The sequence below is a fragment of the Sorex araneus genome, chromosome 5 (assembly GCF_027595985.1).
Source record: "Sorex araneus isolate mSorAra2 chromosome 5, mSorAra2.pri, whole genome shotgun sequence".
NCBI lineage: Eukaryota > Metazoa > Chordata > Mammalia > Eulipotyphla > Soricidae > Sorex > Sorex araneus.
Window position 1 is genome coordinate 120,831,078 of NC_073306.1, and position 70,368 is coordinate 120,901,445.

Here is a 70,368-nt window from a genome sequence, read left to right on the forward strand (position 1 = left end):
AGGCGAGGCAAGGGAAAGCAGTGGGAGGGGAGGCAAATCCCAGTTCGGCCACTCATTTTGGGCAAAGCCAGGTTCATCTTTGGAACCTCTCACTAGCGGGCACAGCCACACAGGCCTCGGGCAGTTCCGTGAGATTTCAGTGAGCTTCTTCCCACGGAAGACTTCAGAGACAAGTCCCTGTCTGATTCTACTGGCTCAGAACATCTCTCAGCCTGCCCCTCCAGCTAGGAGGAGGAGATGGAGTGAGGACCATCGGTCACGGCAGGCTATGGGGCAATGGCCGCCATTCCTCGGAGGACCAGATGAAATACAGCATCATAAAAATGATTCTAGGTCGGGGACAAAGAACTAGTCCATGCTGGACTAAGTAAGCTAAAAGCGAAACCCAGAATCAGCAACCAAAAATCAGTCCCACCCCGCTGTCACCCAACCCATTGGCCAGGAGTACTGAGGTCGGGGGTCCAGGGACCACCAGGGTCTATGTCTTTCCTCCAAGAGACCCCGAAGTAACGGGGCCAGAGGAGGGACATGAATCTCACACACACTTGGCGGATACGTCTGCAGGTGTGTTTCAAGGAGGGGTGAGGCTGTGAGGAGGGAGTCCTGAGCATCACTCCACAGAGGATGAGAAGAGGGAAGTGGGGCGGTGAGCCATGGAGAGGGTAGACTAGTCAGAGCTCAGTGCTCAAGAGCCAAGACCAGCCCGGGGGTAGCTGTGAGCCCAGGGCAAATCAGAATCTCTCAGATACTGGGGCCTTCTCAGAGAATGGACAAGATCTGGGAAGCGTCCCCCGTGAGGACGGATATGGAGTTCGTGGAAAGAAGAGGGAAGAAGGGAACCTGGCCTCCGCGCTTCTCGGCCTACCTTCAGCCACGTGTTGGGGGGCGACTGGCACAGCTGGGGTGCTCAGGAACCTCGGGCAAACCACTGCCTCGGGACAGCCGGCAGGCTACTGAGTATCCCCTAAGCTCTGCCCAACACACCTCTGTTCAGATTATTAGTCCAGAGGCTGGGAGGATATCTCACTGCTAAGTATTTCACTTCAGAGTTACCAAATGAGACTTAGGAAAAAACCCGAATTCTATTTCCTTCTAGGAAAGACTGGGCCATCCAATTCCTTAGAGAGTCTAGAAATTGAGTCATGCACCCACCTGTGCTCTGGCCAGCCAACTAGCAAGTTCTGTGCCAGGCCCGGTCAAGGGACAAATACCAAGCAAGCCTTTACCCAAAGGGTTGTCGGGGGCCTGGATGGTCAAGCTAAGGATTTGGGCCCAAAGGCCATGAGGAAACAGAAAGGGCTGTGTCTATCTTCCTCTCTCAAAAGGGCTTCCAAAGTCTGCTTTGATTTTAGGCTAAGATTCTTGACGGTTCTAATAGTCTATTCTATTCTTGTACCGACAATATTCAAATTTTATTCTTTAAGCAAAATTTAAAATAAATTCTGTTTTTTTTTGGGGGGGGGGCTTTTTTGGTCACACCTGGCAATACACGGGGGTTACTCCTGGCTCATGCACTCAGGAATGAGCACTGGCGGTGCTCGGGGGACCATATGGGATGCTGGGAATTGAACCCGGGTCGGCCGCATGCAAGGCAAACGCCCTACCCGCTGTGCTATGGCTCCAGCCCCTAAAATAAATTCTTAAAAAAAATGATTCGATTAAAGAGGTTTTTTTTGACATAAAGTATTTCAACCAACACCTATGAGATGGGAAGAACAAGGGTCAAGATTCACAGAAGAGGGTTCTGGAAAGAGTCAGCGAACAGCCTGGAGTGGAGCTGGGGGAACGGAAGCCCAGGGAAAAGCGAGCAGAAGAGAGAAGTGACATTCAGGGCTGGGGCCTCTGTTCCTCTTCCTCCTGCCCTTCCTTGGAAGGCAGCCAGCAGCAGCAGGCAGGCGGCAGGGGTTTGGCAGGGGGCTTCGCTCCGGGAGACTGTGCCGTCTCTAGGCTACCAGGGAAAGAGGTGAGAGGCCGGAACCCTGGCGAGGCCGAGTCTCTGGAGAAGGTCAGGCTCACCCTTTCCCTGGAAAATCACTTCTCCAACACACCCCCACTCTGGGAGCTCGTAGAGGAGAGGCTGGAAGGTGGGGCTCCCAAGAGGAGGAGCCCAGGGAAGACTCGGCCTGGCAGTGGCTCAGCAGGGCATTCAAACTAGGATGTTGGTCAAGGGGCATAACCCCTCTTACGAGTGTCATTTCGGAATCTGGAAAAGGATAATCGTGGGAATTCACGCTGAGGAGCTGACATAGGGCCCCGATCTCTCTCCCTAACGCCACTACTGCACTGATGAGAGTTATAATTATCAGCCCGGGCCTGCCCGGGAACCCTCGAGAAGAGGATGCCTCACCCGGGAGTTCTGAGAGCCCGGCAAATGCTCCTCAGACTGGTCTCCCCAAGAGGCCTGCAGCAAGGCAGGGTACGGAGGGAGTCTCCAAAAAGCGGGCTTTGCTTTGAGGACAGCTCTGGCCAATTTACTGTCTCGGTCTCTATTTTACAGGGACGGAACAGTCACAAAAGTGACGCCCTAGGAGGCTTTCCAAGATCCGTTTGACCTTGAACTCTTCTCTGGTCTACCCAGCCCAATATCTGAAGTCCTGTCCCGATGCCCGGGCAGGCCAGGGCGTGTCTGTGGCCTTTCCACGGCCGCCCAGCCAGCATGTGCTCACCTTGAACCCCCCTGCCCTGGAAGTCTTTCTCCAGGACAGAGACTAGCTGTCTTCACCTTGATACCTACAGGCCAAACTGCACCCCCGCCGGCTTTCAGAGCAGAATGGAGACTGGACAGGCTCATCTGTCACTCGGGGGAGCACTCCTAAATTCTTTCCTCTTTTCTGAGCAGTTACCCTTCAGAGCCCCCCCGGGGGGGGGGACCCTTCTCTGGCCCTGCCCACCGCTATTCCTTGCAGTCTGCATTCCTTCCGTCGTCCTTCTCAGCATCCCCTCCTTACCCAGCCTCCTCTTTCTCTCCCCTACCCCGGCTCGCCACCCTCACTCCTGGGATCCACTTTCCCTGCTTCTTGATGGCCCGGGATGACCCAGACCTGGTCACAGAGTGCTGCTCTCATCACTCAAACACTACGTGGTTCCCTCCAGTAAGAATCCCTCCTGAAGGGGTCTGCACGGGCCCACCCTCTGTCCACCACATCCTGGTTGCGGATGGCTCCAGTCACTGGAAACGGTAGAGTTCTCAGGATCCAGTCTGGGGCCTGACACCAGCAGGTCAGTTGTAGACGCCCCTCAGAACTCCCTGCAAGCTTTCACTAGACTGCAGTCAGATATGGAGGACACCGTGCTTTCAGGCCAGTCTCTAGAAGCTCAGAAATGCTTCGCTAGGTGGTGAGACATGCCAAGAGCTCACTGCCATTTCACTACTTAAATATTACACCTGTCCTCAGGTCTGTCTGGACGTCAGCCCTCCCCAGCCTAGATCAGAGACTCCCCAGAAAGCACTCGAAACAACCCACAACGGCATTATTAAATGTTTTCTATTTATGGGGTTATTTGCCACATATCATCTCCTTTCTCTGTGCCCTGGACAATACCCTGGTGACACGGGCTGTCCACCTTGTCCACTGCAGGATTCCAAAGTCCAGCTCTATGTGGGATCCTGACAGGCCCCAGGGACTGAGTAGGAAGGCCGAGGAAGGCTGCCGAGTGCCAGCACCGGCTCTTGACAGAGGCTGAGGAAAGCGCTCCAGCACGCTAGCCATCGGCCTCGAGTCGGGGGACTGGAGCTGCCCACAGGCACAAGAAAGGCTGAAGAACGTGGCTGCAGACAGGCAGGCCTGCAGGGCTGGGGACATCTAAGTAGTCTTCATGATGGGAGCATACTGGGGCTATTATGGGCACAGGGATAAATCATAAAGCACACGCAGGCTCGTCTGCCCAGGCACTATTGCCTTCCCCAACCTCAGCCACTGTCCTCAAGGCAGGGGGACTGTGAGTGCTCCTAATGTGGCCTTCATGCTCCACGGCACAGCAATTCCAGTGACCCTAATAAGGCTGCGCAGCCCCCAGTCTCAGGAGTCCACACTAGATGCCAGTGATCGGTGGAACGGCAGGGTGTGGCTGTCTGCGGCGGCCCACTCTTCTCCAGAAGGGCTTGCCTTGGCTAGGGACACCCTGCTGGGCAGCAGCAAGCTGAACTAATGGTCACTTTGGGAGAGAGCAGATAGCCGGTCCCCGCTGGAAAGGGCCACCAAGCTTTGGGAACAAGGCCTGGCCTGAGATAGAAAGCGGCTTTCTGGAGGAGAGCAAAATAAGCAATAATCTGGGCTTCATGTATCGTCCAGGAGCCTCCCTGGGAGAGAAGGCCCACAAAAGCCTTCTGTTTTTGGAACATGCACTCGTCTATTTTCCTAAGTCTTCCTGTTAGGCTAGAATCAGGCCTGGGTCTTGCCCCTGAAGGCCCCAGCAAGCCTACACAGGGGCTGAGTTATCTGTTGAACAAAAAAACATCCTTCTCACCAGTCATTCCTCCATTTGACTCTGCTGACCCATGAAAAAGTATCGAGACACTCAGAAAAGGCGAATTCCGAGATAAAAAACACGAGTCAGACTGGAAAAATACTCAGTGGATAGAATCAAAAAAGCAGATTCTTGGAAAAGAAATTTAAAATGGACCTATCTTAAACAAATTTTGGTTAGGAAATGAGAAAACGCTAATAAGCACCATCAGGAGTGGAAAAAAAGGGGACAGACTATTGGCAATGGGGAGATTTTCAAGGGCAATAGGAAACTGCACCAAACTCTGTAGCAAGAAGTTAAAAGTCTAGGTAAAACAGGTGAATTTGTGTAAAATATTCCAAGTCTTCTTCCACGTGTTGTCTCAGTAGCCTGGACCTGGGGCAGGCAGTGCTTCAGCTATGCTTTCTAGAAGTAGGAGACTTAGGAACATCCAGCATAGGGCCCTCAAAGGACATGCTCTGTATCAAGAGGTCATGGCCACGTACACATTGATGACACAGAACTGCCCTGTCCTGGCATTTCTAGCCAGGGTTTTAAGTTCCCTGGTCGGACAACCAGCCTTAATTATTTTTCCACTTGCAATGCCATAAGGGGTTTCACTTTATTTTTACTTCAAAAGCAGTCCCATAAAAATCCTTGATGATTAGAGCTCCAGCTGTCTTAAGTTGTTTGTCAAGGGATCAGTTACTCAAATGTCCTATGGAGGGAAACAGTTTCAGGCGAGGAGCCACGGAAGCTGAGAAAAGCAAATGCTTCATCTCTGAAAACTTTCAGGCTCCCTCCTGTTCCCTGCCCGGCCTCCCTCCCCCAACCCAACCAGCTGCTCTCCCAAGAGCAGATCAAATTTTCGGGCCGAGGTCCTCTGGCGCCAAGGACTCGGCCCCAACATGCTACCCCCTGCCCCCCACCAACTTAGAAACCCAACACCACAACCCAAACAGACTACAGCCATATAAAACCACAAAGCAAAGTTTATAAAGCTTTATTAAACATTTCAAACAGCTGTGCAACGAACACACCAGAAATAGAAGCTCGAGAATAGCAGTCCAAATGTTCCACAAGTGTGGCCTCAAGGCCCCATTCCCTACATGGGCTGCCTCCAGTTCTGTCCTGGGCCTGGCCCACCTCCCGTCCTGGTCAGGCCACAGAAGGATGGATGGTTCCGACTGGAGGGACAATCATGCTGCTCCCAGGGGCAGGGGCCAGGAGAGAGTCTCGTTTCCCAACACTTGCTACTGAAGCGCAGAACCAGAAAAATGCAAGTGACAGTCACAAAGTCTTCCTGTGTGTTCTTCATGGGGTACAGTCTCTACGCGCAGGAATGGAGAAGCTCCTGGCATGAGGATGACGGCCACTGCTGCCCTCTGTCTTGTCTAAACCACCTCGGAGTCCAGTGTGCTGGTCACGCTGCAATTCCCATGCTAAATAAAACTGGAGCAGCACCTACTAGAGCTACTCATCACTACACCTCAAAAATCAGAACACACTCCATAAAGCTTCTTCAAAAGGAAAACACGTGTATTTATACACACACGCGCGCACACACACACACGTCCACACACACAGCACACCAAAATATATCCAAAACCTTTCAAGGGGAGTATGGCCATTATGAAACGCACAAATCCACTCCCATTCACTCAGCTGGGGACTGCCAGGTCTACAGAACACAGCACACCTCAACCCTGCAGAGCATGCATGGGAGACAAGGAGGCCCCTCCTGCGGCCAGTCGAGAGCAGCAGAAGGAAGGGCAAAGGAAGCGAGGCGGGGCTGGTGAGCAAGACCCCAGGCCTCAGGTAAAAAGAGCAACATGTACCTGTTGCTTCTTAAAACAAAGTGGAGAAAACACTGGAGGTTTCAGGGCAGCAAACAGTCAAGACAGGTTTCTGTCTGGCCTGTGGAATAGGGAAGGGATGAAAAAGCAAGGCTCTCGGCATCGGCAATCTCTTTAAACTAGAGATAAGTGCAAAAATGAGCCCTGTCTTGGACAGGTGCTCCCCCAAAAAGGAAAAGGGTAGGAGAGGGGCAAAAAGGAGCTGGTAATATTCTGGGAAGGGTGGGACCTGACCAGGACGGGTCCCAGAGGGACAATGAGACTGGCATTTCCTTTGTCCAGGTCACGCCGGAGTGGCTGACAAGGACAAGCGAAGATTCCTCACATGACTGGTGCAAGGAGGGTGGCCATCCTGCCAGCTGGGGATGGAGATAGGGACAGAACACACACAACCACAAGACCACCCACGGCTATAGGACTCTACTATAAAAGCACCAGTCAGTGCCTTTATTCACATTATAAGGATAAAACATCACAGGCCAAAATGGCACCGTCAGGAATGTGGCACCCGCAGATCTGCGGGATTTGAAACTCCAATGCGTTATGACCTATGTCAATGCCTCCCCTCCCGTCTTCTGCTTCCTTAGAAGTTAACTGGGCTGTTAGGTGCCCACAACACCAGGGTCATGTGCTGATTCCGGAAGCGGGGAATCAGAACAGTGGTACAGGAAACAGTTTCCCCAGCAACTATAGCAGATGAGAAACAGGGCGGCCAGGAAAACCAAGGCACAGATTGTGCAAGGCTTCCGCTCCAGGAGGAAGCTGAGCAGGTAGAAGCCCATGAACATGGAGTGGCTGAACCACAGGGCGGGGTTGAGGGGCTTGGGGATGAGGAGGACGGGCAGCAGCCACTGGAGGCAATACATGATCTCTGCTGGGCAGGGCCTTCTCCAAGGCCGCCGGGCGCCGCTGCAGGAACCGACCTAATGGGAGGCAGCGGCTGCAGGCGGCTGCCCTCCGCTTTCTTCACCCCTCACTCTCCAGGAGCTGAGCCGCTGTGCTCTCTGGCTGTCAGCCTGGGATCACCAAGGCAGCAAGGATCCTGGAGAGAAAAGTCAACACAACAGACAAACAGACAAGAAACAGACAGACAGAAACAAAAAACAAACAAACAAACAAAAAACAGGAACAGAATGTATACTTATTTGGGAAAATGGTTAACAACAGCAAATGTGAATGCCCATTCCTCCCTGCCCGCCCGGGGAAGTCTCCTCTCCAAGTCTCCAGGGCATCTCCGGGGAGAGGGAGAGGGAGAGGGCTTCTCCGCAGGGTCGGCACGGGGCCCTGGCATAGCCTGGGCTCTGCCCGGCAGAGATCATGTATCGCCTCCTGGGGCTGCGGCCCGTCCTCAAGGGCCCAGACCTCACAACACCGCCCTGTGGTTGCCACCTGAGGGCTGCGGGCTCTGTGCTGTGCCCCCCCCCCCAAAGTAAAGCCTGGGCTCTGTATCCAGTGTTCCACAGCAGTGCTGGGTGGAGAGTTCAGGCAGCGGGCAACACCCTGCCAGCACCAGGCCACATGCTCTGGGAAGCCACAGCAGCCACCACCACCAACTATTTAGTGTTGCCTGGCCTGAATCTGCCCTTTTCAAGTAATATAAAGATTCTGGTGTATTTTGCTAAAACTGGCTAACTTCCTCGAAAGTCAGTGGGGGGAACATGTCACCGTGATATTTTGTCCCAAACTGGTCTCCCTTGGATCACTAACTCTCTCCATCTGCTGCTGGCACTCTACAAAACCTGACCTCTATGAGCTTTTAGTCTACATTAATTTTCTATTCACATAGGAGCAAATGCAAGTTGGTTCAGGTGCCCGAGTTTGCCAGAGAGAGGAGCTTAGTAGCAGAGGGGCCTTGCCGATTGGTCTTCCCACCTCTCTGGAAGCCGGTGCCTCGGCGGCCAGAACCCTCTGGTGGCGGGAGCAAAATCCCGCTCCAGGCTCCCGCCATCCCGCAAGGAAAGAACCGCGCCAGATGAAAAACTACCAGAGTTCGGGGGAAAGGGAGCAGAAGACGGAGGCTGAAACTCACCTGCCCAACATCAACCTATCCTAGGGCGCACCCCGACCCCTTTCGGGGAGAGCGCATCCCGTCCCGCATCCCGTCCCCGCCGAGCACAAAGGCGGCAAACCCCTGCAGATCCCGCCCCGGCAGTGTTCCGCGGGCGGAAGACCGTCGGGCCCGAGATCGGTGCCCGAAGCCCGGCTCCAGCTCTGCTGTCCGGGCGCCGCGGCCGAAGTTGGAGCCGCTGTGAGAAGCGGGACAGGGAGACCCCGGGAAAGGCTGCGCGCACGGCTCCGGGAGACCCGGGGAAGGCTGCGCGCACTGGCACGGGGAAGCCCAGGGCGCGGAGACTTAAAAGAAAGCGCCGAGCAGGGCTGGGAAAGCCAAGGCTCCTACAAGGGGCAGTTTTCCCCGCTGCGGGGCAAATCTCCCTCCCTAAACTTCCATCCGGCTCCGAGACGGGACACGGGGTTCGGCGAGCGGTTCTGCGCCGAAGCGCACACCCCGACCCGCGAATCTTTGTGCGACTCAGTCGTTGCAGCTTTTCTCCGTTGAATAGAGTCCGCACGGCGGAATCTTCTGGAAGAGGGGGGCCACAGGGGGACTTCGGAGGCGGGGGTCAGTGTGGAAAGAGCGGGGGGATGGTTTTCCCCCACGTCCCTCCTGGCGAATGAGGAGTCGCCCCCGTGCCCCCTCCTCTCGGACCCTCCCGCGCGCGCATGCGCACTCGGACCGCGGCAGCTACTTAAGGCGCAGCCCGGGCGGCTGCGGCAGTGCGCCCAGCCGCGGACTCGGAACCCATCGCCTCGGGTAGCCCTCGCTCTCCGCGCCCACCCGGCACCACTCTCGGAACCATGGCGGCAGTGGCGGCGGCCTCGGCGGAGCTGCTCATCATCGGCTGGTACATCTTTCGCGTGCTGCTGCAGGTAAGCGGGGCCGGGGGCAGAGGGGCCCGAGGTGCGCGCCCGCTACCCGCCTCCCGCCCGCGCCCCCTGCGCACACAGACCCTACCCACCGCGCTCGCGCCAACCCGGCTGCCCGGCCGGGAACAAAGAGTTGGGGCGCGGCGGGCGCCAGCCGCGGACTCTCGGCAAGGCTCTGGGCGACCAACGTGGTAAGGAAAACCCGCTACACCCAGACTCAAGCCCTGGAGGGAGGTGGGGCACTTGTTTTATGAAAGGATGCGGTAGCAGAGAGAGATGGAGAGGAAGAGAGAGAAAGAGAATTTAATTGTGCATTGTGGGGAAATTTGCGTTTTAAATATAGCACTATGGGGATGGGCCAAAAAATAAGTTTTAATAAGGTAGGCAAGAAAAATAACGCCACAAAGGAGAGAAAAAGTGATTCACTGGGGGAAAACGAATTAGAGAAAATGCGCATTGCAGGAAAAAATAAATCAAAAACACTCGACAGAAAAAAATTGAATTAGATAAAAAGCGCAATGCAGAAAAATTTAGACAAAGGAGCTAACAACGAAAAATCGGATAAAAGCACTTTGAAGAAAACGAGAGGTTAAAAGATTGATTTTCAGGGGGGGGAAATGATAGAACAAGGCTCGCCCAAGTAAAGGAAATTGCGTTAAAAAAAATCAAATAGAGGTAAAGCGCTTTGTAATATTAAAAAAAAAAAAGAAATCGAAGAAAAACGCTTTGCCCGTTGAAATCATTTTCCCTAAAAGCTCCCCTCTGCAGGAAGAATTCCCTGCTAAAGGGATTCCCGTGCCAAAAGAATCGCGTATTTCCTTCAAGGTGTTCCTGGAATGCTGCATTTACTGGGTAGGATTCGCTTTTCGAAATACTCCAGGGACACAGCCCATTGCGAGAAGTGAGGTATAACCTAAGTTGTGGGTCCAATCAGCTTGCCGCCATGCAGCCCTCAGCACAGTTGGAAAAGCTCCAGCTGCCCTGACTCGTGGACGAGCAGCACCCGCTGGCCGCCTTTCCGCCCACTGGCCTGGCGGGCGGGGGCGGCTCGGGGGCGGGCCGGGGCGGGCAGGGCCGCACACGCACACACGCGCCCCGGGGAACCCCGTGTAAGGGCGCTCCTGCGTCTCTCGCCGCAGGTGCTCAGGTACTCCCTGCAGAAGCTGGCCTACACCGTGTCGCGGACCGGGCGGCAGGTGCTGGGAGAGCACCGGCAGCGAGCCCCCCACTGAGACCCCAGCCCCCAGCCCTGGGCGGCCGTGTCACCAGGTGCTCCTGTGCCTCTCGGCCAGCATGGGAGCCCGTGCCGCACAGGAATGGGGTGGCCCCAGTGCTCGCTCGCCAGAGGAGCACTTGCCAAGGTCAGTGAGGGCCCGAGTGGCCCCCGGAGAAGCAGCACCGATAACGACACCACCAGACCCCTTCCGAACCCCTTCACACCGGTCCCACTGCCGGGCGGGGTAGAGGGGGCGGGGGGATGGGAGGAGCAGCCCCCAAGATCTGGGGCATAGGCACAGGCACCGCATTCTGATCTGGACCAAGTCGGGACGGCGCCACCCTGCCTGCAGCCGGGCCATGCCAGCGGGCCCCATCAGAGACCCAGACGACCAGCCATCAGGCGGGACATTCCAGCAGCAGCAGCAGCAGCAGCAGCAGCTCTGAAGCCTTCACCCGGCGGCCCAGTGCCTGTGTGGCGGGACTGGGGGCTCACGGAGGGCGGAGATGGGGCCCTCTCAGTGTCCCCTGCCTACAGCACATTCATTCCAGCCTTTGCTGCCTTTGCTCCCTCTATTCCCCTTGGCCCCTCGATTCCCCTCCCCCTCACTGCCCCCAACCGCCCCTACTGAAGAAATGTCACTCAATTGGAACCTACCCTGGCAGTGAACTAACCCATCCTTACTAAACTTACGAACCACTTCCTCCCAGCCCCCCCCTCACTGATCTTGCTTTTCCCTGGTCTCACGCAGTTGTGGTCAATGTTGTGGTAATGGCTAACCGTACTGACTGTGTAAGTGTGCATTAGTTGTGTCTCCCCGGCTAGACTGTAAGCTCCTGGAGGACAGGGACCACCTCTACAAAAAATAAAAAACCGTGCCTCCCCCATCTCGCACAGTGTCCTGGACCCTGCGGGGTGGTGAAGGTACAAAAAAAAAAAAAAAAAAAAAACACCAAACTCTCGTGACTTCTTTTTCGGCTTCGACCAGACCACACACTTCAAAGCCTGGGCTGGTGTGCCCCTGGAGGAGTGGGCACACTGCTAAAGGGAAAGTGGGACCCCTCAAAAACCCAAGTTCTGTCTCCTTCAGCACTGTCCTGAGATAAAGGACCCTTTCCCTTGTCCTGGCCCTGCATGTACAAGGAACCAGGAGAGGAGAGGTGTGATGTGAGCCTCTCGCCTGCACTCCAGCCACTTGTCACCTCCCCCAGCCACTCTAAGAGCATCCTGCTGGCCCTCTCCCCTGGCCCCCTTTCCTAGAGCCTCTGTCGCTTTCTCTCCTCCCCTCCTCTCCCAGCACTCACTTCCTTATTCTCCAGGGTGCTTACCAGGTCCCTGTCCGGGACTGTCCCCTGCCATCAAGTCAGGGTGGGCGCTGGGGTACCGCTCACTCCTGACTGCTCTGCTCTCCCTCTCAGCAGCAGTCGGGCTCCTTTTACATGGCTCAGCTGACAGCCTCCACAAATGGCCCCGCCGCCTGCTCCACCTCGTCTCAGCTTTATGTGCGCTTGTCACTCCACACCTGTTCTTGGGTCAACACCCAGGAGACAGCTGGAGGACCATAAATCTCTTTCTGCCACTTTCTCAAATCCCTTAGTCACAGTTGTCACAAACAAGTCCGGAGCACAAAGCAGCTCACCCTGGGCCTGATCAAGTTTCCCCCCAACTAAGCAAGCCACCCAACCCCCAGCACCTCTAGTGCCACACTGCCCCAACATACTGGGAAGCATCTGACATCACAGTGGCCATGAGCATTCAGGCCTGGGGTGTGCAGAATGGGTCTCCACCTTCCAAAAGCAGAACCGGCCTCCTGCCCCTGGGGACTCCTTAGCAGCCAACCCCTACACTTACTTCCAAGTCCTGATTTTTTGAGAGGGCAAGACGGGGAGTTCCTAGTTTCCTAACTAAATCCACTGAACCACGAACATCTTTGCACATGTTCTCAGTGAGGGCAGCCCTTCCCCCAGGGCCCCCTAAAGGTGTGCCCATGACTCTACGGTCCCCAATGCTATAACCTCAGTTCAGTTATCAGGGTCACAGTAGCAACCCCTGCCTCCCATGTCCCTTGCAGGCAGGGGACTGCTCACAGGTCAGGACTTTCAAGACAGTCTAGGTAAAGCCCATAACGGGCTTCCTGCATCCATCCAGGTCAGGACCTGGAAACAGCACAGTAAGGTGACACACTTCCAGGCAAGGGTCGCCCTGAGGTCTCCAGATGCATGAGAGGGACATGAGAATATCCAGGCATACCCCAGCCCTAAACTCTCAAATTCTCACCACAAACACAACCCACCAGAGAAGACAAAAGGAACACGTTTCAATTTCTATTCCTTCATAATGTCTAGATGCCTGAAACACAAACACATCTTTTTGGCATAAATGTTCCCAGGGGCTGGAGAGATAGGACAGTGGGTAGGGCGCTTACCTGGCATGTAGCCAACCCAAGTCTGATCCTCAGCACCCCATATGGTCCCCCAAGCCCTTTCAGGAGTGATCCCTGAGTGCAGAGCCAGGAGGTCTGATGACTGCTGCATAACCCCCAAAATGAAAATATATAAAAAAATGTTTCCAGAAATGATCTCAACAAAACATTTTACTGAAATGCAGCAAGAATTGAGAATGGCCAGATTTTATTGCAATGTCCTGTTTCTCTAAACCCCCTTGACCACCCCTAATAAGGCCAAGGCCACAGCAGATAGTCTGTGAGGGGACGGAGTGGCTTTGGGGCTCTACAGCAACAGGTGTGACCCTCTGGAATGAATGGCCTGATAAGGCTGCTGCTTAGCAGAACTAGACGCGGTTAAGCTTCTCAGGTCCCAACTCTGAGGTGTGAGGTGTCCCTGGCACCTGCCATAGGAATGGGACCCAGTGAGGGAAGGAGAAGGGGCTTCTGACCCTTCAGCTGCAGCACAGCAATTTTTCACCCCAGGTGAGCAGGAAGCGGTTTCTGGGAGCAGATCATCTGCTAGATAGCTATTTCCACACTTCTTGCGTCTACTAAGGAACCAGCACCCTGAAAGTACAATTAATTCCAACTTTGCAGTCGGTCCTCCCCACCCCAAGAGGCTGAAATGTGCAGAAACTCCAGCACACACACACACACACACACACACACACACACACACACGCACATATACAAATTTCAGTCTCCTAAGTCTTTTCTCCAGGGCTTCCAGTAAATATGCAGGATCTCCAGGATCAAAACGGGACCAGAACAACCAACAAGTCTTTCCAGGGGAACTCAGGTTTCCTCAGGCCACAGACAGTGAGGACGACCCTTCCCCCTCCCCACTGAGCCTGCCCCGGCCCCCCAACCCCCCCTGCAGCAGGAGGCTGATGCTGGAGTCGCAGCATCACGGGGCGTCACGTGGACCAGGGGAGACCCACAGGGGCAGGCTTGAAATGGGATGCTGATGCGTGCTCCCGAGACAAGGACGGCAACAACAACAAACACCACCACCGCCACCACAAGGAACCAAGCGCACACCTCCAGATTCCTCTCTGAAGCCCCCTGCGACAGCAGTGGATGAAACTGGGGCGGCACCAACCAGACCACTGGTGCCAGATGCAGAATCGACCTGGTCACCGGAAACCCACCAGGGCATGTAAGTGGCACGCGCACGCATGTGTGTGTGTGTGTGTGTGTGTGAGTATGAGTGTGTGTGTGTGCGTTTCCCAAACTCTGATGTGCTTGACACTCACGAGTCTCCAAACACACAGACGAGCGCTAACCTGAGTTAGCACTCCGGCCGGAACTCGGAGTGGCCGTGTCGCGGGGGGGGGTGGGGGGGGGGTGGGGGGGGGCGGCACGGGAAGGCGGGTGGGCGGACAGGAGGCCCAGCGAGTGTCCCCCGTCCCCGGCGCCCCACCGGGGGGCCTCGGGGCGGGGGGCGCCCGGGCACGGGAGCCCAGACCCGGTGGGGAAGCCTGGGGGCGCGGGCGGCGGCCGAGCGTCCACGGAGCAGCCCGGACGCCGAGGCGCGGGCGGGAGACCCTCTGCGAGGCCATGGGTTGGGGAAGAAAAAGGGGGAAATAAAAGAGAAAAAAAGCCAGTGAAGCGCCGACGGGGCCCGGGGCGGGCCTCCGGGAAGTCGCGCCCCCAGTCCCGCGGGCAGCGGGGGCCGGCGCCGACCCCGGAAGCACGAGGGAGAAGCCAGGCCCCGACAGGGACCCCCGCCCCCCACAGGCCCCTGCGGCGGGGGGAGGTGGGGGGGGGAGAGAGAGAGAGAGAGAGAGAGAGAGACGAAGCAGGCGGTCACGTGGCCCCGGCGAGGGGCGGCCTCAGGGTTGCGGAAGAAGAACCCGAGCGAGGCACCGGCCGCCGCCTAAGGTGACCCCGCGGGGACAACATGGCGGTGCGGCCGCCCCGCGGGCCTGCTCTCGCCCCTCCCCGGGAGGCCGACGCCAAGGTACCTGCGAGCCCTGCCATGGCGCCGCCGCCACTGCCGCCGTCGCCGCCACCGGCCGCCTCCGCCTCAGCTCGCCAGCGCTGCCGCCGGAAGCTGGGGAGACGCCCCCTTCTTCTTCCAGTCGGGCCGCCCGAGGACCCCGCCCGGGCCGGGCTATCCGCCGCGAGCGCCTGTCCGCGCAACCCCCGCCGGGGGCCCTCCCCCCACGACGCCCCCTCTGATTCCGCCTCGGGGGTCGCTGGGAAGACTGGCTACCTGCCTGGGCGGGTTTCGGGGCGCGCCCGGGGCTTCGCGGCTGGAGAGATTCGAATCAGGCGCGGCGCGGACAGCCCCGCGGCGGGGCCCGGCCCCCTCCCGCATCTGCGGCGGGCGGTGAGCAGCACTCTGGGAGCGCCGGGCTGGCGGCCGTGGCGGCGCCGCCGCCGGGTGAGTCCCGCCGGGCGCCCGGAAGCCCCTCGCCGTCACGCCCCGGGCGCCCGAGCTCGGCGGGAGCGAAGGTCCGAGTCTGAACTTAGGACCCCGACCCGACTCGGCCCCGCCTCTCGCCCCCGGCGCCCGGCAGCCCACCCGCGCGGTCCGGCGCCCGGCTTCCTCCTGTGTGATGAAACGCCTACCTCACGGGCTGGCGGTGGCGGGCGCCCGGGGAGGGCTTTCGTGTCCACCTGGACACGTCCCGGGAGCGCTTCCTGGGCGCACGCGCCCCGCTCAAGTTTCAGGGGACCCCGTGGAGGGTGACACAGGTACTCTGCCGAGCTCCCGGAACCACCAGTCCGGTGGAGGAAGAGTCGGGGTGAGGAGGGCAGTCATCAAAGAACCGAGGTCGAGTAGGGGGGAATGACAAAGGGATCCGATGTAAACTTATTTGGGGGGGGGCGTGGAGAGGGCACACCCTGAACTGCTCAGGGATCACTCCTTTTTGTTTTTGTTTTGGGTCACACCCGGCTACGCACAGGGGTTACTCCTGGCTCATGCACTCGGGAATTACACCTGGCGGTGCTCTGGAGACCATATGGGATGCTGGGAATCGATCCCGGGTAGCAAATGCCCTACCTGCTGTGCTATCGCTCCAGCCTCTCTCACACTTTTATTTTCAGTACTCATTAAGGTTGCACACAGGATGCTGTGCACATCCTGTGCTGGGAATCGAACCCAGGTCAGCCGCGTGATAGGCAAATGCCCTACCCGCTGTGCTATTGCTCCAGCCCCGCAGGGATCACTCCTGATGGTGCTCAGGGGAACTTGTAGGGTGTCCGGATTGAGACTGGCAAGCGCCTTACTTCTGTACTGTCCGACCCAACGATGGTAACTTTATTATTTTTTTTTTCTTTTTTCGGGGGAGAGGGCCACACTCTGCAATGCTCAGGGCTTAGTCCTGCTCTGTGCTTAGGGATCACTCCTGGTGGAACTTTGCAACCATATGTGGGACTGGGGCTCAAACCCTGGTCAGCCACCTGCAACATGCCTCACCTATCCCTCAAAGCTACTATCCCAATGTGCACACTAGCCCCACGAAGTTCATTTTATTATTATTTATTATTTTTTTTTTTTGCCTGAAGTCTCAGGATTTTTCATTGTGACTGGGTTCTGGATGCAGAACCCAGAGACTATCTGGGTTCTAACGTCTATCTAAAAAGACTTTAGGTAGAAAGTCTTTTTAGCCACCAGCAGTTTAGGCTGAAGCTCATCCTTTCCATTCACTCAGGAAAACCCCCAACACCGTGAAACAAAGCAAAAGCACAATAACCAGAAACAGAGATGGAGTCAGTGAAATTAGATGAAACACAGAAATTGCATCTCAAAACAATAAGAGAGTCAGGAGAGGCCATCACTGGAGTTCAGAGACATCCGCTCACCAGCTGCTAAAGAGCCTCTTGGGAGAGACACACAGGAGGGACCCTTTCATCCATGGTGAAGCCTGTGTCCCCTGCCCTCCTGGTGGAGAGTCTCCATGTTCATATGGCACGAATCCACAACCTCCACTTTCTGACCAAAGAGCTAGTACTTGGGTGCCGGCCTGGCCACCACCACCTGGCAGGGGTAGGCCTTGTAGATTATAGCGGTCAGCATCAGCAGGTAGCTCAGGACGACCTGGAGCAGGTGTAGTGATGTCTGCACCGGGTGGCCAAGCCTCAGCAGCTGCTGCCAGGGCATGTCTGTGGGGCAGGTCATGCCTGGTCTTGGGAAAGGCGAGGACTGTGCAGGGCGCCCCTCCTAAACCTCACACAGAAGCTCACGAGCTCTCTCTCTCTCTCTCTCTTTTTTTTTTTTTTCTTTTTGGGTCACACCTGGCGATGCACAGGGGTTACTCCTGGCTCTGCACTCAGGAATTACTCCTGGCGGTGCTCAGGGGACCATATGGGATGCTGGGATTCGAACCCGGGTCGGCCTCATGCAAGGCAAACGCCCTACCCGCTGTGCTATCACGCCAGCCCCTCACGAGCTCTCTTGAGCCCTTCACAGCCCATCACTAGCAAAAACACAGCCATGAAAGCTGCGGCCATGGCTGCAGCTGGGTTCATCAGCAGCCCAGCAAAAAGCAGCTCCACATTCTTGTAGCCAAAGTAGAAGGTCAGGGGCATCGTCACCAACATGTTTGCACTGCTGCTGTGGGAATGTGGCCTCGAGGTGGTGGTGGTGGTGGTGGGGTGCTGCTGTGGCCCATGGGTCTCATCCCAGCATGGTGGTGCAAATGGCCCATTGTCCCAGGAAATGTGAGTCCTTGGGCAGAAGCGTCTGGAAGGAAGATGGAATCCTACCTGGAGCCTCTTCTCAGTCTCAGCGGACATCGGCTCACAAAGTTAATTTTAAACAGAAATATATGGAATATGTCATATGGAATGTCATGAAAAACAAAAAGAGTCCAGGGGTCAGAGCAAATAGGGCACTTGACTTGCACCTGGCCAAGCTGGGTTTGAACCCTGGCATCCCGTATGATCTCCTGAGCAGCTCCAGGAGTAATTCCGGAGTGCAGAGTCATGAGTAATCCCTGAGCTTCACTAGGTGTGGCCCAGAAACAAATGAAAGGAGCCCCGGTGTAGGGTGAGCAGTGGGCATGGATTCTCTGCAGGAAGCTGGCACGTAGCCTAAGGAGACAGGATGCTGAGGGGTAGTGTGGGGCAAGGGCGCAGGAAGCCTTTAAACAGACATAGGTAAGAGTGAGGGGAGGGAGTGAGGGCAAGAGGTGAACTCTCCTAAGTGGATTTTATCTTAAGAGTAACATGCCATTTTCAGCGGGGGAATGGTACCGTGTTTGGGTGTTTGGAGAAAGCCATCTGGCCTTGGAAGGCACTGAGGTTGGGGAAACCATCGGGAAGGGGTGGCAGCTTTGTGTGAGCGTAGAGCAGTAACTGGGGAAGGAGATGGCAAGGACAGAGATTAAGTCTGATGGGAGCTGGAGCATTGGCATGGAACACCCGGATTTCCACTTGGAATATGAAGGAGTGAAAGAGCCTGTGGATCGCAGCAGACCCTGGTTCAATCCCCAGCATCCCATATGGTCCCCTAAACACTGCCAAGAGTAATTTCTGAGTACAGAGCCAGGAGTAACCCCTACACATTGCCCCTCCAAAACAATTATTCAAAAAATAAAAAAAAACCTATTTTGCGTCACACCCGGCAATGCACAGGGCTTACTCCTGGCTCTGCACTCAGGAATTACTCCTGACAGTGCCCCGGGAGGGGGTGGGGTCCCATATGGGATGCTGGGAATCGAACTCGGGTTGGCCGTGTGCAAACGCGATATCCGCTCTGCTATTGCTCCAGTCCCTCAAAAAAATTTTTTAATTGAATCACAGATACAGTTACAAAGTTGTTCATGATTGGGTTTCAGTCCTATAATGTTCCAGCACCTGTCCCCATCCCCCCAAATTTAAAATAGTGGAACAATAATGCAGCAGATAGGGTGCTTGTGTTGTACACAGCCGACCTGGGTTCTGTCCCTGGCACCCCATATGGTCCCCTGAGCCTGCCAATAATAATTCCTGAATGCAGAGCCAGGAATAAGCCCCGAGTACTGCTGGATGTGGCCCCCAAACAAAAAATTAAAAACAAATACCATGCAATTAGCTTATCTGAGTTCTTGGCACCCCCAAATATAAAATACCTTGAGAGATCTATGCATCCCCCCCTAGTTTTCTGTGGCTTATTAGCAAAAGCCAAGAACTAACTAAACAATATAGGTGCCCCTCAAATGATGAATGAATAAAAGTGATATATATACACACAATGTAATATTTCTAGATTATTAAAAAAATCCTGCCATTTGCTAAAACATGGATACACCTGGAGGTTATTATGCTAACTGAAATGAGCTGGATGGATAAAAACCAATATACAATCTCATTCAGATGGAGTAAACAAAACACCAAAATAAAAATGAACTCAGGCTCGAAGACCAAACAGTAGTCACCAGAAAGGGAAGCGGGTACGTGAGAATCCAAGGAACAGCTGGTGAAGAACAGAAGTGGAGGGCGAGAGGAACAGCTCAAAGCATTGAAGCACATGCTTTGAAAGAGAACCTCGGGTTCTGTCCTGGCACCACATGAGGTCTGGGGCAACCCAGGAGCGATCCCTGAGCGTTGAGTCAGGAGCAGACCTTCAGTACTGCTGCGAGGAATCCAAAAACTAAGAACAGGATTGGAATTTGATTGGTGACCTTAATGTGGTATATAGAAATGTTCATTTTCAATGCTGCACATCTGAAGTTTGCTGATTTAAATAATAAATTCCAACAAAACTGTACTAGGCAAAACAAAAAACAAAAGAAAAAATGGAGAGAGCTTATGGATAAGGTGGTGAAACCTTTAAAAAGGCTGAAGAGGAAGATCAAGAATGACAATTAATTTCCAAAAAGTGTTTCTCCACGTTTTCCCAACAGTGGCTTCTTTCTCACCTTGTTTCCCTCCTGTGTCCCCCCTGCCCCCACTCCTCCCAATTGCCCCCCCCCAGTCTCATGCTGTGCCCCTGGTTCTGTCTCATTTTTTGGGATTTCCACCTGTGCCTCTTTTTTAATATCTCGGGGATCTTTGTGGGGCTAAATGGCCCCCGATGGAGATGCAATGCTCTAAGTCGACTAACTTGAAAGTGAAGCAGCCTCCCTTCAGTCAGGCCGACTGGCTGACTGTATCACCAAGAATGTGCCTTGTCTCTGCCTTGTTCCATCTCTGCTTTGCTGGCTGCATGTTGATTTCATGCTCAATGGCTCCCCCAGATCTAAGGTCACGACCAAGCAAGGAGATATCCATATCGCTCTGAGACTCCAACCAAATGAGGCCTTTCAGTGTATCACCATTTATGGGCTAGGGATCACTGCGTCTGTGCCAGGCAGACCCCATGTCCAACACTGGAGGAAAGGCAGTTCTGGTAACTCCCCGTGCTTAAAAAAAGACACGGACTCTTGAGTTGGCAAGGATGCGAAGCAACTGAAATTCTTCGGCACTGCTGGTGGGGGAGGAATTTGGCATAACCCCTTTGGAAAATTGGCAATCCCTCCTAGGTCTAAACATACACCTCTGCTATGCTCTAGAATTCCCACTCCTAGATATGCCTCCCAAAAGAAATGAGCGCCTGTGTCTACAAAAAGACTCCTGCGAGAATGTGCATAGCAGACTTATTTGCTGCCAAATCTGGAAATAGCCCTGTCAGCAGGAGAGCGGACGAGCAAGTGAGGGCATGTTCATTCCATAGTATGCTATGTTTAATCTATTAAAAGTACTGACACACTATCTCCACGGATTTCTCTCATATACAGTACACAGTACCCAAAAAGCAAAAAAAAAAAAAATTTTTTTTTTAATGTGGGTGAAAGAATATTAAACAGGGTGGCACTTTCCTTGTTGTAGCCAACCCTAATTCTATCCAGCACTATATAGAATCCTCCAAGCACCCCCAGGAGGGGCCTTTGAGCACTGCCACATGCTGCTCCAAAATCAAAAGTAAATATTTAAAATTGTTTAATTTTCTCTCAATTCTCAGTACAGTTGTAGACAGTCAAACAAGTAGTTTATCTCCTTATTCTTTTGAATGAACCTGATTTCTATCTGATTGCATACCTGCAACTAAAGATAAATGCATCTGCCTATAATTCCCACCTTTTGTCATGGTTATAATCCCATATAGCTTCAAAAATCTTTCCTCTCATGAGGCCAGAGCCAGAGTACAATGGGTAGGGCATTTGCCTTGCACATGACTGACCTGGGTTTGATCCCCCGCACCCCAGATGAAGGCCTGAGCACACCAGTAGTAATTCCTGAGTGCAGAGCCAGAAGTAACCCCTGAACATCACTGGGTATGGCCAATTCCCCCTTACCTCAAAAAAAAAAAATCCTATCTCTCATGTCAGTTTTCCTTACAGTTCTTTGGTTAACACAAATCATCAGATCCTGTGCTTTATAGATTACATGCATCTATGTTTGCTTCATGGGAGAGCCTGGCAAGCTCCCCGTGGCATATTCAATATGCCAAAAACAGTAACAAGTCTCACAATGGAGATGTTACTGGTGCCCGCTTGAGCAAATCAATGAACAACGGGATGACAGTGCTACAGTGCTGCAGTACACAGACCAAATGGATCCAGAGAAATCACTCCATGAGTTCAACACATATTTTGCATGTAGGAGCCCCAGGTAAGATCCCCGTCACCATGTTGGTCCCCCAAATACTGCCAGGACCAGACCCTGAGCACAGAGCTGGGAAGTAGTTAACTAAGTACTACTGGTGTGGCTCACAAACCAACCAAAACATAAAGTAAAAGTATCCAGCTACAAAAACGGAAAACAGTGCTTTGCAGGATTCTGTTCTATCAAGTTCAAGGGCAGACAAAACTAGGTCAGCAAGGGTATAGAGAGGGGATAGGAGTAAGAGGTCCCTCTCTGGAGTGCTGATAATGTCTGGATCTTAACCTGGTTGGTGATTATATAGGTGAAAATTCTTCAGGCTCTCTCTTATGATTTGGAAACTTTGAGTTAACATTAAAAATACTGCCGAGGCTCTCCACCGAGATGCGACCCGGGTGGCCACATGTTTGTACGGCTGCTCTGCTGCTGATCAACCATGATCCGGAGGCCAGCTAGACTACTTTTGGCACCAGTAGCCTGCAGCAATGTCTCTAGACTGAACTAAGCCTTAGCCCCATGCCAGCCGAGGAGGGGAAAAGTCTTCCTTTCTCGTTTTTTTTCCCTTTTCAGGGAAAAACGGCGTGGCGTCTGCCATTTTATAAGGACCATTAAGGAGGTACGAACTTGGTGGTGCAGGAAGGGAAAAAAAAGGGATGAACTTGTAACAGCGGATGTGCGGGCAATCTCGCGCTCTCCACCAAGATGCGCCCCAGGTGGCCACATGTTTGTGCGGCCGCTCTGCTGCTGATTGACCATGATCCGGAGGCCAGCTAGACTACTTTTGTTACCAGCAGCTTGCAGCAATGTCTCTAGACTGTGAACTAAGCCAGAGCCCCATGCTGCCCCAGGAAGGGAAATGATGCAATTTATAACATAAATCTCCCTTGACTTAGTTACTAAAATACTAAAATCCAGAACTCCCAAACCGACTTCATATCTCTTCATTCTCAGCAATGGAAAACTAATTATCAAATGCTTCCTTGTCAGCAGGGCTGTTTTGGGGAGGGAAACTCCGACAACAATAGTGAGTTTTATGTTGAAATATGGAATGTAATCAAGGTAAAGAGAAAGTGAAGTGAAATTTATCAGCTACACAGCGGGGGTGGGAGGTATACTGGGGTTTTTGGTGGTGGAATATGTGCACTGGTGAAGGGACGGGTGTTCGAGCATTATAACTGAGACATAAGCCTGAAAGCTTTGTAACTTTCCACATAGTGATTCAATAAAATATATATATATATACATATGATCAAATAAAATTTGCAGCTTATGTAAAAAATAATACTGCCGAGGGGGCTGGAGCAATAGCACAGAGGGTAGGGCGTTTGTCTTGCACACCGCTGACCCAGGTTTGAATCCCCGCATCCCATATGGTCCCCCAAGCACCGCCAGGAGTGATTCCTGAGTGCATGAGCCAGGAGTAACCCCTGTGCATTGCTGGGTGTGCCCAAAAAGAAAAAAAAAGATGAAGGTGCCCTGCCCACCTGTGGCCCGTGAGGAATGCTACCAGGTAGGTGAGCAGAGGCCCATTTTGGTTTCGGTTTTGTTTTGGTTTTGGGGCAGTGCTCAGCGCTTACTCCTGGCTCTGAGCTCAGAGATCACTCTTGGTGGGGTTCGAGGAACCACATAGAGTGCTGGAGATTGGACCATGGTCAGCCACATGTGAGGCAAGCACCAGTCCACTGTACTGTCGCTCAGGCCCCAAAGGTCCATTTTTTAAAAAAAATTTTTATTGAATCACCATGTGAAACGTTACAAAGATTTCGGGCTTAAGTCTCAGTGATACAATGCTCAAACACCCATCCCTTCACCAGTGCCCATGTTCCACCACCAAGAACCCCAGTATACCTCCCACCCTACCCTCCCTGTATAGCTGATAATTTTCACTTTACTTTCTCTTTACTTTGATTACATTCAGTATTTCAACATAAAACTCACTATTATTATTTGGAATTTTCACCCAAAACTGAACCTGCTGAAAAGACAGCATTTGATAATTAGTTTTCCCTTGCTGAGAATGAAGAGATATGAGGTCGCATGGCCAAAGTAGCGGCCATGCAGTTTTGGATTTCTGTATTTTGGAAGCTAAGTCCAGAGAAATTTCTGCCAAAAATTGCTTCATTGCAAGCTTAGTTCACAGTCTGGAGGCATTTCTGCAAGAAGCTGCTGGTGCCAAGAGTAGCTAGATGGCCTCTGGGATCATGGGCATTCAGCAACAGAGGGGCCGCAAATGTGTGGCCACCCAGATCACATTTGGGCAGAGAGCAACGCTGGTACAGGCCCTCCATCCCGAGATCTCCCTCGAGTCCCGTTGCTGCAGGCTCGTACCTGTTTAGTGGGCCTTATAAGATGGCGGTTGCCATGACCAAAGGTCCATTTTGGAAAGACTCTTCCAGTCACCTGCAGGGCAGATATGGGCATTGACAGGGCTGAAACAGCCAATCCTCTTTCCTGAGGGTTCCTGGAAAACAAGAAAATTAGGCTGGATTTCCCATTCTGGTTAGAGCTGGCCACTGGCTGCTGACTTCCTTCCTCCGTACCCACAAGATTGCCCTAACTAACCTCCAGGCTCAGTTCCAGGTAGTTTTATTTATTTTATTTTATTTTTTGCTTTTTGGGTCACACCCAGCGATGCTCAGGGGTCACTCCTGGCTCTGCACTCAGGAATTACCCCTGGCCGTGCTCAGGGGACCATATAGGATGCTGGGAATCGAACCCGGGTCAGCCACGTGCAAGGCAAATGCCCTACCCGCTGTGCTATCGCTCCAGCCCCAGTTCCAGGTGGTTTTAAAAAAAAAATGACACCAAAGCTGGACTCTGACTTGAAGGATGGGGAAGGTTTTCTGCCCTGAAACTCTTGCTCAACAAACTTCAGCTTCCTGCAGGAACCTCCCTGGCTTTCCCCCAGGCACCGGAAACTCAGGCTCACCCGGAGCTCCTCTCTCCACACCCCCCAAGCCCTGCCATCCCTCCTGAACTGCACCTCAGGTTTCTCTATTCCCATGTGCCAGTGCCCTGCCTCGCTGCCTCGCTGCTCCGCTGCCCACTGCCTTACCTGAGCCCAGGTCCCCCGGTCCCACCCAACCCCCTTCAGCCAGGACAGTGATTCTGAAATGACCCTGGCAGTCTGTGTTTCAGATGGGAATCCCCCTCCTGCCCTGTTCAGATCCAGCCTGTGTAGCACCTCCTCAGTCACATCCCAGGGAGTGAAGCTGTATTTCCTATAAAGATTTTGTATTTGCTCTTCCAGCTCTGTTGAATGCCTAAAGGGCACCCGGCACTGTGGCTGGTTTGGGGGACCAAGAAAGGAATGAGGCTGGAGAGACTGCTCACTGGTCTGGAGTGCATGGCTTACATGCAGGAAGCCTGGGTTTGGCATGAAGTGGTTTCCCAAACACTGAGTCAGGAACAGCCCTGGAGTACCTCTGGGTGTGACCACAAAACAAAAAACAAAGAGAATAAGACAAACACCACCCACGGTCAGAGGAGAAGGACAAGGAAGGCACGCCAGTGTGTATGTGTGCCAACCACTAGCTGGTGAGTTCCTCTTAAGGGTTCTTTCTTTTCTTTTTTTCTTTTTCTTTCTTTTCTTATTTTCTTTCTTTTCTGAGTGGCAGGGAGCACACCCAGTGGTGCTCAGGGCTTACTCCTGGGTCGGTGCTCAGGGATCATTTCTGGTGGGTAAGATTGGAGGACCATATAGGATGACAGGGATTGAACCTGGGTCTGTCCCATGCAAGGCAAGCACCCTGCCCACTATACTATTACTCTGGCCCCTTGCTGGTCATTTCTTGTCCTTGGAGTTCAGAACAGGACCAGGCAGGGGAACAATAAAAGTTGAATGAATGAATGAGCAGACCAAGCTCCTCTCACATTGGCCCTCCGCACTTCCTGTGTAGCGGATCACTGTATCTGTGAGATAGTGGGATAGATGATAATCAGGAAACATTACTAATCAAATCATGTGTGTTTGGGAAACCAAACAGTATCTGCTTTTCTCACCATCACACCATTCAATCAATGCTTTTCAGAAGGTATTTCCTTACCAAGACTCAATAGGACATCTAACCTGAAATAACAATGGTGTTTAAAACACCAGAGGATCTGTCTGCTTGCTCTCGAGATGTAAACGGCAAGGTCGGAGAGACGCACAGGGGTTAAGGCATATGCTTGGCCTACGGCCAACCCAGCTCAATTCTGCACCCCATACGGTCCCTCGAGCATCCCCGGGAGTGAGCCTGATCACAGAGCCGGGAGTAAGCCCTGAGCACCAAGGGTGGCCCTGGGGGTACCTGAGCACTGCTGTGGTGGGGTGGGGGTAATCCTGGCACTGCTGGGCCTGGGCAGTGCTGCATCTTCAGACGCTTGTGTTGAACTCCTGGTCAGTCTAGTATCTCCAGGAGGGACCCCTCGGCCACCTGAGCACTACTTGGGAGCTCCCCCCAAATGATATAAAATACGCTAAGAACGTTTCGGAATGGCTCAGACAGCAGCCAGATGGCAGGGTTTCATCCCACTCTGCTGACCAGTTGCATGTCCTTCAGCAACTCAGTCAGCCTCTCTGGGCCTCACTTTTCCCATCTGTAAAATGAGGACAATTGCGAACTCTCGCTCAGCAGGCTGTTTCTGAGAGTTTGACGAGTTCGTGCTTAGGCCAGCACCAGGCCCAGTGAGCACCCAGTGACCCGTTACCACACATGGCGAGACGAAATGTCCCAGGCCGAGCGAGCTGTGGGAGCCCTGAAAGAGAGGAGACCTCCAAACTGGTGGCCCTTAGTGAGGCAGGACGGATGAGCTTCAAATCCCCGATCTGGCAGGTGGAGAGAGAGTCCAGCAAGAAGGGCCTTGCACATGGCCAGCACAGGCTCAATCCCTGGCACACCATATGGTCCCCTGAGCACCACCAGGAGTGATCCCTGAGCACAGGAGTCACCCCTGAGCACAGCCAGCTCTGCCCCCACACCACCAAAAATCGTTCCCGATATAGGGCCGGAAGAGATAGTACAAGAGATGCTTGCCTTGCCTGGTTTGAGCCCCAAGCACCACAAGGAGTGACCCCTGATCACAGAGCCAGAATAGCCCATGAGCACCAGAGGTGTGGCACAAAAACTCTGATGTGCCTTCACGACCTCAGGAGGAACCTGCCTAACCAAACCTCAGCCCGCAAAGAAGGTTCTAGCATTACTTGCAGCTGTGGGAAGGCCACCCTGGGAAGCCGCCGCTGCTGCTGCTGCTTTAAATAAGTCTCCAGCGACACCTAGTGGTAATATGGGGAAATGCCTAACTGCTTACTGAACTTGTTAATGGTTCTTTTTTTTTTTTTTTTTTTGCTTTTTAGGTTACACCTGGCGATGCACAGGGGTTACTCCTGGCTCTGCACTCAGGAATTACTCCTGGCGGTGCTCAGGGGACCATATGGGATGCTGGGAATCGAACCCGGGTCGGCCGCGTGCAAGGCAAACTCCCTACCCGCTGTGCTATGGCTCTTAAAGAAAGATCAGGCGCTTACTCTGCGCCTGGGCGAAGTGTCTTAGGTGACAGGGCTGCTTTTCATCAGTCAGGACGCCTGGACCCGAGGTCTGCATTTGTCAGACACAGAGGTGAGTCCTGGGGAAGCTCCAAAAACTCAGCTTCCTGCCTCCGACGAGCATAAGCAGCTGTTTTAGGGAAAACAAATGCAGACTTGGAGAGATGTAAAAATAATCCTTTCATATTCCTCAGGCTAATTTAGGACTTTGGCTTTTTTTTTCCCCCCAACCCAGAAGATGGCAGGAATCTGTTGAGGACTAACTCTGAAAGGAACTTTCCAGAATTCCAGATGCCATTCATTCTTCTTCAGACTAACCCCATCACCAAGTACCTAGTAGGCAACAGGCTCTGGTCAAAGTTGAATCATCCATAGCTCAATCTGGAGGGACCCGAGAAAGGCTCCCAACAGGTGATAACGTGATTCCCCCTCCCCAATTTTTATTAGAACACCATGATTTTCAAAGTTGTTCATAGTACAGTTGTTTCGGGCATTTAGTATTCCAGTACCACCAGTGTGACCTTCCCTCCAGCCGTGTCCCCACTTTCCCTCCCAACCTCAACCTACCCCCTTAGACACGTAAGAAATTTTCTTTATATTGCTTGCTCCAACAAAACGTAAAGACATGGCAAATAAAATGACCAGAAAATAAATCAGTAAAAGCCAATTTGTGATTGATATATGATTTTCACCTGTGTAATTAAGGAAATTAAAAAATACAATAAAATGTCTATTCTCTTTTTTTTTTTTGCTGTTTTTTTGGGGGGTCACCCCCGGCAATGCACAGGGGTTACTCCTGGCTCTGCACTCAGGAATTACTCCTGGCGGTGCTCAGGGGACCATATGGGATGCTGGGAATCGAACCCAGGTTGGCCGCGTGCAAGGCAAACACCCTGCCCTCTGTGCTATTGCTCTAGCCCCTGTCTATTCTCATTGACATAAGCAAGTTTTCAACTCTGGAATCTAAAATATATTGTATTAAATGTTATTGTATACTTGGACCTGATTATGGTAATAATCATATCTTACCTGTCATTAATAAAAACTTTTAAAAATTCTGTACTAAATTAAAAATAAATAATTTTTTTAAAATTCTGTGCTAATATATTTGGAGTTTACTTGACACAGGTAGGGCCTGCATATGTAAAAAATATTTTCTCCCTATAGCAAACACTATGGTTTACACAGTTGTTCCTGATGATATGTTACTGGCATTCAATATACCAATCCCAATCCCACCATCACTATTACCCTCCTTCCACCGTTGTCTCCAATTTTTTTAATCATCCCTTAAACCTACCCACATAACAGGCCCATAATGATTAATTTTACATTGTTACCAATAAATTGCTAATGAAATGATAAAAAATATTTCCTGAGAGGAAAATTAGTGTAGGTTTTTGTATCTCACCATGGAAACATTAAGTCCTTGTATGAGCAATTGCTAAGATGGTGTGACAAGTTAAGCCTCTGTGTTAATGTTTTTGTTAGTCAAGATTGGTTGGTTTGATATTGGTTGGCTTCTACATTACATCTCATCCGATCTGTTGTACTACTACTGGATTATTAGTACTGTAGTTTTGAGATGTTGCAGCTGAGTGCTTTAGGAAATCCAGAATATTTAATTGGGTGGTATCACTGTATCACTGTCATCACTGTCATCCTGTTGCTCATTGATTTGCTTGAGCGGGCACCAGTAACATCTCCATTGTGAGACTTGTTACTGTTTTTGGCATATTGAATATGCCACAGGTAGCTTTCCAGGCTCTGCCATGCAAGCAGGATACTCTCAGTAGTTTGCTGGGCTTTCCGAGAGGGGCGGATGAATCAAATCTGGGTCAGCCACGTGCAAGGCAAATGCCTTACCCACTATGCTATCACTCCAGCCTAATTGGGTGGTACAGCTGGAATTAATTTTTCAACTGGGCAGCAATTTTGGGGTGTGGATGTAAGTGCTGGGGCTTCCAGGAGTACAGGGAGGTGGGGGAAGGTAGTCCATCCTGACTCCAAGAGGGCCTCACGATTTCAGTTACAGGGACCTGCAAACCTGTGTTCTCGACAGATTAATTTCTTGGTAAGATTCAGTGGTGACTTTGGAGTATGGGAGTGAGTGTTTTTTGGGGCTCTGTTGGGTGGGCACTGGCCTGCACCCCACTCTAGAGTGCCCCTGATGTCTCAGCCAGGAATGGATGTCTGAGAAACCTTGTCATTAGTTGATCTCTTTTGAGATTTATATTTGAGTCTCTGGAGCAAGACACTTGCATGACAGTGGAGGTGGTTCATTGTAAACAATGTTTAACCTGAATCCTGATAATGAAAATGTTTTCTGTTTTCTGGGTCATGAATATGGGTGATAGCACGACCTATCGGGCAAAAAAAAAAAAACAGAATTGGAGAGGGTCCGGAGGACAGAGAGGGCAGCTGCTTTGAAGCTGGTCAGTGTGGCAGGTTCACTGGGCTTGATGGAGTGTGATTTGTCATGTTCATCTCAGCACTGTCCCTAGCTTAAAGACCAAGAAGAAGAGTCTGGATTTTATCTAAAGACAGTGGAGAACCATTGGAAGGACTGAAGCAAAAGTTTTATTTTTTCTGTTTTAAAACATGGTTTTATTATAATTTTTATGGTTACAGTAGCGTTAATAGGTTTGGAGTTTTTTTTTTCTTTTTGGGTCACACCTGGCAATGCACAGGGGTTACTCCTGGCTCTGCACTGAGGAATTACTCCTGGTGGTGCTTGGGGCACCATATGGGATGCTGGGAATCCAACCCGGTTTGGTCACATGCAAGGCAAACTCCTTATCCACTGTGCTATCGCTCCAGGCTCCAGATTTGGTTTTGATGTAAAGTTACTGCACCCTCTACCACCCCCCGAAAGTGTCCAGTACCCTCCACCAGTATCCTTATGTTACCTCCAGTTCACCTCTTCATCCCCTCTCCCATACCTCCACTGCTTGGTAATCTGAGTTTTGTAATCCAGAGCCAAGAGTCTGTCATCATTTGACACTATTGCATTTCCTGTTTTCTCTCAGTACCAAAGATGGTGAGACTACTCACGCATGAGAATGAATCTGCTGAAAAACCCAGGTATGCGGAACTTGTGACTGAAATCTCCAGGCTCAAAAGGAGTTGGGAATTGGCCCCCTCCTCCCATCTCCCTGTGCTTCTGGGAGCCTGGTAGTCATGCCCATGTACTGCCTCTGGGCGCCAGACAAGCTCAATAACTGCCATGATCCAGAGACTCACAAATAAATCTTGGAAGAGAGCAACACACTGCAGAGATTCCTCTAGACCCCAAAAATCACCATCCAGTTAAAGATTTAACTCCAGCTCTATCACCCTATGTAAAATTTTAGAATTCCTGGAGCAAATGCGGCCATGCAACATCTCATATTTTATGCCACTGATGTAACAAGAATAGCACACCACATTTGATGGGTGCAAAGTAGAAGGCAACTGATCTTGAAATATATATGTATGTATGTATGTATATATATATATATATATATATATATATATATATATAGCAGGTAGAGCGTTTGCCTTGTACGCAGCTGACCCGAGTTCAATTCCTCTGTCCCTCTCAGAGAGCCTGGCAAGCTACTGAGAGTATCCCGCCCACACGGCAGAGCCTGGCAAGCTACCCATTGTGTATTCAATATGCCAAAACCAGTAACAACAAGTGTCACAATGAAGACGTTACTGGTGCCCGCTCAAGCAAATTGATAAACAACAGGACGACAGTGTTACAGTGCTATATATATATATGTGTGTGTGTGTGTGTGTGTGTGTGTGTGTGTGCGTGCGTTTGTGTGTGTGTGTATGCCTTGCGTACCTATATGTATAGGCACACAAGGCTTACAAGGCTTAACCTGTAACGACATGTTAGTGATATCTTATACAGGGACTTAATAGCTCCAAAGTGAGATACAACAATTTTCACACACTTTCCTGTAAGGAAATCTTTTTGGGTCATTTTTAGTGGATTATTCCTAACAAGCAATACAAAATAAATTATTTGGTATGTGCCTTTGGGGCAGGCTTGGATGGTGGTGGTAAAATTCTAAATAATGGTGGTAGAAAAGTGTAATGGTGGTGGGATTGGTATTAGAATATTGTATGTAATAAATTATTATGAACAACTTTATAAAAATAAAATTAAAAACATGGTGAGATCATCTGGCACTTCAGATTTAGATTTTTAAGAGCTCAGTCTAGCTAAAGGAAATAGATTAAAAGGCAAGAGAAAAATTGGGAGGTTAAGGCAAATGTCTGGGTGGTTTGGTTGGGGGATTACGGTATTGGATAACTGGGGTGGGTGGGCATGTTTGTGACATATTGGGAGATCTTTTATTTGGCAGTGAGGGGGTTGGGGCTACATCTGGCAGTGCTCAGGACTTATTCCTGGCTCAGTGCTCAGGGATCACGCCTGATGGGTCTCAGGGGACCGTATGGGGGTACTGGGGATGGAGCCCAGGTCAGCAGCATGCAAGGCAAGCGCCCTACCTGATCTATCACTCCAGCTCCTTGAGGGGCATTTCTATAGGGACTCGCTGAGTGCTTAACTGTGGGGGGTGATGGGGAGTGGTAAGGAATCAAGAATGATTCTTGAGGTTTTGACTGTCCAAGCGGATAGGTTTACTGAAATGGATAAATCCGAAGAAAAAGCAGGTTGAGGAAGACTATCGAGTTTACATAGTCTCCAAAGGCTCAAGCTTCTGTCTTGGTTCTGGATGCTGGGAGGATTCCCGACATGGGCAGGGGAGGAGGTTATGGGTACCAATAGTTGCCAAGAGGGACCCCTGGATGCTCTGGTCCTGGCCGGTGTGTAGAACAGCGCCATGCTCTAAAGAAACGACAGATGGAAGAAGAAATTATCATTTTGCCTTCATTAGCTGTGTGAGAGGAGGAGCCAGGTGGACCTTACAATAATAATACATTATTAGCACATGAATAGGCGGCAAAGGAGTCCATTAGGGTGGGAATTTGAGAGGAACTGCCCTGGGCCTAGCTGCAGAGTTTTTGAAGGGACCCCTTCACCATGTAGCTCCCCTCACAGGTTTGTGAGCAGTCCTGAGGCTGGACACCTGCTGGGAGATGGGTGACCCCGATCTCGGGGAGGCCCGCTGACCCTGGGCAAAGCAGCCCTGCACCCCAATGCCTCACAGCTACTGTGACCACAGGTGTGGTCCTGCCTGCCAAGAACCGGAAGGAAAGCATCCTCTTTTATGCCCGGAGGACAGGCCTGCTGACGTCTGTCGCAGCTGTGGAAACAGAAGCAGCCCTGTGACGCTATTCCTATGCCTTGCACCCTTAGTCCTGTCCCCACAGAGACCAGCTCCAGGAGCCTCGGGAGCTCCCTGCAGACCCTGGGCAGTCACACAGACCATGTGGGGCAGAGCCTTGCTTTGGTACCAGAGCAGGTGTGTGGACGCGTCTCCTCCATCCATCCAGGGGCCAGACAGAATGCACTCACCTGAGTCCTTTGAAGACCCCTGTACCACGAACCTCAGCCCAGATCCAGAGGCATCCACATGACCTGGCTACCAGCCCACTCAGCTGTGGTCTTGGAGACCACTGCAGCCAATGAGCCAGTAGGGGAAAGCCTCTGGCCAGGGAATCAGCCTGCAAAGACTGGCAGGTATTTGCTCCTCGGGCTGCAGGCCCCGTGGCAAGGCGACCTAGAACATGAAGCATCAGACAATGGGACGACATGAAAGGAAACTGTGAATGATCCAAGTGCACAGCCAAGGGTAACCCCTGAGCACTGCCAGGTGTGGCCAAAAAAACAAACAACAAAAACACATCTTACTGCAGTTCAGTATGATGACTGAGACTCAAGATAGACAGTGGAACAAAATTAGGAAATCTAAGTACAAAAACTTAGTTTATGAAAATGAGAAGCTTAGTAAGAAATAGAAATCAGGGATCATAGCAATATAGTACAGAGGGTCGGGCATTTCTCTTGCATGTGGCCAACCTGGGTTCAATCCCTGGCACCCCATATAGTCCCCTGAGTCAGGAGTGGTTCCTGAGCACAGAGCCAGGAGTAAGCCCCGGACACCACCGTGTGTGTCTACTACCCTCCCGCATCCCCCCTACCCTCAATACCCACAAAAATAAATAGAAACCATTAACGGAACAAGAAAGAATCCTGGAGGTGAAGAATGTAATGATAGAACCAATAAAAATCAATAGAGAAGGTCAAGGGAGGTCACTCGGAGAGCTGGGGCACGGGCTCTACATGGGGAGCCCCAGGTTCCATCGCCGGCACTGCCAGCTTCCCTGAGCACAAATCCAAGAGTCGCCACTGAGCAGCTCTGGGTGTCACCCTCCCCACTCCAAAACATCAATAAAGCTTCAACAACAGACTTTAGGCAGAAAAAACAATCAGTGAACTTGAAAACAAATCATTCAAAATTACCCACTTAGAGGAATAAAAGCAGAAAGGAATGAAAAAAAAAGAGTAAAGAAACCGGATGGTACCTATGAGACACCAATATGTGAATAAATACACACACACACACACACACACACACACACACACACACACACACCACTCATCTTTATAGATGCATCTATGTAAATTTTCATATCAAACATACAGATCATTGGGACAAAATAGAGAACCGAGGGATAAACCTCTGCATGTTCAGCTGACTAGTCTTTGACAAGTGTGTCAAGGTACATAAGGGGGGAAGGACAGTCTCTGCAACAGTGTTGGGAAAACTGAATTCCACATGTGACAATTTGAAACTGAAGGGCTAGTGGAATAGTACCAGGTTAAGGTACTTGCCTTGCATGAGGCCTACCTAGGTTTGATCCCTGAGGCCCCCAGCCCCTGGCACCACTGAGGTGGCACAGGAAGTACCTGACACAGCAGGACCTGAGCAGCTCTGACATCCTGGGACCTCTCAGGACCCACCAGCCGGTTTACCATGAATCACTGGGAGGGGGGCCCAGGCCTCTTGAGCATTTGGAAGACCTCAAATTTGAATTTGAACCCTTAATGTACACCATACACAAAAATTAACTCAAAGTAGATTAAAAACTTGAGGGTTAGGGGGCTGGAGCCATAGCACAGCAGGTAGGGCGATTGCCTTGCATGTGACCGATCCAGGTTCGATTCCCAGCTTCCCCTATGGTTCCCTGAGCACCATCAGGAGTATTTCCTGAGTGCATGAACCAGGACCCCTGTGCATTGCTGGGTGTGACCCAAAAAGCCCCCCCAAAAAAACAAACAAACAATTTAGCGTTAGAGCTTTTTTAGAATTTGTCTAGCAGGTTTTCTGGTCTCCACTGGAAAGCCCATTTAAAAAAAACAACAACTTGAGGGTTAGGCTCGAAGCCATAAAACTCTTTGAAGAAAATAGTAATAAAATTCCTTGACATTGCGGCTGGGGAGATAGTTCAATGGGTAGGGTGTTTGCCTTGCATATGGCCTATCCAGGTTCAATCTCCAGCACCCTGTATGGTCCCCTGAGCACTGCCAGGACTATTTCCTGAGTGCAAAGCAAGGGGTATCCTCTGAGCATTGCTAAGTGTGACCCCCAAACAAACAAAAAACCTCAACTCCTTGACATTGCTCTTGCCAGTGACGTGTGTGTGTGTGTGTGTGTGTGTGTGAGAGAGAGAGAGAGAGAGAGAGAAAGAAAGAGAGAGAGAGAGAGAAATGCAAAGGAAGCAAAAGTAAAAATCAAGAAGTAGGTCTACATCTGACTGAAAAATAAGCACACAGCCAAGGAAGCAGTCAATAAAGTGAAAGACAATCTATGGAATGGAAGAAAATATCTACAAACCATGTATCTGATAAAGTTTCACATCAGTAAGCATTTGGGGTAACTCTTGCAACTCAGCAGCAAAAGAAACAACAACGAAAACTTGAAAGAATCCAATTTCAAAAAGAGGCAAAGAACCTCAAGTAGCTATTTTCCCAGGGGAGACATCCAAATGGCCAACAGGTACATGAAAAGGTGCTCAGCATCGCTAATCAGGGAAATGCAAATCCAAATCACAATGACTTACCACCTCACATCTGTTAGGATGGCTTTACAGAAAAGTAAGAGACGGTGTTGGCAGGGATGAAAGAGAAGCAGACCAGGGCATGCTGTCGGTAGGAATGCAAAGTGGCTCTGTCATTATGGAAAGCAGGATGGAGGGGCCTCAAATTAAATATAGAATTACCATATGATCCAGAAATCCCACATCTGGTTCTGTATGTAAAGAATTAGGTCTGGAAAGATAGCTCGATGGGATGAGCACATGTTTTGTATGCAGGAGGCCTAGGTTTGATCTCCACGGGACGTGGACCCTGGAACACAGAGCTAGGAGTAACTCCCAAGCACTGTTGAGTGTAGGAAAGAAAGAAGGAAAGAAAGAAAAGGAAAGGAAAGAAAGATAGAAGAAAGAAATAGAAATAGCAAAGAAGAAAAGAGGGAGGGAGGGATGAGGGAAGGAAGAAAGAAAGAAAGAAAGAAAGAAAGAAAGAAAGAAAGAAAGAAAGAAAGAAAGAAAGAAAGAAAGAAAGAAAGAAAGAAAGAAAGAAAGAAAGAAAGAAAGAAAGGGAGGGGAGGGAGGGCAGGAGGAAGGGGGAGGGAGGGAGGGAGGGAGGCAGGGAGGGAGGGAGGGTAGAAGGAAATGCTGCAGTATCTTGAAGAGATATCTGCACCCATAATGTCTACTGCAGCATCATTCACAAAACTCAACATATGGTGGGGGTGGAAACCGTGTGTGTGTGTGTGTGTGTGTGTATGTGTGTATGTGTGTGTGTGTGTGTGTGTGTGTGATTCAGCCATAAGAGAAAAGGGAAGAAAAAAAGTTTGTCATTTGTCGCAGCGTGATGGAATGGTAAATGAAGTTGCCCAGACAGAGGGTGATGGAAGGGCAATAGAAGGCCAGAGAAAGCGGTCAAGGGCTAGAGTGCATGCCTGGCAAGGGTCAGTCAGAGTTCGAACCCAGCTCCTCCTGGACTCCTCCCCGGCACAGCTGGCTGTAGCCCTGGTGCCCCCAGGGCTGCTGGGTCCAAGGACCACGCCACATGCCTGAGCCCAAGCACCGAAGAGTCCAGTCTACAGCCAGGCCACACACAGTTGGAAGAGGCCCTCAGACCCCCAGCAATGCTTGGAAGCCCCTATCCCAAAAAGGGATAAGGATGGTATCACTGTATCACTGTCATCCTGTTGCTCATCGATTTGAGCAGGCACCAGTAATGTCTCTCATTGAGAGACTTATTGTTACTGTTTTTGGCATATCCAATACGCACGGGTAGCTTGCCAGGCTCTGCCGCGCGGGCTCGATACTCTCGGTAGCTTGCCGGGCTCTCCGAGAGGAAGGATGGTATGATCTCGGCTAGATGTGCAGTCTGAAGTATGGCCAACTACAGAACCAGAGGGTGGAATAGGACCCGCCAGGATCTGGGGGCGAGGAGGGTAGGAGGGACTGGCCGGATGGCACGAACTCTCAGCAACAAGATGACCGCGTCCTGGGCTCTGAAGGTAGAGTGAACAACCCCCTGTTGCATACTGGGAATCTGGTGCCGCTCTGGCGGTCCCCAGAACTCTGAGTGCAAGGAGTGGTGCGGCCCCATGGCTGGGCCCAAGTGAGCCGTCCAGCCTGCCACTCTAGTCCTTGGCTTGCTTTGGCCTCCTCCTTCCTTCCGCTTCCGGTGAATGAGAATGAGGGCGGGGGAGGCAGAGTTACTGTTGGATATCATTGGTTTGTCCTTTCCCCCTTGCCACTAGGAGCTTAGGTTTATCAGTCACACCCATCAAAGTGCTCCCGAGTCACTCCCATTCTTTTGTTTATCTGTAACCAATTCTACCAGTTTATCTGCTCTTCCCTTAATCAAACTCTGTTAATTGGTAAGGTCAGAACTTCCTAGGACACTGAATATTATAACATTGCCTTTCTCTCCTCTTTATGCCTTTTGAATAATTTACTTTAAAGCTATGTCTTTTTTGTATAGACACAAGAAGACAATATTATGTTTTTATAACTTAAGACTTAATTGGCCTCGATATTCCCTCCTGGGCATCTGCTTTCTCCACTTAAGCCTCAGTTGCCCTCAGTTCCTAGCACCCCAAAGTAGGGTCCCCGATGTGGGACGGGAAGGATCCAGGGCAAGCGGTGAGTTATGTGCTACCCTGGCATCGAGATGGGCCTGGCCAAAGTGCCTAATTCTTAACTATAAGTTAAGAGCTTGATCATAGACAAATGCTGTCATGATCCAATAGTAATTATGAGACTGGGACCCTGCCAGGGATAGGAAAGACTGATCTGGCCTGAGCACTGTAGTCTGAGATTGAGATGGCCCCAGGAGAGCAATTCTATAAGCTTTAATGCATCTCTTATTGTGTCCATACAAAATAATTAATATTATGAATTCTTATATGTTTGCTGGCTGAGAAGAGAAACACATTCATGGGACTCTGCCCTTGGGTGGATCCTCCTGCTGAAAGAGAATTAAGTCCTAGGAGAAGCATCCCCTGAGGGAAAAGAACCTTACCCTATTGCTGACCACACCTATGTGTATGCCCCAACCCCCTCATGCGGTGGAGATTTAACTAGGCTGGAAGAGTGGGTTGGGGGCCAGATCCAGATCCACAGGGCCCAGATCCACGGGGGCCAGATCCACGGGGGCCAGATCCACTGATCGAGAGAGACCGAGAGCCGGGAGAGAGGCAGAGAGAGAGAGAATGAAGTAGGATGGGGGAGAAAGAAGCAGGAGGAGAATCAGAGGAGAATGGAGATGGACATGAAATAAACCGATCGAGCAACCAGTTTGGCCTTGTTCCTTCCTTCACCTGCCTCGCCGCCTGCGCGTCTTTTCTTTTTCTTTTTATTTTTATACAGTTACCATCCGGTGAAAACGCATCTTTCTGGCAGAAAAATGATTCATACCACCTCTCCTGTCCCCAGCCCCTCCTCCCACCACTCCAGGGTGGGTTTCCTGCCATTCTGGGGGTGCAAAGAAGGAAGGAGGCCGGGGTGGAGGGGTCACAAGAGGAGGGACTAGGCTGTTCTCTCCGGAGTGTCTCCCCGCACCCCCCTGAGGCTGCCTGGCCCCATGACCCCCCAAGGGGTCAACAGAGCAGTGCCAGCAGATCCCGGGCAGCGCAGTCACAGGTCCTGGAGTGCGGGGGGTGGCGGGGGGCAGCCTTCAGCTGAGCTCAGTGTGCCCAGCTGGAACCTTCCAGAACACTGGTAGGAGAATCAGCCTCCAGCCTGGTGACCCTGCACAGCAGCTTCCGTGCCCTGACGAGGACCTCTCTGAGCCTTTCCGTGTCATCTGTGAGCTTGGCTATGTCTTCCTGTCCCTCGGGACCTTCGGGGCCCGCTCGTGGGGCAGAGTGTCGTATGCCCCCTGGCTAGTGTGCGCAGACACTGCGTGGAGTCCCTCTGGACCCCTGGAACAGACACGCCCCCGCCCTCTCAGCCCGTCAGCCCCAGCCGCCAGCCCCCTCCTGTGGGCTCAACTCTCTGGCCGTGAACACGGCTGAAGAATTCATGCCAGTCTGTGGCCCGAAATGAAGAGACACTTAGAAACTAAATGAGAGCAGCAGAGAGGGTACGGCCTGACACAAGCTCTCTCCCAGCACCACCCAGGGTCCCCCAGCCCTGCCAGTGTGATCCCTAAGCAGAGCCCAGGGGAAGTCCTGAGGGGTGGCTCCCACGCCCCCCAAAAACTCCGAATGCATGGGGCTGGAGCGATAGCACAGCGGGTAGGGTGTTTGCCTTGCATGCAGCCGACCCGGGTTCGATCCCCAGCATCCCATATGGTCCCCCGAGCACCGCCAGGGGTGATTCCTGAGTGCAGAGCCAGGAGTAACCCCTGAGCATCAACCCAAAAAGCAAAACAAACAAACAAAAAACTCCGAATGCAAAGATTGTCATGTTTATTTTCCCACGTTGGAAGATGGAGATGAACCTTTCTCCCGCCACTTTTCTGACAAGGACACTGCCTTGCCCTGCTCGCGGGAGAGACCTCTGAACAGAAGGTGGAAGGGCAAAAGTGCTGACATCTTTCTGGCCGGGGCTCCGCCCTTCGTGTCAGAGAGGGGCCTGTGCCACTCTCCCAAACTAAGTCTGTGCAGCCGCCTCCAGGGCATCCTCAGGCAGGGCTCGAACAGGCTCGTGCGACTCACATGCACAAACCGAATCCCCCCTCCTGCCCCAGCCCCAAACCCGTCACCCCTGCGACTTTTCCCATCTCTGCCGGTGTCCACTCTACCTGCCTATTTTCTCGGGTGACCTTAGCATCACCCCCATTCCCGCTCTCCATCAGGCCGGTCTCTAACCCTGCCTACAACCAGGTCTCGGAGTTTCTCCCCGAGTACCAGGTTCAGTGTAACATCCCCTCTCCCCTGGATTCCTCCACATGCCTCCTTCCTGGCCCTCGGCCCCAGCCTCCCCCCAACATGGCCAGGACTCAGTTATCAGTCGTGGGTTAAAAATAAACCAGATGAGGGGCTGGAGCAATAGCACAGCGGGTAGAGCGTTTCCTTGCACACAGCCGACTGGGTTCGAATCCCAGCATCCCATATGGTCCCCCGAGTACCTCCAGGAGTAATTCCTGAGTGCATGAGCCAGGAGTAACCCCTGTGCATCGCCGGGTGTGACCCAAAAACCAAAAAATAATAAAATAATAAAAAAAAAACCCAGATGAGGGGCCAGGGAGATGCTCAGGGGGTTGGCGCATATACTGGAACGCCAGATTTCATCTCTGGCACCATGTGCCCCCCTGGGCACTGCTGGGAGGGACGCCGAGCACTGAAGCCAGAGTAGCCCCAAACACCGCCGACTGTGCCCCCCCGCCAAGCCTGGATAAACAAAGGTCAGATCATGTCAATGGTCTCTGCAAAAAAATCCCCCATGATCCTTCAGGTCTTGCAGAGTTCAAGCCTGAGTCCTAGAGCCCCTTGTTGAAAGGCTCCCATTATTTCCTTGATGTCACCACCCATCACCGCCGCTGTGTGCCCCGGCCAGGCCCCCCCATACAGACACGCGGTGATGTCTCTGCTCTTTGCCACTCGGGCCCGGCTCAATCCTCACGGCCTTTAGTCACCCTTGTTCGAGAACCACGCATTGTGCAAACTTGGACCTGCTCTCCTGCCGACAACACAGCCTCTCTCACACCCGGCTGGTAACACACAATGTCATTTATTAAACATGTCTGTGGTTTACCGTCTCCCCCTCTCAATATCACTTTGGGGGAGGTTCGCCCAGCAATGCTCAGGGCGCAAAGGCACCCCGTCAGCGACAGCCTGAATGGATTGATGCTCAGCAGTGTGGCTCCAGTCAGGGCCAGCGCGGCAGGGGGCCACCAGGGCTACACCCAGCAGTCCTGGGGCACCAGGCAGTGCAGGAGGTGGGACTTGGGCCTTGTGCATCCAGACATGCTCTCAGCCCTTTGAGCTACCCCCTGGCCCTTTAAGAGAAACTTTATGTCGGCAGATGTTTGTTTCATTCATTGATACAACTTTCATTTTTTAGCAGAATGCCTGGGCAAATAGTAGGTAGTTAGTAAATATTTATTGAATGAATAATTGAATTAATGAAGAGGGATTCTCACTGCTGGATCAATGAAAGAATGAAAATGATAATCATTGAAATATTTTGCCTAGCACTTTATCCTCATCTAAACCTAAGTAGCATAGAGGGGAAGGGGATTCTTCCAGTTCATTATAAATACTCCTTTCTCTTTATGGGGGAGAAGATATTTTTTCCTTATATATGTAAAATATTCTTACATATATTTTACATACTTGTAAACAAATATATGTGTTTACATACACACGAATATTGGTGTATATGTAAGCTTTGAAAAGATGCTTGCCCAGGGGCCAGAGAGATAGCACAGTGGATAAGGCTTTGCATTTGGTCAACCCAAGTTCTATCCCCAGCATCCCTTATGGTCCCTGGAGTACTGCCAGGAATAATTCCTGTCTGCAGAGCAAGGAATAAACCCTGAGCATTGTTAGGTGTGGCCCCAAAACAAAAACAAAAGCGAAAAAAAAATAGGAAGAAAAAAAGAAAAGGTATTCACCCAGAATCAAGCTGGAAAAAATTCAAATTTGTAATAAACAATACATTCTAATGATCCATGCAGAAATAAGGAAATTAGAGAATACTTAGAAGAATGAAAATAAAAACACAGCATACCAAACTTAGGAGATGTGGTGAAAACAACTCGGAGGCATGAGATCAATGACAATACAGAAAATTAAAAGGATCCCAGAATGACAATAGCTCAATAACAAGATACTAGAAAAAGAGAACTGGGCCAGAGAGATAGTACACCAGGTAGGGAGCTTGCCTTGCATGCAGCTCAGCCAAATTTGACCCCCGGCTCCACATACGGTCAGTCCCCTGAGCCCCACCAGGATTGATTCCTGGGAGACCATGGAGCCAGGAGTAATCCCTGAGCACAGCTGGGTGTGGCCCCCCAGCCAAAAATAAATAATGGGCAAAAACAGTTGAACAAATATTTTTTCTAAAGAAGACACAGAAGCTCAACAGGTATATGAAGAGATGTTCAACATCACTGATGATCAGGGAAAGGCAAATCAAAACTACTGTAAGCTGTCAGCACATCTAAGCTAGGATGGTGATTCCCAAAAGATCCACTGTGACAATGTTGACAAGAATACGGAGAACTGTACATTGGTGCAGCCCATTAAAACAAGCCCATAGACACAGTGAAGAGGTTGGTAGCTGCCAGGCAGGTAGACAAAATAGGTGAAGAGATCAAAAAGTTATAAAATAAAAGTTATAAAACTATGTCAGTGGGAGATAATGTACAGCAAGGCAGTTATAGTTCAGAGTACTTTGTCGCATATTTGAAAATTGCTAAGAGGATTGATCTTAAAAGTTCTCAACACAAGCAGAACGTTTTGCAATTATGTATGGTGACAGATGTTAACTAGATTTATTGCGATCATTTCACAATGCACACAAGTATTGAATCATTATGTCGTACACCTGAAACTAATATAATGTTATATGTCAATTATACCTCATTAAAGAAAGAGAACTCTCAAAACTCCAAACTAAGAAGAATCAACAATTCAGTTAGAAAATGCCCAAAAGATGGGCTTGGAGCGACAGGGCCCTTGCCTTGCATGCAGCCGACCTAGGTTCGATTCCCTGCATCTTACATGGTCCATCACACCCTACCAAGAGTAATTCCTGAGTGCAGAGCCAGGAGAAACCTCTGAACATCACTGGGTGTGGCTCCAAAACCAAAGCAAAAACAAAATTAAAAATGCACAAAAGACATGGATAGAACACTTCACTGGAAAGGACAAACAGCAAAGAAACACATGGAGAGACACCCACCCTCTCAGGCAGAAGGAACATCCAGAGAATGTAGAATAAAGGCTCAGGGAGATTCCACCATCCCTCTCCCAAACGCTTGAAATGCAAAATAGTGACAAAACCCAGGACTGATGCAGATGTGGTGAAACTTGATCACCAAGATGGCTGGGAGGGATGTAAATTCTATAGTTGCTCTGGTAAACATGTTTGCAATAAGAAAAATTAGGAGGCAACTATTGTGTGATCCAACGACTACTTTCTTGGGGGTACCTACGCTAGAAAAACAGACTGATATGTTGAGGTGACTCCCTGTAAGCTGCTCTTGGTGCTGTGCTGAATAGTCGCTCCTGGTGGTGCTTGGGGACCGTGCTCTGCCAGAACTAAACTAGACCCAGCTGCATGCAAGGCAAGTGCCTTACTGCTGTGCTGTGGTTTTGTTTTGTCTTGGAGCCACACTCAGCGGTACTCAGGACTTACATCCAGCTCTGCACTCAAAGATTTTTCCTGTTCTGGGGATCATATGGGGTTCCAGGGATCAAATCTGGATCAGTCACACGTAAGGCAAGCGCCCTACCCACGGTACTACGCTCTGCCCCACTGAGCATGGTTTTAAAATGATAGTGCACCCCCCCACCACCACTTTCTCACCATTCCCCTGTTCCAGAGAAACTGCAAGATCTGAACAAGATCAGTGGATGGGACGCATGTCAATATCCTGGCTGTGATATTGCATTATGGTTGGCTGCGCCTGCTGTTATCATCCCGGAAAGCTGGAGGAAAGCTCACGTGATTTCTGTATTCTCCATCACAATTGCAGGGGAATCTACAAGTATCTGAAAAGACAAGGCTCAATTAAAAGTCACATCAAATCAGGTAGCATTGTTCTAGCATCGTGATTATTTATTCTTGAGATGTAAATGAATGCATCTTTTTTTTTATACACAATCCAATCATCACCATCCAACTCAAGACTGAAAAGTTTCCAGCATCCCAGGAAGCTTTCCTGGTCCCCCTCCCTGGCTCCCTACCTGCAGAGGAGATAACTGCTCTCCAGATTCATATCATTGTCGTTTCACTGAGCTTGGTCTGGGATTTTAATGAAATTTATCATCAGATCACAGATGATCTTTTGCCTGACATTTTTCACTTCAAATAATATTTTAGAGAGTCACTTTTGCTAATAGAGGTGACAGTGGTGCATTTCTTTTGATTGCTGAGCAGTATTTTATTCTAAAGATATCCCACAATTTATCTCTCGACTCAGCTGCTGATAAAAAATTTTATTTCTCTCCAGCTTGGGGCTCTGGTGCAAGGCACTTACTTTGTGGACATTTGTTCTCTTTTTTCCTGGGTAAAATCCCTAGAGTGGGAAGGCTGGACCATTTGCCAAAATGAGTGCCCCAGATTGGATCCAGGGCTGCTCCGTATGACATCCCACCCGTCAGGGGGAGCACTTCCACTGATCCTCCTCTTGACCAACAGTTGCCGTGTTCAATTTTATGTTTTTTGCAATATTCTCTTGTGTATAGTGGACTGTAAACTGCAAACAGAAAGTACTAGATAAAGGCCAGAGAACTACCGCAGTGGGTAAGGCACTTGCTTTGCATGCGTCCGGCCCGGCCTCCATCACCGACATCCCGTATGGTCCCCCGAGCACTGTGAGGAGTAATTACTGAGTGCAGAGCCAGGGGTAACCCCTGGCAATCACTAAGTATGCTTCCCCTCCCCCAAAAATGGTTGTGGGTAAATCAGAATGATAAATAGTACATGCAATTACCATATAGAAAGCAAGTGTCATTTGGGTTGGGTTTTGAAGGATGAATAGGAGAGCACCAGTTGTGGGAAGAAAACATCAAGCAGAGAGGACTGCAGAAATCAAGGTTTGAAACTAGATAATTAGACTTTGGCTCTAAGTGTGTGTGTGTGTGTGTGTGTGTGTGTGTGTGTGTGATGTGTGAACATGTGTCATTGAGTGTGAGTGGTTGTGTGGCGTGTGAACATGTGTCACTGTGTGTGAGTGATTGTGTGTGATTATGTGAGCATATGTCATTGTGTGTGCATAACTGTGAGACTGTGTGTGATTGTACAATTATGTGAACATATGTCTGTGTGTGAGTGTTTGTGATATTATATGTGATTATGTGAGCATGTCTTGTATATAATTGTGTGATTATGTGAGCACTTTTGTGGGCATGGTTGTACAATTGTGTGTGCTTATGTGGGCACGTGTCATTGTGTATGAGATAGTGTGAGCATGTGTGTGAGGGTTGTGTAATTGTGTTTGGCTGTGTGTGTGTGTTGGCAGTGGTGGCACGTTTGTCTGCAGAGACAGGTGAAGCCCTGGCATTAAGTTGAAGGTTTGGGCCCCCTGCATTCCTTTTAGTGTTTCGTAAGTGCCACCAGAGGGGTGGGGACAGCTGAGGAGTGGGGACATCTGGGTGACTTGAGGTGGAATGCAGAGCTCATAATTTGACAAGGGTTGTCAAACAATAATTTTTCTTTGTTTCCTTCTATTTTTATTTTATTTGGGTTTGGTGTCACAGTGATGGTGGCCAGTACTTACTCCTGTCTCTGCACTCAGGGATCACTCCTGTTGGGGCTCGGGGGACCATATGGCGTGCCGGGGATTGAACTCAAGGTCGGACGCGTGCATGACAAACGTCCTACCTGCTGTACGATTGCTCTGGCCCTTATTTGTTTCCTTTTGAAGAGAGAAGTCTATAAACCCATTAAGCAAGTCCCCCTGAAGGAAGATCTTACATCAAACAGAAAGGCAGGTGGCTCGGCCCTGCTGGAGGCACAGGGGTGCGGGCAAGGATGGAGCAGAGAGAGGCCCCAGGAGGCCGGGCCCAGGGTGCCGGGAGAACGAGGCAGGAGGCCAGGGCCTCATGCCCAGGGGGAGGGGGACATCACAGATCTGGGGTCCTGGTTGACTGAGAGCAAAAGGGGCGAGAAGTGGGGGAGACACCCTGGTCTGGGGCTTGAGGGGACCAGGCTGCCCCTAGGAAACAGCCCCAGAGTCCACATTACAGGAGCAGCCGCAAAGTGTCCAGCTTGATGACTTTTGACAAATACCTGTGTCCCGGGAACCACCCTGAATCACCCTTTCCATCACCCCAAAGATGGGCGAGATGTGCCTGCCGCGTGCCCCCACGCCGGGTCACAGGACCGAGCTGTCTTTTTCCAGAGTTTCAGTACACGGAGCCGCTTGCTGAGTGCCCTGCGGTCACCTCTCTGTGCAAGTCCGGGTGTAGACGAGCCCCACGTGCAGGAGGAGGCTGACCTACATCCGTGGCTGGCGGGTTGCCGGGTTGACGTGGGTGTGGACAGCTGGGCCGTCTCCTGCTGTCAGGACGACAACCCGCAGAGCACGTGCCGGTGAACGGCCGAGCGGACGGTGGTGCGCAGAGTACCAAGGAGTACTTAGAGTGAAATACCCGGGCTGGCCTCTGGCGCCTGCTCACGTGCTTGCCCGCTGGAGCCTCTTCAGGGTCCTTCTTCCCCACTCGGCTTGGTGAGGGGAGGGGCTTTGCTCACTGACTGGGGGCGAGTGGGTGCCCTGCAGACGGGGGCTGCAGCATTTTCACACTCAGAGAATAAAAGCCTGGGGTCGATTTCAAAAGGAAAGGGTTGGAGGGCCGGAACGATAGTTCAGCGGGGAGGGCGTTTGCCTTGCACACAGCCGACCTGGGTTCAACCCCTAGCACCCCATAAGGTCTCCTGAGCACCGCCAGGAGTGTTCTCTAAGTACAGAGCCAGGAGTAAGCCCTGAACACCGCTGTGTGTGCCCCAAAAGCAAAAGAGAAAGAAAGAAAGCGGGGTGAGGTCTGGGAGCCTAGAAACCAGTTCCAGGCAAGTCCTGGGGCAAAGCCTCCCATAGCCAAGGGGGGGGAGCGTGGGAGAAGCCCCCAGACCTTACCCCACCTTTTCTTTTTTTAAAAAATTTTTAAAATTTTATTGAATCACCATGAGATAGTTACAAGCTTTCATGTCTCGGTTACAACCTCACAATGACCAAACACCCATCCCTCCACCTGTGCACATTCCCCAACACCAATATCCCGGGTATACCCCCCCTTTCCCACCCTCCCCCTGCCTCTAAGGCACCTTTTCTTTCTTTCTCCTTTGCTTTTGGATCACCTTCTACCCAACTGCAGGCTCCTGCCCACTGCTCTTGGAAGACCAGACACTTTTTGAACAGCACCCGCGTGAGAGGGAAGATTTCTACCCGGTGGTGGAAATTTCCAGGAGCCTTGTCCGCAGTGGCAAGAGAGTCACCCAGGCTGGTGGCACTTTTCTCCACCAAGTGGGGGTGGGGAGGCTGGGTACCTTTCCCTCAAGCCAGTTTATGCTGCCCTCCCTCCGCCCCCGACCCCCAACAAACACCCCAGGATGAACATGCACATCTCTCTTGGCCCGCATGTCCAAGCCCCGATGTTCCCCTTCACGCCCAGCCGGCCCTGGAGAGGACACGGGTCAGCCCGGTGGGCCTGGAATGCGTCTCTCCGCGCCTCCGCCGTGGTCCCCGGCCGGCCGGCCGGCGAGGGGACACTACGCTCCGGCAGGGGGCGCCCGCGCTCCGCGGAGAAGCCGACCCCGCAGGGGGCCGCTCAGAGCCGGGCTTGCATCCCCGCGGGCATCCTGCCGGCACGCACAAAGAGGGTCCAGGAAAAGGGCCGAGGGCGGCTGGGAGCTGACCCCAACCCCAGACAGACCCCACCCCACCCTCCTCTCCAGACTCCCCAACTTGGGGGGGAGGTTTGGGGGAACCCGGGAAGAGAGTGGGAAGGTTGTTTCCCAGTGATGCTGTCACCTTCCACCCCAGTCCCGAACTGGGGTGCGTGCCCTCCCAAGGGCGAGGTGGGGTGGGGTGGGGTGGGGGACAGGCTTACTTGGCACGGGCCCTCCTTCCCCCCCACCCCCCGCCATCCTGCTCCTCGAGGAATCCATCCCAAGAGCCCTCTAGCTGCCAAGCTTGGCGTCTGGGCCGGTCCCAGTGACACTAGAGATGGGAGGAGGGCTGGCGCTCTGGCTTGGCTGTGGGAGGTGTGTGCGACCCCCTGCAAGGCACCAGGGGGTCCCTGAGTACTGCCAGGAGCAAACTCTGAGCACTGAGCCTGGAGTAGCCCTCCAGCCCCAACGGAGCAGCGCACAGCAAACAAATCATTGAAAATGAGGATAACGCTAGGAAGGAAACCTGCAAAGGGGCAGAGAGGTAAGATTTGTGGGGGGCACGGGCGACCCCCTGCTGGCTGGGGCTTGTGGGGAAGGGAGCCCTCGTGAGGCAGCGGGAGCCAGCCACACACAGGTAGAGCAAGAGGAAGAGGCCGATCACCTCCTTGGATTTACTTCCTGGTTTGGGGGCCACGCCCAGCTCTGTTGCTCTGTGCTCAGGAATCTCTCCTGGCGGTGCTCAGGGGACCAACAGAGATGCTGGGGATCGAACCCCGGGTCAGCCACTGTCCACACCCACTGTCCACACCTGCTGCCCTATTGCTGCCCATGTTGTTAAAAGTCTTCTCTGGAGAGTGGCTGGGTGGGAGGGTGAAGGGCAGCAGGAGACAGGGGTGGGGGGGAAGGGGGGAGCCAGGGGGCGGCTTTGCCAGGCTGGGGCCAGAGCTTTGGGTCTCACTGTTAAGCGATGGCATGGGCCGGGCGGGAATCCAATCACCCCCTTTAACATGCAGCTGGCGGTGTCCTGGGGGAGAGGAGCAGCCGGCAGGCCCGAGGCCCTGAGCTTGATCTGGGCCCCCCACGGCCCCCTGAGCCCTGAGGGGTGACCCTGGTGCACCCCGGCAGCGCTGCGTTGCTGAAAGGGCATTTCATGAGGTGCGGGTGATTGTTAGAGAAGCCGGATTGGGTCTTTCGTAAAATCTGGTAACCAAAATTCCGCTCGCATTCCAAAGAATGCCCGGCCTGCCCGCGGACCAGGACTCACCCCCCCGCCGAGGACGGTCAGGGGGGTGAGTTTGTAAAGGCGAGCTGCCGTCCCAGCCGGACGGTGGCTACGCTGGAGGGGCTGCTGGAGCTGTGGTCAGCAAAGCAAATTCCAGGAGCAAAGTGAGCCAGGGGAGAGTCAACCCGGCTTAGGGTCCAAGGACAGCAGGCTCATAGTTATGGGGACAACCATGACCGAGGCCGGGTACTCCGGGAGCCAGACAGTTTGTCTATGGGTGGTGCTTATGAATGGGTTACACCTGCCCCTGGAACAGTGGCAAGGAGGCGGTCCCTACCTGCTGACAGGTGGGGAGAGGGATAGAGACAGAGACCCTCATGGCAGGAGCCGCCAGCTCTGCACCACCAGACCCCGGCATTAGCCTGTTAGGTCCACTGAGTGTCACCAGGAGTAACCCTTGGGCAATCCCACCCCCCCAAACAGAATACTGCTTGGGATGTACCCCCTGCCACACACACACACACACACACACATAGAGACACACACACACACACACACACACACACACGCTAGGTGTGCCTATACATGAGTGAAGCAGGAGAATGACAGAAGGTGAGTGGGGGCGGGCGGGGGGAGTCCATCAAGGAACCCCAGAACCTCAGCTTGGGGGCCAGTGGCCAGTCTGAGAAGCATCCAGTCTCCTCACCGTGGCCAGCCTGGCCAGGAAACACCTTCCCCCAACCTCATCTCTAAATCTTTTTTTTTTTTCTTTTTGGGTCACACCCAGCGATGCACAGGGGTTACTCCTGGCTCTGCACTCAGGAATTACCCCAGGTGGTGCTCAGGGGGCCATATGGGATGCTGGGAATCAAACCCAGGTCAGCTGCGTGCAAGGCAGATGCCCTACCCGCTGTGCTATTGCTCCAGCCCCTCTAAATCTTTCTTTTGCTTCCAGGGTCATGGTTTGGGGGAGCACGCAGAGGGGCAGGCACGAGCATGAGCGGGAGCCTGGAGGGGGGGGAGCTGAGCCCCCAGGGGCTCCTCCAGCTGAGTGGGCACTTGAGCCCGCCCAGTCTGTCGGGGTCCCACCCACTCCGGGATCCCTGTGGTGGTCTTGGCTGCAGCCAGTTCAGGAGCGCCTGGAAGAGTCTTGCTCCCTCAGAACTCCGCTCAAGGACCTTTCTCTCCCCAGGAGCCCCCTCTCCGGGACCCCCACCAGGTCATGTCCCCAGTCATGAGCACTGACTACTCTGAGTGTTCCCTTTGCAAGGCAGGTGGACTTTCTCCCAGGAGGGAGGGGGCGCTGGAGAGGGCGGGGGCGGGGGTCCCTGCGTTACTCAGCTGGCTGGACGGGACAGGTCAGTGCTCCACGTCATGAGGACCACCCCCAGCGGTGCTGTGCAGAGGTGGCTGAACTGCACTGCACCCCTGCTTTCGGACCCCCAGTCCTGCAGCGGCCTTCAGATAAAGGCAGGAAGACCCAGAGTTTGAGCTTCCAGCCCCAGGTCTTACAGCTGCAAACTGCGGGGGCGGGAGGGCAACCAGGAAAACTGCCTCCCCATTCTTCCCCCCAGTCTCTGGTTAAAGCTGAGAGCCATTGGACAGTGGAAGGCGGTGGGGTGCCCCCAAAGGCTCCGAATCAATACCAGGAGGGAGGTGGGGATTCAGCTCTCACCCCCCCCAGCCCACCCCAGCCCTGACGTGGTCCCCCCAGTGACGAGCCCTCCACTCCCCAAAGTCAGCCGAGTCTATCCCTGGAAACGCTCTGAAATGTCAGTTCTGGGTCCCCCCTCCCTCCCCCCCCACTGCTAGTCATGTAGCAGCTCAAATATATTATACATATTAAAAGAATATATTCTCTGGCAGCCCTGAAGGGGATAATGAAACCTATATATATATATCTATATATTTATACACAATGGATTGCCTCGCACCGCTCTGAAAATCCCTCCAGCTGTGGCAACCCTTTGAAATATGACACTGGAACAACGCCCCCCCCCCCCACTGGCGGCTGGCGGGAGACATTAAAGATTTAAAAAAAGGGAAGGAAGGAAGCAGAGGAAGGAGAAGAAAAAGGAGGCAGCTGCTTTCGCCTTCAGCGTTGCAGCGGCAAACTGTGTTTAAATATTAAAACCACTCATCACCCGGCCGGCTGTCCGCGCGCCTCGGTGGCCTGGGGCTCGCTCCCGGGCCTCCCGTGGCTCGGGGCGCTGGAGCTGGGGGCTCCCGGCAGCCCGGACCCCCCTCCCCAGCCCCAGTGATGGCGTGGGGGCGGGCTCTGCTCCAGACCCCGGCTGCCCGGCTGGGCGAGGCTTGGCTGGAACGGGGGTCTTCGTGGGAACGGGGTGCAGGACTCAAACGGATCGGGAGTGGGAGGTGTAGATGTGAATCTTGACTCGTGTGACCTTGACCTTGGGGAGGGGTGCAGGGTGCCATGAAGATGCTTCTCATGCGTGAAGATGTGGACCCTGGAACTGGGCAGGTGGCCGTTATCTTAGTGACGGTCAAGGTCAAGGGCATGCCAGGCTCCCCGAGGAACCCGGGCCCTTTGCAAGGACCGGAGTCTTTTCTCTCAGGGAGAGCCCCTGTTGCCGCTCAGGAGCCAGATCGGGGGGTCCAGGACCACCCACTTCCGCCGACCCCGGGCACCATTTCTTCTAGGGGGAGGTACCTCGAGACACCTGTGCATGATTTGAAGAGCTACGGGAAAATCTCTCTCATTCCAAGGGCCAAAAACTACAAGGCCCGGAGCCAGAGGACAGCGGGAAGGAGGCTCGCTTGGCTCCTGGCTGACCCGGGTTCGATTCCCAGCACCCTGAGCCTGCCAGGAGTGCATTCCTAAGTGCAGAGCCAGGAGTAAGCCCTGAGCTCCACAGAGTGTGGCCCCCAAACAAACCAAAAGCACAGGGCTGAGAGACTGTTTACCTTGTGTGTGGCCCCACCTTCACCCCAGCACCCCCGTAGGATCCCTCACGCCCCACCGAGAGTGACCCCTGAACACAGAGCCAGGAGTGAGCCCCGAGCACTGCTGGGAGTCGCCCCCAAACAAAGAGTACATTTAAAAGCATGTCTTACTGTCCTCTATGTATATCACAGTTGTTCTGTTGTTGTTGTTGTTGACTTTTTGGGTCACACCCGGAGATGCTCAGGGGTGACTCCTGGCTCTGCACTCAGGAATGACTCCTGGCGGTGCTGGGGGCCCATATGGGATGCTGGCAAACGCCCTCCCTGCCCTCCCCGCTGTGCTATTGCTCCGGCCCCTGCTCTCTGTTTTAGCTGTGGTCTTGCCGTATTGCTCCTAGCTACGGTGCCCCCACTTCATCTGTACTTCTGGGTGCGGCGGGGGTCCCCTGCAGGGCTCACATCAGTGCTCCTCAGGGCCCCCACATCTCTCTGAATTGTGATGCCGACTGTAAGATTTGCTGGAACTGGCCCTTCCCCTCCTCCCAAACAGAAGGTGTGCCCAGGTAAGAGGAGCCACCGGACCCATCCGGAAGCCAAGGTGCTGTGTTTGTCCCCTGCAGCTGCCAGGTTGGGAGTGCTGGGGGGCTCGGGGAGGCAGCCTGGGACTGGGGCCAGCTCAGGGGGGCAGAAGGAGGCCTGCTGGAGCCCGTTCATCCCTCTGGGCACCTCTTGGCCCGTGGGGAGCCCGAGGCACTGAGCTGGGAGGGTCCGGTCAAGCCCGGGCCTGTCACTCGACTCCCTCGGGCCCTTGTGTGAGGAAGGGAAGCTGGGGGGGGGCACAGCAAGGGGGGGCAATTCAGGGGGCTTCGGCCATGGCCGGAAGGTGAGATGGATTTGAGAAGAAAGTCAGAGAGGCCCAGGGAGAGGAGAGAAGGAAACAGGCAGCAGAGAGGGGAGAGGAGGCGGGGAGAGGGGCGGAGGGCGGGGCGTGCTACAAAGGAGGGACACAGGGGTCCCCGCGCCCCTCCCCCAGGTCACAGCCCCTCCCCAGGTTTTCCCTGGCTAAACCAGGCTCGGAGCAGCAGCGCAGCCCGTGGGTCGGGCGTTTGCCTTGTTAGTTTGACCCCAACATGCCACACAGGGGCCCCCCCAGTCCCACAGTGACCCCTGAGCACAGAGCCGGCAGTAAGCCCCGGGCACAGCCAGACGTGGCCCCCAAACAAGCACCAAATCGAACGGGCAGGGCAGATCTGCCACCTGTCCCCACCCGTGGTGCTGCTGGGCCCGTCACTGTCCAGGGGGCAAGCGTGGGCACTGAAGCACATACAGCCACAGCTGCCCCTCTGTCCAGCCGGAGGCTCCAGCTGGCCCCGTCCAGCCCAGGAGGGTCTGGGGAAGGGTGGTGGGGGGCATTGGGGAGGCCCCTGATGCGAAGAGCACCCCAGGACAGCACCCTCCCGGCCTCCGTGTCTCTCTCTGTGACACAGCTGTCCACGCGCTGCTGCGGCTTCCTGCCCCGCTCACCCCCGAGCCTAGCCGTGAGAGCCTCAGCTCAGTTCCTGTATCTGGGGGTTCTGGAACCTTCACTGGGGGGAGTCCCAGGCACCGTCTGGCCAAAACCCTCAATAGGGGGTGTGGGCGCAGGACTGCGAGAGGACATCCTGCTCATAGGCCTTCAAAGCCTGTGGGGAGGACACATGCACACGTATACACACGTTCATGCACATGTATACACACATGCACAGGCAACACATACACACTCATGTACACGCATGTGCATATGTGCACACACACATGCACACGCTCACACACGCTGCCTAGCACAGCCTGCCTGCTCCTCGGGCCCCCCCGGGCCAAACACCTGCTTTCCTGCCCACCCGCCCTCCATCCCACCAGGCCGCCGTCCCGCGGGGGAGATCCCACGCCTTCCTCTTCAAACGTGCAGGTCGTTCCAGGACCACCAGGACGGTCTGCCTTGGTTTCCAAGGAAGAGCTCGTCCAGCAGGCTGAGTGGGACCCTCTGCCTGGGTTCAAGGCCAGGCAGGGGTGCTGAGGTCAAGCCAGATTCTGGTGCCCAGGAGCCCCCGCGTGATAGGATGGAGGCCTTCTAGAACCAGGGGCTGGAAGGAGCAAGCGCAGTTGGTAAGTCGAGGCCCAGAGTAAACCCCCTCTGGTGAGTGGGACCCTTGCACGGTGCACTGCAGTCCACCACAAATACGGAGCCCCCCGGAACTGCAGACGCCTGCTGTACAGAGACCCAGCTTGGTGTTGAATCCCCCTGGTCAAGCGTGGGCACTGATGGACACCGAGCACCTGGACTCGCTTGCCCCAGCTAGAGTGGGGGAGGGGAGGCGGAGTGCCAGCTGAGTCTGGTTGGTCACTTTAAATCTTGCCCACTGACGGCAGGAGCAGTGGGTCAGCGGGTAGGGCGCTTGCTTTGCACGCAGCCAACCCAGGTTCCGCTCCTGGCATCTCATGTGGTCCCCTGAGCCCTGCCAGGAGTGACCAGAGCCCTGAGCACCGCTCAGTGTGACCACAACATAAACAAACCTCACCCATCAAAGGTAGCCAATCAGAAGAGATAATGGGATGGCCAGGGATGGGAGGTCAGGGCAGGTGAGAGGAAGCCCCTAGCCAAGTCTCTCTGCCTCCCCCTCTCCCTCCCTCCCACCCTCCCCCTCCCTCCCCCTCCTCCCAATGACCAGCAGGGCTCAGGAGAGGAAGGAAAGCAGAACAGCAGGGAGCTGCTTGGGTGAAGCCCAAGAGAGGCCCAGAGACAAGGTCTCACGCCGGGAGTGTCCATGAATAGAGAACAGGGTGAGAGGGGCGCTGACCGCCTGTCCCGGACAGGACGGGTGATGCCGTACACGGGTAAAGAGGGGGCCTGGACATTTGGGGAGGGGCCTGGGCCCATCTACTCAACCTGTACAATAAACTCTGACCTCTTACCCTTTAGAGTTGTGTATGCAAATCTTTGCTACCATTCCCAAGAACCGGCCAGCACAGGGGAACCCCACTTCTGCGCTAACAGTACCTGCTCACTGCCAGTGAGCACTGTGCTACCCTCACTGCCAGTGAGCACTGTGCTACCCTCACTGCCAATGAGCACTGTGCTTACCACCCACTGCCAATGAGCACTGTGCTTACCCTCACTGCCAATGAGCACTGTGCTACCCGCCAACTGCCAGTGAGCACTGTGCTTACCCTCACTGCCAATGAGCACTGTGCTACCCTCACTGCCAGTGAGCACTGTGCTTACCACCCACTGCCAGTGAGCACTGTGCTTACCCTCACTGCCAGTAAGCACTGTGCTACCCTCACTGCCAGTGAGCACTGTGCTTACCACCCACTGCCAGTGAGCACTGTGCTACCCTCACTGCCAGTGAGCACTGTGCTTACCCTCAGTGCCAGTGAGCACTGTGCTACCCGCCAACTGCCAATGAGCACTGTGCTTCCCCTCACTGCCAGTGAGCACTGTGCTTACCACCCACTGCCAGTGAGCACTGTGCTTACCCTCACTGCCAGTGAGCACTGTGCTTGCCCTCTGAACACACATCCCAGTTGACTGACCGTCTGAGCCCATCGCGGGACACTCTGCAGCTCGGCCCTGGGCACCACCTGGTGTTCGTTCCCCAGCAACCCCCCCTCCAAAAAACACCGCACAGAATGCAGCCCTTCTAGTCAGCAGCCTCCTCGCTGCACGCCGTGAGCAGCAGCTGCTCAGAGCTCGCCTCCTGCCCACGCCCAGGCAGAGCGAGGAGGCCCCGGCCCCAGGCCCCCAGGCCCGCACCCCCTGACTGCAGTCACCTTGGGAACAGCAGGAAGACGAAAGGCTGGGAGGGGGAGCAGGTCTCTGTTCTGCTCCAGCACTCACTGTGCCGGCTCAGGATTATCTCAGCTTTCCTTTCTGCTCGGCCCCCTTCCTCCCTCCAGATCTCCACCCAAACACCACCTCCTTCAGGAAGCCCTCCCTGATGACCCCAGGCTCAGTGTCTGTCCTGGATGCAGGTTCCTTAAGGGCTGTAAGTCCTTCCCTATGGGAGGGGCCGGGGGGCCTTGGCTCTGTAAGCTAGATCAGCACTGCTGAACTTGGTTGCTCTGCACCCCTGCAGGACCCTGGCGCCTACGATTCAGCACTGGTGGCTGAGTGTGTGAGCGTGTCAATGTGTCTGTGAGTGAGTCTGTGTGTGTGTGAGTGTGAGAGTGTGCACGTGTATGTGTGTGTGTGTGAGCACATGTGTGAGTGTGGGTCTGTGCAAGTGTGTGTATGTGTTTGAGTGTGGTTCTGTGTATGAGTGTGAGAGAGTGAGTGCTTGTGCACGTGTGTGAGTACCCTCTATGCATGGGGCACTGGGCAGGGCCCCCCCTCACCCCCGCCGTCCTGGTCTGAGTCAGAGGCCCCTCCCCCCCAGTGCTGTGTGCACACCCACACCTGTCTGTCTGCGCAGGCCTCAGTTTCCCTCTCTGTGCCCTCGGGCAGGCACTGGGTGATCTGGGGAGGGGGAGAAGCCCAAGAGCCCCTGAAGGTCGGGGACCGGGACCTGGACCAGCCCCCCTCCTCCTACACACTGTCCCAGCGGGGCCTGGAGGTGGGTCTTACTATCACTCCCAATGACCTTTGCAGTCGCTTATTGGCTGCCTGGGATTTTGCATTTCTGGGGGATGCGGAGTTGAGGCAATGAGCAGGCAGGGGCGAGGGTGGGAGCCCCAACAGCCCCAGCACCTTGGAGGGAGAACAGTTGCAGGCTGGGTTGGGGGGTCTCTGCCCAGAAGTTGGAATCTGAGCCATGAGCCTCCGGCGAGCCCCCTGAGGGAAGCTGGTCCAGCTGGGCCTCCCGCGAGGCAGCTGGTCCTGAGGGTGTGGCCGTGACCTGGGAGCCGGGCCTCACCCCTGCCCCCTCTAGCCTGGGTCTCCAGCATGCACACTGCTCTCCTTCCCAGGGCCCAGTGGCCCTGGAAACCGGCCTCGGCTTTTCAGCTGGGGGGGGGGGCCTCTGCCAGGCCATTCGCCACCGGCCTTGTCTCCCAGCCAGCTCCGGGCACACTCTGTGACAACGCCCGGCAATGGGCAGGGGGCGATTGCCTGGCCGCCCTCGGTCTGGTGGTCTGTGGTGGGTTACAGTCCCCGAAGTCTGGTCCACATGTGCCTTTGGGGGGATGGGGGTGCATCCCCCTCCCCCGACCCCGCCACTGCAAGTCACTGCAAGTCGGTGGAACCAGACTTTCTGCTCTGGCCCAGCCTGGGGGGGGTCTGCCTCAACCCCTCATTCCCCCTCCCCCTCTCCCAACTCCCCTCCCCTCTTCCCTCCCTTCACCCCTTTCCCCTCCCCTTCCTTCTTCCTTTCCCCAACACCCCTCCCCTGCCCCCACACCGCCAGGACAGACACAGAGCCAGGTCCAGCTCTTACAGAGTCTCACTCCTGTGGCTATGACCAGAGACTGAGGAAGCCGAGGCCAGAGAGCAGCTTGGACCGTCCTAGCTGGGCCCAGTGCGGGGCAGGAGCGGCTAGCCCCCGCACGGGGATGCAGGTGACAGGACTCCTCGGCTAGACGGATTCCAGAGCAGGGAGCTTCCCTGAAGGCCAGACTGAGAGGGGACAAGACCATGTCCTCGGACACAGGTGAGCAGGAGGCCGTGGTCCAAAGCCGAGAGCCAGGTGAGAACCAGGTGACGACGGGACCTGCACCCCCTCTTGGCACTGTATAACGAACCTGTTGAGCGTCTGAGCCGAGTATGCAAATCTTTCATGCAGTCTTTCTCAAGATCCCAAGAGCGCAGAAAAATTCCACGTTGGCACTGACAACACCATTTATGCCAACATCCAAACTCACAGTGTGGGCACAGTCACAAGCCGAGGTGCTGGAAAACAAACACTCGGGTGGATGGGAGGCTGCACCCTCCCCCTCTCCTCCAGGGAGCACTTTCCTTCAGCTGCAGCAGGAGAGAAAGAAATCGAAGGAGGCTGGGACGTCCCAGGGTCTTGATAGAGCTGATGAAATATGCATGGGCCAGTGAGACCCACGCGGCATTTGTGGATGGAAGCTGCTGAGAATGTTTTTAAAAGGTGCTTTCTGGAACCTTCTCGCACTGACTGCAGGTGTGTAAAGCTGGCATTCGTCTCGCTGCTGCTGCCTTTCCTTTGTTCTGACGCTGTGGAAGGCACAGGAGGAGCCCCAGGACCTCTCAGGTGGTGCAGGGGGAGTGGGAATTGATTCAGCTCCTTTGGAAGGAGCCTGGCAGCAGCTCAGGAAGCTGAATATTCAGCGGCTCCCATCTGAGAGATCTACCCCAGGGAAACTGCACGTCCCCACCACGGGCGAGATGCCCGAGATCACTCGGCACAGTGCCAAGAAGGTTCTTTGCCCAGGATGGCAAAGAGCTGGAAACCACCCGAAGATGCATCAACTCGTTCAGAGGATGAATATGGGGGCTGGAGCGATAGTAAGTGGGCAGGATGTTTGCCTTGCACACAGCCGACCCAGGTTTGGTCCCTGGCACTTCTTATGAGTCTCGGAGCCCCACCGGGAGTAATTCCTGAGTGCAGGGCTGGGAGTTAAGCAGAAACCAAGGATGAATATGTTCCTTTACTGAAAAATTATATCTGGAGGGGAAAAAAATGATGGTAAGGGCTGAAGATGCGTGCAAATTTTGATGTGGGTTAAAACTGAAGAGTCACGGGGCTGGAGTGATAGCACAGCAGGTAGGGCATTTGCCTTGCACATGGCCGACCCGGGTTCAATTCCCAGCATCCCATATGGTCCCCAGAACACCGCCAGGATTAAATCCTGAGTGCAGAGCCAGGAGGAACCCCTGAGCATCGCCGGGTGTGACCCAAAAAAAGCAATAAAATAAAATAAAGCTAATTATTTTTTAAAAAAAAAACTGGGGCCGGAGCGATAGCACAGCGGGTAGGGCATTTGCCTTGCACGCGGCCGACCCGGGTTCGATCCCCGGCATCCCATATGGTCCCCCCAAGCACTGCCAGGAGTAATTCCTGAGTGCAAAGCCAGGAGTAACCCCTGAGCATCGCTGGGTGTGACCCAAAAAGCCAAAAAAAAAACCCCAAAAAACCAAAAAAACAAACAAACTGAAGAGCCACTAGGTGGGTCTTCCTGATATCATCCTTGAGATAATATTCAAGACAAAGAGATTTGGGGTTTGGTTTTGGGGTCATGCCTGGCTGTGTTCAGGGCTTACTCCTGGCTCTGCGCTCAGGATCACTCCTGGTGGTGCTCAGGGGACCATATGGGATGCCGGGGATTGAGCCAGCATTGGCTGGGTGCCTCAGAAGTGCCTTACTCGTGTCCTACGTCTCTGGCCACAACCCTGACATCTAAATCTGGGTACCAGGGGTTAGTGGGCTGGATGCGTGCTTTGCCTGCAGGAGGCCCAGGTGTGAGGCACAGCCAGGAGCACCCGCTGGGAGCTGAGCCCCACTGGCCCTGGCCCCCAAGGAAGTGGGAGTCAGATTTCTGACAGGCTTCCCCACCCCATTGTCTAAGGGATGCATCCTGGTCTTGTGTTTGCAAAGTCCCAGGGGGAAAGGAAGGACTCGGGTACCCACCACAGAGGTGGGGAAAATGGTTGATAGTCTAGGCTCAGTCATCCTTGAGACCCCAAACGCCCACCTCAGTTAGGTTTCAGGAGAGGGGTCAGAGGGAACCAGAAGCTCTTAAGGCTACAGAACCCTGGAAGAGGCCTGGGGCGTCTCTCAGAGGCTGAACTGGAGGGCTGGAAACGGCCAGGTCTCGGGGCAGCCTCCAGGCTGAGCCAGAGCAGAAAGTCTGACCCCCCAGGCCGGCAATGGCCGGGACTCCCCCACCAGGTCCACCTGGAGCAAAAGCACCAGTGAGAAGCCACTCTCAGGAGTGACCCTGGTGGGGACAAAACCAGTGTCTCTGAATGGAAGGAAAGAGCTTTACCTCCTCAGATTACTAAAAATAAAAGAAAGAAATGGGGCAGGAGAACCGTAAGGGAATTTGAAAGCCTTAACACAATCCCAGGACCCAGAGGGCCACGTGCATACCCAAGAAAAGACAAAAGAAGCCTCCCTGGCACTGCATGTGGTTCCCCTGAGCACCACTAGGGGTCACTCCCGAGCACCAGTGGCCGGAAGCCCCAAACAACAAAAACACCCAAACAAAATAGACCTCCAGGGGTCAGTCTCCAAGAAAGACTGAGGCGCTGTTTGAGACCCCTGATTTGCCCCCACCCCCCATATTATACAGAACTCTTTGGCAATGGGTTGTCAGCTTGTCAGCTTAGGGACCAGAGAGAACAGCGGGGTGGGTGCCTGCCTTGCACACGGCCAACCCAGGTTTGAGCCCCAGCACCCTGCATGGTCCTCCCCCTCCACCCCGCCGAGCCTGCCAGGAGAGGTCCCTGAGTGCAGAGCCAGGAATAAACCCTGAGCACTGCTGGGGGTGGCCCCCAAACAAACAAGACTTGCCCCTGCAGAGTTTAGAATAAGCTAGCAGACAATTTAACATCCACACAGGCCCCCAAAAAACACATTGTAATACTCTACAGAATCAATCCAGGAAAGTGACTAAGGAAAAAAAGAACAACCACAACAACAATAACAATAAACCCTGGACAGGGGGTGAGTTCCAGAATTCTCTATCCAGCAGCACTATATAAGTCCTCAAGAAGAGAGGACTTAAACAGTCCTGGTTGTGGCTGTTTGTCGTCTGTCTGTTTTTTTGGGGGGTCATACCCAGTGATACCCAAGACTTACATCTGGCCTGTGCCAGGGATTACCTGTTGGTGCTCAAGGGACCATAGGCAGTGCCAGGGATCAAGCTGCTTAACCGCATACAAAGTAAGTAAGTGCCTTAACCTCTGCACTGTCTCCAGACTTCCCTGATATTTTAAAAATAGAGACTTTGTCACCAGCAGACAGGCTTTACAAGGAATACTGAAGGGAATTCTCTAGAGGCTGGAGTAGGTAGGGCATTTGCCTTGCCCGCAGACAACCAGGATTGCATCTCTAGCATTTCATATGGTCCCCTGAACCTGCCAGGAGTGATCCCTGGGCACAGAGCCTGCAGTAATCCCTGAGCATCGGTAACCCCTGAGCATTGCTGGGTGTGGCTCAAAAAACACTAAAAATTAAAATAAAAAAAATAAAGTAAAAACAAAGGGAATCCTCTAGGCTAGAATGAAAGGATAGAAGGCAGTAACTTGAATATAGAGATAAAGAACAAAAATCAGTATCCAGGTAAATATAGCACAGTATAAATGTGATTTTGCTCGTTGCATTCCCTCCACACACACCTGATTTAAAAGGCAAAGGCGTAAAGCAATAATTACAAGGCTATGCTGATAGGCAATGATATATAAAGATGTAATTTATATGACAATAATAAGACAAAGAAGGAAGGAGGAAATGGCAGTATTGTATAGCAAAGTTTTCATAAACTGTAGAAATTAAGTTGGTATTGATCCAAGTTAGATTGTTGTAAGTTAGTTGGTATTGATCCAAGTTGATTGTTTTAAGTTAGTATGTTAATTATAATCATCAGGGAAGCCACTAATAACCCAAAAGTGCGTAATAAAAGAAACAAGAAAATCAAAATGGTATGCCCAAAACAATTTAACACAGAAGGAGGTGGAACAGAGGAACAGAGGGACAAAATACATAAGACGTATAGAACATGAAGAAAAATGGCAGACTTAATCAGTGAAGAGATGAAAAAAATATATAACATGCAAGCAGAATCCAAAAGGAAGCTGAAGGAGTTCTCCTATTTTAGCGGGAGAAGTGGTCTCTAGACTAAAAATAGTTATGAGAGAAAAAGAAGGACATTTTATAATGTTAAAAGGATCAACCCAGCAAAAACACAGAGCAGTTATAAATACACACACCTCACGACTGGGCAGAAATGGGCAGAATTGAAGGTAGAAGGTGACAGTACAACAATATTAGGTGGGGACTTCATTAAAAATTTTTTTGTTAAGGGGCTGGAGCAATAGTACAGCGGGTAGGGCGTCTGCCTTGCACGCGGCCGACCTGGGTTTAATTCCCAGCATCCCATATGGTCCCCCGAGCACTGCTGGGAGTGATTCCTAAGTGCATGAGCCAGGAGTAACCCCTGTGCATCGCCGGGTGTGACCCAAAAAGCAAAAAAAAAAATAATTTTTTTTTGTTGAGGCAGTGGTGGCTCCCAGAGAAGCTCGGCCTGGTGACTGGGTCCTGTGATGGGCTCTTGGGCCCGGTACTGAGGGGCACAGGTCCTCGTGCAAGATTCATGTGGGCGACACCCAAGCTGCTTGGTGGGGAGATGTGGGGATGCAGTGTTGGGATTGAATTCAGGGCCTAACTGAGGGCTACGCTCGGCGGGCACTGCCCCTGGAGCTGTCTCCCTGAACTTTATTTTTAATGATTTTTGTCATGCCACTCTTCCCATTGTAGGAGGCTTTACTACTCTACTTTCAATAATGGATTTTAAAAAAGCCATGCAGACTATCAACAAGGAAATAATAGATTTTGAACAATGCCGTAAACTAACCTGGCTAAACAGACGTCTGGAGAATACTCCTTTCAGCGGCAACTTCTCAGCGACACATGAAACATTCTCCGGGATGCACCATATGTTAGATCACAAAACGAGTCTCAATCTATTCTAAAGGATTTACATCACACAAAGTATCTTTGCGGATGGCATGGAATGAATCAGATCTAATCAGATTAGAAATTAATCATGGAGAACTTTGGGAAATTAGCAAACATGAAGGAATTGACCGACATGTTATCAAAAAAAAAAAAATCAATGGGCCAAAGAGAAACCAAAAGGAAAATTAGGAAATATTTTGAGATAAATGAAATGAAAACACATCACAAAATTTATGGGAAGCTGTTAAAGCAGTGCTGGGAGGGAAATTTATAGTCGTAAACACCTATATTGGAAAAGAAGAAAGCTCTTAAATCAATAATCTAATCTTCTACCACAGGAAGCCAGAAAAAGAAGAACAAACGACACCCAAAGCAAGTAGAAGGAAGTAAATAACAAAAACTAGGGGGAAAGAAATGAGATATCACTCTATACCCAGGAGGATAAGTATAATAATAATTTTTTAACAGACTGATAATGGACATTGGCAAGGTCTGTGAGAAGTCGACACCTTCTGTGTGGATGGGGACAGCCTCTCAAACGGTCAGTTTCTCAAAAGGTGACTGAGCAGTTCTATTCTTCAGTGTAAACCCAAGACAAACGAACCCCTACGTCCATGAAAAAGTTTATGCATGTTCATCACTCTATCACTGTCATCTCAATGTTCATGGATTTGCTTGAGCGGGCGCCAGTTACGTCTCCATTCATCCCAGCCCTGAGATTTTAGCAGCCTCTCCTTACTCGTCCTTCCCAATGGTGCCGTATTGGAGGCTCTTTCAGGGTCAGGGGAATGAGACCCGTTATTGTTACTGGTTTTGGCATATTGAATAGGCATAGCTGGCACTGGTTGGCATTGACAGACACACCTTGGTACAACCAGGGCACTGAGTGACACCAGCTGGCATGACTAGGACACCTTGGCACTGTAGGGCACAAACTGGCATGTTTTGATACTAACTGGCACCAGTTGGCACTGGTTAGCTCCCCCTGGCACTGACTGATGCATCTTGGTACATCATGTTACTGACTAGCGCCAGCTGACACACCTTGGCATCTACTGACTCTAACTGATGCCAGCTGGCACCAACTGGCAGACATTGGATACAGGCCAGCAAAGATCAGTATACCTTGACTGGCACACCTTGGCACCAACTGGTAAGTCTGAAACACCACGGCACTGAATGGCGCTGGCTGGCACAGGCTGGCAAGATAGGCACATCTTGGCACAAACTGGAACTTGCTGTCACAGGCTGGCTCACCTTGCAGTCTGTTGGCACCATTGGCACATAGCAGCTCACCTTGGCACCGTCTGGCACACAATCAACACAGGTTGACACTGAACGACATAGTCGTAAAGGGTTCACTCCTGGTGGTCCCCAGAGGACCAGGAGTGGTGCTGGGGGTGGAACTAAGGTAAACCATATGCCAGGCAAGTGCCTTCACCCAGCCCCTGTGTGTGTGTGTGTGTGTGAGTGAGTAAGGACACGTTGGGGACCATGTGGGCATGTGTGAGTGGGAGGAGCTGTGTGTGTCCAGGGGAGCGTTCCTGGTTGAGAACTGAGCGAACGTGTGTGTCCGTTTTGTGAGGTCCCCTGCTGTGGGACGCGGTGTGGGTGTCTGTGCGCATGCGTATTTGTCAGGCGGCGCCCAGGTGAGCTCGCGGACCCCTGGAGGGTGCATTTGTGCGTGAGTGTGTGTGCCAGCAAGGTCCAGGGGCACAGGAAGCTCCCTTGGAGCCAGTGGTGATGCAGTCTCTCGTCCAGTGGCTGGGGGGTGCGGGGGGCCCCCGGCCTGCAGCGCCCTGCGGCCCTCCCTCCACGGCGCCGCTGCCTGTCTGCAGACATCCCGGATGCACGTTCTCGGGGCGGGAGACGCTGGAGCAGCTGTCGGGGCCTCACCGGGCACAGCAGGAGCTCAGCTGCTACCGTCAGCAGAGTCTCGTCTCTGTCCTGGTGACAGCTGCCGGGGAGAGCGGGAATGGGGGGGCCGGGCAGCCACTCTCGGGGTCCACCCGGGCGCTCCTCGCCCCTGGTGGACGGGTGAGTCCCAGTCCTGTACAGCTGGACGCTCGCACTCGGCCACTGCCCGCACTCGTGGGCTGACCTCATGGCCTGGCCTGGCCCGTGCCCCCCGGCTCGCCCCACCCGCAGTTCTCCTTATGCCGCGCTGGGTGCGGAAGCCGGGTCTCGGGTCTCAGTGCGGAAGGCGCATCCCTGGCCCTCCTCTTGGGGGTGGTGGGGCGGTGTGTGGTGGGGTTCGGGCCACACCTGGCAGTGCTCAGGGGCTATTCCTGGCTCTTGCTCAGGGCTGATCCCTGGTGGTGCCTGAGGATTGAAAGTCCTGTGCGGCGCTGAGGATCGAAACAGACCCCAGGCTTAGCGGAAGCAGCAGCACCCGAGCCTCCGTCCTGGACCGTCTCCGGGCACCCTCGCCCGTTCGCCCGGAACAGCAGCGCGGTGTCTCCCTGCGTTTCTAGTTGCCGCTGCTCCCGTTGCCCCTTCTCCCACGCAACTCATCGTGGGAGAACGATGTCGTCCAGCTCCGCCCCCCTCCAGACAGCCTGCCCTCCCCCGCCAGCTCTGAGCATCTCCTTGCTACATCAGTTTGCCAGGAAGGGGCAGCCAGGCTCCTGCCCACCTGCGCTCCCCAGGGCCAGTGTTTTAGGACAAGAGGCAGAGCAGACGGGCTCAGGGGCACCGAGGCAGGGCAGGGTCTGGAGCCCAGGCGGGGCACTTCAGTTGGTGTTAAAATGAGACCCCAGGCAAGGCTGAGTTGAGAGGGAGGCTGTGGGGGCAGAGGGAAGGACCCATAGTCCTCTGGACCCACCAAAGGCAGGGGCAGAGAGTTGGGGGTCCTAGGAAAGGAGAGGAGGGGGCCATGGTCCAGCTCCAAGCGAAGCAACAGCCTCACACTTACTTTTATTTTTTTTCAATTTTTTAAATTTTAATGACTCACCGTGAGGTACAGTTACAGACTTACAAATTTTCGTGCTTACGTTTCAGTCATACAATGATCGAGTACCCATCCCTCCACCAGTGCCTGTTCTCCACCACCAATGGTCCCAATGTCACTCCTGCCGCCCCCCCCCTCCCCCTGCCTCTGTGGCAGACACATTCCCTCTTACTCTCGCTCTCCTTTCGGGTGTTACGGTTTGCAATACGGGCACTAAGCGGCCATCATGTTCGGTCCACAGTCTACTTGCAGCACGCTTCTCCCATCCCGAGCGAGCCCTCCAACTGCCACTTGCTTACTTAGGGGCCTCCCCTCCCTCCCACCTCCCGCCCCCCAGCACATGACAGCTTCACACTTCTGCTTGGACCCACAATCCCAGCCTCCCCACTTGTCCCTGTGGGGTCTGGGGGAGCACTTGCGAGCGCTTGAGTGAGGCTAAAGGGGCTCGGGTAAGGGAAGGACACTGGGGAGTGCCTAGCACCATGGCGGCACTCGGCAAGGCGCGGTGGCACTGTCCTTGGGGAGAGAAAGCGGCTGCTCTGCGTCGTAGCACCCGAGACCAGGAGGACCAGCCCACCAGGCTCCCCACCATCGGACTGGGCCCCCCAGGTGGTGCTTGACTCTGACTTCTTTACTGCACCGCACCTCGGGTTAACGGTCCCGTTCCTCTAGAACCCACCTCAGAAGGCTGTTTGCTAAGAATGAATTGCTATTAACTGCTCCGGGACTAAATTACTTGTTAATTGCTATGAGTGTAAAAAACTAATTGCTCTAAGACTTAATGGCTTAAAAATGCCCACTGTCGTGCCTGGCATATCGCGAGCTGATCAGCCGCTATGATTGTCATTATTCGGACCAACATTTGCATACTTGCTCAGTGGCAAACTTCACGACAGGCTTCTTGGGTGGTGGGGGAGGGTGCCGAGCTCGGCCTGTTCTTCCTGAGGACTCAGGGTGAAAACCCGGGAGGCAGACAGGAAGCATCCAAAGGATCTGAAGAAAGTACAAAATGTTACAAAGGCAGGGTCGGGGGGGGGGGGGGGGGAAAAAAAGTGAGTTGCGGAGGACTTCCTGAAAGAGGAGACCTGCCGGGGTGCTTTGATGAGGAGGAAAAGCAGCCGTGAGGTGAATATCTACTCAGTTCTGACTCTGAAGATGCACAGCCTGAAGGATCTCATTTAAAGCCAACCATAGCCAGTAAGTGGGAGGCACAAGTAGACCCATTTCACAGGTGAGGAAACTGAGGCTTCGAGAACTGAAGAGAACCACCAGCCTCGACTGTTGCAGAGAGTCTGAGCTCTCAGTTACCTCTGCTCTGCGTTTCCCACACTCCTCTGCACTCTGGCGAGGGGAATGTGACCTTGCAGGATTGGGAAGAGAGTGGGAAGACGCCCCAACTGCCTGTACTGGAGGGAGTCAGACGCTGGGCTGAGCGCTTGGCCTGGTGCATCACATGTGATCCCTGCAACAAGCGAATCCAGGGGGCTGGAGCGATAGCACAGTGGGTAGGGTGTTTGCCTCGCATGCGGCCAACCCAGGTTCGATTCCCAGCATCCCATATGGTCCCCTGAGCACAGCCAGGGGTAATTCCTGAGTGCAGAGCCAGGTGTGACCCAAAATTGATTAATTAATTAATTAAAAAGACAAGCGAATCCAGTATTGTGTCTCTGTGTGCAGAGCGGGTAACGGGAGCACTGCAGAGGGGGTAACAGGAGCGTGAAGCAACTACCCAAATCCCAACCCCAGGCTGTTTCTCTGCCTTGAGGGGGGTATCCTGGAACAGGGAAGGGCTTCTCCAATGTCACTGAGGACTTGAGTGCAGTGCAGTTTTTTTTTTTTTGAGGGGGCTGGGGCAGGCACACCCCGTGATGCCCGGGGAACCATATGGGATGCCAGGGATCGAACCCAGGTCAGCTGCTTGCAAGGCGAGCCCCTCTCCTTCTGTCCTATCTCTCTGGCTCCCAATTTGAGGTCTTTGAGGAGAAAAAAAAAATCCCCGGTAAAGTTAGGGCTAGATTGCGAAAGCAGAGGCCTGCTCTCTCGCAAGGGTGTGACAGGCTGAGAAATGATTCTCCCAAAGATAAGTCGTGAGACCTGGGGTGCCCTGGACGGAAGTGAGAGAGGCCGGGCGAGGGCCTCGGGAAGCGGCACCAGGTGAATCCGACTCCAGGTGAAAAGTGATGGGAGCTGATGGGTTTCTGCCGGGCAGCGGAAACAGAGAGATGGGGATGAGAAACGGCCAGGGGCAGCGCCATTAGCCTTATCACAGAGCTGATTGCTCTTAGCAAAGTATTTAATACGATTTCCCTCTATTAGGACCCAAACCTGGGCTAGCAAGATTAGTCATTCCAAAGATAATCATTAAGCTGGGTGGACCGTATTTTAATATATGGCAACAGCCGAGCAATTGTCATTTTTTTTTTCTTTCTATCTTGATTGCGGGTCACCCAATTAGAGCTGGCTTCCAGTGCCCCTTCCTGGAGGCAGTGAGATAAGGCCTAATGTCCTCAAACAAGAGCTATCGGCTGTGATGAGAGGCCCATAAATATTAATAAATCTATAATTAGTCCTGTGAAAAGGGGGATCAATCCAGGAGAAGGTTCCACCCATTAATACGAGAAATCACTTTTTTGCCAAGTTGCTGGGGAAGCAAAGGCGTCTCTCTCCCAAGTGCCAGTCAGAGCTTTGTCGTGACACACCTCGGTTTGTTGGACCCACTGGGCTGTGATTCACTCGGAGTTGAAGTGGCGGGTGGTGAGAACACCCAAGGGCTCGCAGGGGAAGAAAGGCTTTCCTCGCGCGGGACTAGGAGGATGCCAGCACCCAACCCCTGAAATAAAGGGGTGTCTTTAATTCACTGGGGGGAGGGCACACCCAGCGGTGCTCAGGGCTTCCTCCTGCTCTGTGCTCAGCGATCACTTTGGCGGTGCTCGGAGTGATGTGTGGTACCAGGTCGGCTGTGTGCAAGGCGGGTGTCTTCTCTGCTATTCTATCGCTCTGTCCTATTTAATTTTTTTTTGGGGGGGGGCATGTCTGGTGATGCTTAGGGTGACTCCTGGCTCTGCACTTAAGAATCCCTCCTCCTTAGGGCTGGACTGATAGCACAGCGGCTAGGGCGTTTGCCTTGCACGCGGCTGACCCGGGTTGATTCCCAGCATCCCATATGGTCCCCTGAGCACCGCCAGGGGTAATTCCTGAGTGCAGAGCCAGGAGTAACCCCTGTGCATCGCCAGGTGTGACCCCAAAAAGCAAAAAAAAAAAAAAAGAAAGAAAAAGAAAATTGTATTAACTGAAACATCCCTTGTCTCTCTTCCTTCCCTCTACCTCCTCTCTGTCGTTATTATTGATGTTGTGGCTCGTGCACACGCCTGGCCGGGCAGCACATGTCAGGCCGTGTTGCTTGTGCATTCATCAAGGTGCTCCCCCAGGTAGAGCTCTGCACACCCACCACTGGTAGAGGGTTGTGTTTTGCTGGTTGGTTTGGTTTTTGCTTTTTGAGTCACGCATGGTGATGCTCAGGGCTTACTCCTGGCTCTGCACTTGGGATTCACTCCTGGCGGTGCCGGAAGACCCTACGGGATGCCGGGAACATGCCCTACCCACTTGCTACCATCCAGCTCCACCACTGATCCACATGCCTTTTTCTCTCTCTTCCTCCCTTTTCAGGACTGGAGCGATAGCACAGCGGGTAGGGTGTTTGCCTTGCATGCGGCCAACCCCGGTTCAATTCCTCTGTCCCTCTTGGAGGGCCCGGTAAACTACCGAAAGTATCCCGCCCGCATGGCAGAGCCTGGCAAGCTCCCCGTGGCGTATCCAATATGCCAAAAATAGTGACAAGTCTCACAATGGAGACATTACTGGTGCCCTCTCAAGCAAATTAATGAACAATGGGACAACAGTGCTACAGTGCTTCTTCTTGGGTCACAGCGGCGATGCACAGGGGTTACTCCTGGCTCTGCACTCAGGAATTACCCCTGGCGGTGCTCAGGGGACCATATGAGATGCTGGGAATCGAACCCAGGTTGGCCACATGCAAGGCAAATGCCCTCCTCGCTGTGCTGTTGCTCCAGCCCCTCCTCATGCCTTTTTGCAGGGCTTGTACACGTGCTCGCAGGGCTCCCACTTTTACTGGAGGCACAGTTTTGGTTGTGGTACGTGTTGGGGGTCATGCCGAATTTTGGGGGTCATGCCGAATTTTGCCCTTTCACTGGGGATCGCAAACAGCAGAGAACCGGGGTCCGAGGTGCCGGAGGACGCTGGGGACTGGCCTTGTGGCATAGGCTTGCAGGCAGGTGCACTGAGCCCCTGCACTCCGCATTCTCAGTGTTTCACTTAGTGTCTCATGAAGTTGCGTTTCAGAATCCCAATGAAGAAACGATGTTTGATTTTCCATACACAATGAGAGCAGGACTGACTCGGGGGCGGGAGGGCACACTTTGCCGCAGGAGGCCCAGATTGGATCCTGAGCACGGCAGGGCCCCCTCCCCCCACACACACACCACTGGGAGCAGTGCCCTGAACAACATAGGCACTGGGCCCTGCACACAGCTGGTGACGGCTCCCACACAACAACAATAACAACAAAGACAAAAGACTAGGGGGACAGTGTCCGTGCCCCCCCAAATACAAGGCATTTTTTCTATTTAATAAGTTTTTTTGTTTGTTTGTTTTGATTTTTTTTTTGGTCACACCCAGTGATGCACAGGGGTTACTCCTGGCTTTGCACTCAGGAATTACTCCTGGCGGTGCTCAGGGGACTGTATGGGATGCTGGGGATCGAACCCGGGAAGGCGGTATGCAAAGCAAACGCCCTACCCGCTGTGCTGTTGCTGCGGTAAGTTGTTTTGCTTTTTTTGAGGTCATATCCAGCACTCAGGAATTACTCCTGGCGGTACCCGGGATACCGGGGTTTGAACCTTGACTGACCACGTGCAAGGCGAACGCCCTACCCCGTTGTACTATCGCTCTGGCCCTTAATAAGTTTTGTTGAAGTAGATGGATGCCCAGTAAAATGCAAAACTGTTCAAGCATACAGCCCAGTGGTGTTCTGTGTGTTTCGACACTCGGACCCTCCCCGGGATTGGCTCTCGGCTCTCAGCTCTCAGCTGTCCCTCCCGTCACTAACGGTGGGATTCGGCCCTCTCTCCCCTCTCCTGCCAGACTCCGTTGGTCTGTTCTGGAGCATCTTAGGAGTGGAAAAATGCACGATGACCTTCTGAGCCAAGCTTCTCTCCCTCGTGATCACGCTCCAGCATCAGAAGGGGCAAAGCGGGTTTGGAAGCATTGCTGCTTTTCTTACTCTGGAGGCAAAACCATTGTCATTGGAGAAGTGATAGGAGACACAAAGCCAAAACAAGCCAAAAAAAAAAAAAAAACCAAGGAGTGTCCCCTTTATGCCCCATGATGCCAGAGCAAGCACTGCTCTCTCTTATTAAATTATTAAAAATAATTTGATGGCGTCTGAGTACTTGCCTGAGTACTTGCAAGCACTAAGTGTCGTGCTTGCCTGACACACAGCCGACCCGGGTTCAATCCCCAGCCCCTTCTATGGTTCCTTGGGACCCTGTAGGAGTGATGCCTGAGTGCAGAGCCAGGAGTAAGCCCTGAGCACAGCCGGGTATTGGCCCCCAAATGGAAATAATAATAATAATAATAATAATAATAATAAAGTAATAATAATAATAACAATTATTATTA

General features: G+C 52.9%; 2 protein-coding genes and 1 non-coding gene across 5 annotated transcripts; 2 read left to right on the plus strand and 1 right to left on the minus strand.

Annotated features, from left to right (window-relative positions):
• Positions 1-5,433: 5,433 nt before the first annotated feature.
• BLCAP (BLCAP apoptosis inducing factor) lies at positions 5,434-15,011 on the minus strand. Its single transcript, XM_055139133.1, has 2 exons — positions 14,857-15,011; positions 5,434-7,344 (listed from the first exon to the last, which is right to left on the minus strand). Exon 2 carries the CDS (start codon positions 7,166-7,168, stop codon positions 6,905-6,907), a length of 264 nt encoding a protein of 87 aa, XP_054995108.1. The 5' UTR covers positions 7,169-7,344; positions 14,857-15,011; the 3' UTR covers positions 5,434-6,904.
• Positions 7,371-11,390, plus strand: NNAT (neuronatin). Of its 3 annotated transcripts, none has more exons than XM_055139134.1 (3): positions 7,372-9,230; positions 10,053-10,128; positions 10,367-11,390. In XM_055139134.1, exons 1-3 carry the CDS (start codon positions 9,159-9,161, stop codon positions 10,594-10,596), a joined length of 378 nt encoding a protein of 125 aa, XP_054995109.1. In that variant the 5' UTR covers positions 7,372-9,158; the 3' UTR covers positions 10,597-11,390. The 3 variants fall into 3 exon arrangements, with proteins under 3 accessions (XP_004612553.1, XP_054995109.1, XP_004612552.1); XM_004612495.2 differs by having other exon boundaries at positions 7,382-9,230; positions 10,053-10,133; positions 10,367-11,387; XM_004612496.2 differs by lacking the exon at positions 10,053-10,128 and having other exon boundaries at positions 7,371-9,230; positions 10,367-11,387.
• A 19,229-nt stretch (positions 15,012-34,240) lies between the features above and the next one.
• On the plus strand, positions 34,241-34,302 carry LOC129405318 (U7 small nuclear RNA). Its single transcript, XR_008630486.1, has one exon. It is a non-coding gene; the product is annotated as a U7 small nuclear RNA (small nuclear RNA).
• The last annotated feature ends 36,066 nt before the right edge of the window (positions 34,303-70,368 follow it).

Bases quoted from the DNA above. Each gene is read 5' to 3' on its own strand.
- BLCAP (XM_055139133.1), bottom strand. From the start codon at position 7,168: ATGTATTGCCTCCAGTGGCTGCTGCCCGTCCTCCTCATCCCCAAGCCC.
- NNAT (XM_055139134.1), top strand. From the start codon at position 9,159: ATGGCGGCAGTGGCGGCGGCCTCGGCGGAGCTGCTCATCATCGGCTGG. The intron at 9,231-10,052 runs GTAAGCGGGGCC...ATTTCCTTCAAG, and splicing joins TCTTTCGCGTGCTGCTGCAG to GTGTTCCTGGAATGCTGCAT. The intron at 10,129-10,366 runs GTGAGGTATAAC...CTCTCGCCGCAG, and splicing joins GACACAGCCCATTGCGAGAA to GTGCTCAGGTACTCCCTGCA.